This window comes from Notolabrus celidotus, chromosome 18, assembly GCF_009762535.1.
Source record: "Notolabrus celidotus isolate fNotCel1 chromosome 18, fNotCel1.pri, whole genome shotgun sequence".
In the NCBI taxonomy this organism is placed as follows: Eukaryota; Metazoa; Chordata; class Actinopteri; order Labriformes; family Labridae; genus Notolabrus; species Notolabrus celidotus.
The window spans coordinates 7,378,321-7,438,053 of NC_048289.1; the positions used below are offsets into that span (position 1 = coordinate 7,378,321).

At 42.9% G+C, this 59,733-nt stretch overlaps 1 protein-coding gene across 1 annotated transcript; it reads right to left on the minus strand.

Annotated features, from left to right (window-relative positions):
* Nucleotides 1–372: 372 nt before the first annotated feature.
* On the minus strand, nucleotides 373–46,984 carry myo15b (myosin XVB). Its single transcript, XM_034708619.1, has 68 exons — nucleotides 46,955–46,984; nucleotides 44,904–46,823; nucleotides 43,379–43,465; nucleotides 43,118–43,294; nucleotides 41,401–41,465; nucleotides 41,255–41,318; nucleotides 39,617–39,726; nucleotides 39,409–39,483; nucleotides 38,322–38,415; nucleotides 38,137–38,240; nucleotides 37,961–38,024; nucleotides 37,436–37,549; nucleotides 37,182–37,343; nucleotides 36,997–37,110; nucleotides 36,856–36,914; nucleotides 35,186–35,309; nucleotides 35,009–35,104; nucleotides 34,772–34,903; nucleotides 32,662–32,787; nucleotides 32,502–32,579; nucleotides 31,273–31,421; nucleotides 30,869–30,914; nucleotides 30,658–30,782; nucleotides 29,297–29,411; nucleotides 29,032–29,207; nucleotides 27,607–27,700; nucleotides 21,673–21,735; nucleotides 21,523–21,580; nucleotides 21,302–21,429; nucleotides 20,703–20,798; nucleotides 20,385–20,620; nucleotides 19,394–19,563; nucleotides 19,231–19,303; nucleotides 18,937–19,119; nucleotides 18,733–18,842; nucleotides 17,274–17,341; nucleotides 16,833–16,914; nucleotides 16,428–16,460; nucleotides 16,237–16,293; nucleotides 15,124–15,227; nucleotides 14,798–15,040; nucleotides 14,181–14,259; nucleotides 13,451–13,579; nucleotides 13,174–13,336; nucleotides 12,272–12,362; nucleotides 11,824–12,118; nucleotides 11,573–11,685; nucleotides 9,863–9,922; nucleotides 9,690–9,765; nucleotides 9,187–9,305; nucleotides 8,799–8,914; nucleotides 8,458–8,599; nucleotides 8,220–8,331; nucleotides 7,007–7,316; nucleotides 6,852–6,909; nucleotides 6,668–6,740; nucleotides 6,507–6,583; nucleotides 6,326–6,402; nucleotides 4,817–4,947; nucleotides 4,612–4,706; nucleotides 4,420–4,497; nucleotides 4,225–4,321; nucleotides 3,816–3,964; nucleotides 3,573–3,703; nucleotides 2,440–2,573; nucleotides 2,213–2,346; nucleotides 1,390–1,530; nucleotides 373–1,021 (listed from the first exon to the last, which is right to left on the minus strand). Exons 1-68 carry the CDS (start codon nucleotides 46,982–46,984, stop codon nucleotides 935–937), a joined length of 9,471 nt encoding a protein of 3,156 aa, XP_034564510.1. The 3' UTR covers nucleotides 373–934.
* Between the last annotated feature and the right edge of the window lie 12,749 nt (nucleotides 46,985–59,733).

A 59,733-nucleotide genomic window follows, 5' to 3' on the forward strand; every position in this document is an offset into this window, starting at 1 on the left:
AGCTTGATTTGAACTTTGGCAACAACATATACTGTGTATCAAATGGACAGTCCTAGTGTTGTCAACCATTGGTTTCTGAAGCAAGGTTTTGAAGGCAAGCGATGGTGATCACCATATTGGAAAAGCCAACTAATGGACACAGCCTTTTTTTAAATCTTTGAATGAACACCCTTTTTGATTGACTTTGTAGCTTCCCATCATTGTCCAGTTTGGTTTCTTCATCCTGCCAAAATGTTGGATGAGTAACCACAAAAATCTGCCTCCTCATCATGTTACAAACGCCTGTAAGCAGTTTACAGGTGAGACTTAAAAAAACCTCCAGTGTCAAAATATCCAAAACTTCTCGAAGAGTCAAAGAAAAGAGGACAGATCATTGTTTAAAAACATTCATTTCAAAGGAGTGCTGAGTGTCAGGCTATTGTGGATTCAAGCTGAACCCTGGACCACATCAGGGGACACAATCCCAAAGATTAGACCAGATCCAGTTTAGGACAGAGATTCACATAAACCTTTATAATGTGCTTCAAACAGAAACCATCGTCTGTGAAGATAACTCACACCAATGGAGAATTAACATGAGATCAGATTAATCAGCATGTTTCTTTAATGCTTATAAATTATGCACGTATATTACATGACATCATTAAAATATTCCTATATAATAATTATTCACAAAGTTTAAAATTATTGAAATCATAAAGGAACATTTTTAAAACACTGATTCATTCGTACAACACCCGGTGAATCACTCCTCTCCTCTGCGTCCTCTTCATTCTGTAATCACTGGCATAAGCATGTTTGTGTGCATATTCATGTTTCTCATCAGCCCATTTTATCAATGACACAAAGTTACACAGAAGAAAAGATAAATTAAGAGAAGCAGTATACATGAAGGCAGTGAGGAGCCGGAGATCAACCACTCGTCTGTGTGCTGTTACAGCCGGTTTGAGATGGAGCTGCTGACTGACTGCCGGGTCAGTTCCTCCAATATCACAGCGAGGATGTGGCAGAACTCTTTAGCCTGCAGGACACAGAGGAGGACAATCAGAGAGATGAATATTAAGCGATACTAAGAGGCGGTTATTTTAAGCCTCTGTAATTTATTCCACTACAACAGACATGGTCCAGTCAAACTAGACAGCCATACATGAGTATGATGGTGCATTTTATCAAAGTCTACTGGGCTCTGCAAAGTGTTTGCCTCCAAACAGCTTACATGATGACCTAAAAGGTGAGCCAATCGCCTGTGGGCTAAAAACCTATTTGAGTAATTTCTTTGTCATTTAATGTATTTTTAAGACGAAAAAGAAAAAATTGATTAAAATCATAAATTAGAGATTTTAGTTAGAGGCCATATCGCCCAGCTCTACTTCATGTGTGAGGCTTTACCTGATTGAGATGAAGGGTGATTTTTTTGGGATGGACAGGGCTGCCATAATGAATATCCACAGCCGGGGCTTTGCCTTTTTTCTTTTGGCGGATGGTTTTCATGGACTGGAGCTCTTCCAGAGGAACGTGAAACACTTGCTCCTGAAGAACAAAAAGAAAGAGAAGAAAAAAATTGGGATCCTGATCATTTTAGATCAATACATTAATCTTTTGATCAACGTTTTTTGACAATGCATCTGAATCTTAAGTTAGTAGCCGGGTAATAACCAGGATTATGCATGGTTAGCAGGTTGTTATGGGGAATAGAATCCCAACAGGGTGAGACGTGAATAACGCTGTGGAAAATAACGATATCCAGAATGTTACTTATTTCGCAAAAAATACAACAACAATCGAAACACGTCGTAAGAGTCCACACACATTCACGTCTACCAACAAAGTATCAAATAAAACAAAACAAAGCAAAAAAGGAAGATTGAGGCAGATGTAGACCAACAACTCCTGTATTTGATCAAATTAGTCATTCAATTAATGGAGTTCAACAACTCATTCTGGTTTCAAGAAAAGCATCTTGACTCTAAGTGAAAAGCTTTATCTTTATATGGATCCTCTCCACATAACATCTCTGCTGTTGTTGAAACACGTAATTATCTCACAAATGAACATAAAATAAAATAGTATAATTATGTTTTATCTAAAAGTGCAGATATATTACCATTTAAACCAATTTAAAGTTACAGCTGGTTTACAGTTCATTCAGAGACAGACAGTGGGATTGAAGTAGTGATACAGAAGGTTTGAATCTAATGACTGCAGAACATACCTGTGTTTTAGGGTTAAGAAACAGCACCCCCTGCTGGCTGATACTGACAATGCATGGAGATGGACAGCTACGCTGGCTGACCTTCTTGGCCACGAAAACATTGGAGCCGAACATCGGGAGTGTGGTCAGAATCTCTGAAAGAAACAGAGATAAGATGAATGAGAGTGAGAGGAGAGGAGAGGAGAGGAGAGGAGAGGAGAGGAGAGGAGAGGAGAGGCAGTACCCACCAATGAATTGCATTTTGGCATCCTGAGGGGGGAAGGAGTGCATGGCAGCTATCTGTCCCTGACAGAAGGAGAGGATCTCCTCCACCTGACTCTCCAGCCCGTTCTGTTTCGGCAGGTACTCCTTCATCTCCCCCCTTATAGAGAGAAAAAAACACACAAAGTTTAATCCACACAAACTCACAGTTAGTTTTGTCTGTTGTTCCACTTGGTGAGGATTTCCTCACATGTCTGAGTTGAGAGGTTTTAAGGTAACCTATCAGAGGCAAAATCAAACACTTATACCACCCTAATTTTATAAGAGTTGAGTGCTGATAACAAGCTGGGTGGTCCCTCTCTTCTTCAGAGCGGAGGACAAAAGAATGATTTTGATTCATCAGACCACGAAACAGTTTTCCACTTCCCCTCAGTCCATTTTAAAACAGGCTCAGTTCCAGAGAAGTCTCCAGTGTTTGTGGATCATGTTTATATATGGTTTCCTCTTTGCATAGTACAGTTCTAACCTGCATTTGGGAATGCAGTAATGGACTGTGTTCACAGATGATGGTTTTTGGAAGTGATTTTTGAACCCATGCAGTGATTTCCACTGCAGAGTCATGTCTGTTTCTGAAGATCTTGTCCATCCATTGGTTTTGGTTCTCTCCCTTTTGTACAGAGATGTCTCCAGACTCTCTGAAACTTGTAATGACATTATGTACTGTAGATGATGAAATCAACTCATTCTTTGTTATTTTACTCTGAGGAACATTATTCTGAAACTGTTGAACTATTTGCTCACACAGTCTCTCACAGAGTGATGAACCTCTTCCCATCTTTCCCTCTGAGAGACTCAGCCTCTATGGGGTGTCCTTTTTATACCCAGTCATGTTTTAATAATTCTTGATCATCAACCTCATTAGTCTGGAGATGTTCCTGCAGGTGCTTTAATTTAGCATTACACAACTTTCGACCTGTTTTGTTCTCCCTGTCCCATCAGTTAGAAACATGTTGCTGGCATCAAGTTTGAAATAAGCTTATATTTTTCATAAAACAAAGACATCCTCCAGTTTCAATATTTGATATGTTTTCTTTGCCCATCTTCCTTTTTTTAATGGATCAGTTTTGTTTCACTTTGTCTCTCAGCGTGTTTGACTCACAGTGAAGGAGGGTCAGTCAGTCCTAGAGCCACATGCTGCAGCGCCGACAGCTCTGCTACCTGCTGAGCCGAGGAGGAACCCCCTGCAGCTGGAGGAAGCATCAGCCGCCCACTCAGGTAGTCACCCAGGAGCTACACACACACACACACACAAACATACACACACATAAACAGTTAAGCTAAAGCTGGACCTGTGGGTGAAATTGTGTTCCCGATCCTCTTCTCTGTGAACTGGTTTTGTCACCTGCTGGTAGTGGAACTCCACATACAGGTCGCTGTTAAAGTTCAGAGGGTTTCTCCACATCAGTCTTTTCAGGGAAAGGGAGATGGAGTTGTCGTCCAGCACGAAGTCGGACAGATACTCTTCAGGATGGAGGGGACGCGTCAACCCATCTGACAGGAGAGAGGAGGAGCACGTATGAGGAGCAAAATCAGACTCTTCATGTGTCATGTGCTCAAGAGCAGAGCTGGGTGCACGTCTGTTACTTTTTAAATGGACTTTAATGTAGATGTTATTTGAAAAACGATTATTGAAATCTTTAACTCCTGTTAAATTTGGCCTCTTTTTCCAGAGATCCAGCCGGCCTCATATCTGAATATTAATGTGTGAGTCTACCCCTGCTCTCTGTATCAGTCAGAAACATTTGGTTTACCTTGCAGTCTTTTGACCATGATGGAGAACTCTTTGATTTCTGCCTGATAAGCGATTCCCATCTCCTTACAGAGCTCTGTCACCACTTCTGCTGAAATCTAGAAAAGATAACAAAAATAAACCACACAGATTTGAGTGATCAAATGAAGGAGTGCTGTATTTTGTTCAGAGATTAGCAGGCACAAATTAATCTTACAGTAAAGCTGCGTATCTTGACGGGGAAGCTGACTCCTCCCGGCAGCTCGATGGGAATACGACGAGACGTTTTTCCAGCCTGCAGAAAGTGGGGACACATTCAGAGTCAGTTCAGACGTGTATGCTGATAATTATGGAAAATTACTCCTTACACAGCGTGCTTTTATTAGTTCAGGTGTGTGGGTTAACTTGCCATAATGGCCGCCATCTCTACACTCGAGGGGACGTTGCGGCGACCGCCACAACTGAGAGACAGCTGAAGGTTATCGAGACACACGCCTGCCAGCTCTGAGGACAAACATGAGGTCACAGTCTTACAGGTTGGTGTTCAAAGATGGTGTAATGTTAATAATTTAACAATCGATCATTCATTTTTGAATCGTCTTGTGTGTCTTTACCTTGGTACGGGTGATCATAGTCCTGAGTGATGTCTTGCAGGTGCTGTGTGACAAACGGCAGCAGAGTACCAGAGCAGGGGAAGAACCCGGTCACCAGGTTGAGGAGTCGCCAGCCCAGAGTGCAGGTCGATCTGTGAGGAGAGACACACAGAAATCAGTAAGTTCCAACTCTTTGTTTTTTAATGGCTAAATAGTTCAAGCAGTCACAATCAAGAAACCTACAGAAGACCTACACCTGCATGTTAGTTATAGAGTCCAAACACTACACAAGAATGTAACTTGACATTCACCCCAAGGTGACGATGTATCAATCAGGCTTATGTTAACATGATTACCTGAGAAATAACTGAGTCGTCTGCTAAAGAGCCGCTGAAGTCACAGAGATTAACATTTTTCTTGATGTGTGAACTAGATATCAACTTGTGTGCACAAGATATTGACCTGCATGCTTTATATTAATATCTTGTGGAAACAAGTTATCATCATGAGTGCACAAGTTTTTATCTTATGGAAACAAATGTATTATCTTGTACACACAAGAAGATTATCTTGTGGTGACCAAGGTATTACCTTGTGCACAGAAGACAATAACTTGAGCCCCAAAGATTATTTTATAATGTCCATACAGTATTATTTTGTTGAAACCAGTTATTAATTGTGTGCCTAAGATTAGATCTTATTAGATTAGATAATTATCACATGAGCAAAATATTATTATGTGAACATAATAATGACTTGTTCCTACCTGATTATTACATTGTGCTCACAAGTTTTAATCTTGTGGGAACAAGTCATCATCTTGACTACACAAGATTTCATTCTACGGGCACCAGATACTTTTTTCACTTTGTATTATCTTCTTATTAAAATGTTATCATTTCATGTGCACAAGATCATTTCTTGTTCATACCTGATAATCATGTTGTGTGCACAAGTTAATATCTAAGGGGAAAATGATACTGAATTTTTATAAGTATATTTTGGGAACAAGATATGATCAAGTGTGTACACGTTTAGATTTTGGGAACAAGTTAACTTTCTCATGTGCAAAATGTAAATATATTTTGGAATAAGTAATCAAGACTTGATCTTGTCTTGTGTGCACAACATAATTATTTTGCACACACAAGATCACATTTTTTCAATTCTGATCTATACCTGGACGACTGCTCCAAACAAAAGAGTGAAGTGTTTCTTCTTTCCCTGATTTATACACTACACCTTCCTTTGATACTGGCAAAATTCAGCTAGGATCATCTTTACAAAAACATGACATGTCATTCTGTTTCATACATTGAAAGCTGATCAATTTAAGTTCCAGAGCGGATTTATTTAGTGCCAAACCACAGCTCAATATTTGGACTTTTGCTTCTGCTGTCTGCTTGGACCTCCATTATTGTTGCCTCAGCCTCTCTTATTCAATTCTCTGACTGATTTCCTGATATTTGCTGTATTTTGTCACATTTGTCCATGTTTAAAATGTTGTGAAAAACCCTGACACACACTCACTTGGTGGGGTTGTTGGTGGTTTGCTTGATGACCTGACAGTAGATCTCATCTCTCAGCTGCTCCTTCTCTTTCCCCAGCTGAACAGAACAGAGACACTTTGCTTTAAATCACATAAACACTGAAGATAAACAGAAACTCAGATATTCAGTCTGTTAGAGACACCGTCTGTTAGAGTGCTGACCAGTAAGATGTGGTTCAGAGAGTCTTTCTCTGTGTTTTTCTTCGTCAGAGGCATGTCACCCATAAACTGCATCAGGTCTGAAGGGACAGATAAACATTAGGATGATGGAGTGATGCAGTAACAGAGGTCTCAGTGTGTTTGTGTAGTTTAGTCTCACTCACTGGTGAAGCATTGTATGGAATGATAAGTCATCTCAGAATCATTGTAGAGGATCAGGGAGTCCTGGATGGGCTTCTGGATTATAAACACAGCGAGTTAGTTTGTGTATTGTTTTCAGGAAGCTTCAATCACATCAGCACATCTTCAAACAGTCTGGTGTACAGGTGTGTTGATGTACAGTCTTACATCTGTGTACTGAACAGCCTCTGAAAAGTCCCTCCTGTTGTCTGACAGAATGCTCAATCTGATATAAACACACAATGGAGACACAAAGTGAGGCAATGATCTTCAGGGACTAAACTCAATGATCAAAATAAACATTTAAAACTCAGCCTTCATACCTGAAGTACTTCAAGGCAAACTCAGCCATGGTTGAAAGATCCTCCTCCAGCTCATGGATGGAGCCACTGAGTGATCCCTGGATTGATGCCTCTCTGACGGGCTGCTCCGGTTCAGCACTGCCTGTCTGTCTTAAGACTGGACCTGGAGTCGGACGGTTGTCTGAAGTGACCGGTCTGGTGCCCCTCATGCTTTTCCTCCTGTTGTCTCTTTGGATCAGGTGCAGACAGTGGTAGTCCGGGGCTGCAGACGGCTGAGTGAGTTCCTCTGAGAAAAGACCAGAGCGTCCTCCCAAAGTTCCAAAACGCCAGCCTGGAGGAACACAAGTATCACCTTGTTTTGTCACAGGGGAAAACTTTGGCTTGTGTCTTTCATCACAGCAAGTTGACTGTTTATAATTTCACATAAGTGTACCCTGTGAGCGTTTATCCGATAGTCGGGCGTCTACAAAATATATAGACGTTATAAATGGGTCAAAAGTAACTTCCTGCAGGTGAAGTATTAACTGCATCTGTCCACAGAGGCCTGAAACAAATCAGTGTAAATCAACCATCTCATGATCCAGGGGTCTTCCTGTCTTTATAGTCAGTGATGCACAGTCTTGAGACTGCTCTTTGCTATGTCTCTGGACGTGCTTGTTAACATTACACGGCCCTCAAAGAGCAGCATTAATCATATTTGTATGAAAAATAAAATCTGTTAAAAGTACGTTTCTGCACAGACAGGATTTTAACTACATCAGCTTTGGATAATCATAGTAATTTAAGAAGAAACTGTAAAATAAGTATTTTTTTTTTTTTAATGTATTGTTTTTGAAAATTGAAATTTGAGTTTTTTATTTTATATTTATTTTTGTATTCAGTCAATTTGATAATGTCCTGTAGTGCTTATATTACACCGTAAAAAACAATTGTAAGGCCTAGCGGTCTAGGCGCCCCACATACGGAGGCTATAGTCCTCGTCGCAGAGGTCACCGGTTCAACTCCCGGCCGCAACCATTTGCTGCATGTCTTCCCCCACTCTCTGCTCCCCACAATTCCTGTCTCTCTACCACTGTCCTATCAATAAAGGCAAAAAAATGCCCCAAAAATAAAACTTTAAAGAAAACAATTGTGAAAAAAATGGTCAGAGTTCACAGGGTTAAACAATGAACAGACACTTCTACAAATAGACGTGATCAAAAATGTGCATCTAGCATCTGGGTATGAGCTCTACCTGTCTGCAGTCCTTGCATCGGTTGCAGTTTGATGATGTCACCCCTGTTAAGGCTGAGCAGACTTCTGTCATCAGTCATGAAACTCTTCAGAGCGACCACATGTCCCGAGTCCTGGAGAGCAGAGAGAAGGATTCACATGAGTAAAAGATGCTCCTGATCATCAAAGAAAAGATGATTGTAACATTGTAACATTTTAACATTGTAACATTGTAACATGATCAAAGAGCCAGGCTGTACCCTGATGAGTTCCTGGAGGAAGAACCGGATCATGGCGGTGATCTGAGGAGCTCTGGGCGACTGCAGGACCAAGTTTTCACTCTTCAGCTCCAGCAGCACTCTGTCTGCACCCTGCAGGTCCACCGACAGCACCTCTGCAAAACTGAGTTCATGCACACCTGAGTTAATATTTTGTTCATGAAACGTGAGCTGGAACTGCAAATAAACTGCAAATCATGCAAAGCTACTCTACAGCTGTCTCAGACTGACAGAATAAAAGGTGAAGATGAGGATGACGGCTCTCCTTTAAACTGATAAATGAAGTGGTTTGTGCTGCTGGTGTGTAGAGGCTGCATGTTTACCTGTAGCTCTTGAGCTGATGGAGGTGTTTGGGGTTGATGCCCGAAGCTCTGACCACCTTCAGGAGACGGATGCTTCGATGAGACAGGCCTAACAACTGAGCGTCTCCACTATTCAACTGCAACACATGATTACACGGAGGAGATGGTTGTTAGTAAATGGAAAAGGTCTGAAAGTGTACCCCTGAAAAAAAACTGTAAGCTCATGAGAAGACTGTGAAACCATGTCACTGAATATCCAGCAGAAAAAAGGTGCTGTTGTTCAACCTGCACATCATGCTTCAAGTCAAATCAGACATGACAGTTACATCGTTAAAATAATCTGAGGTCACATGTCCCTCCAAAATAGTCCAACACCCTCCTCAACGTCCCCTCTCTCTGTCCCGCTCACCTTCACAGGGAACAGGCGTGAGAAGTAGTTCTCCCAGTTGTCCCGAGCAGCCATGACGATCCTCTTCTTCATGTTGTCATTCTCGATGGTGCTGATCGTTGTTCCCACATTGAAGTTCGCTGCAGACGGAGGCAGTCAGACAACATTTAGAAAACTAACAGGACCACATCCGCATGTCCAAAACTCATAACATGTGAAATGTTTCTCTGCAAGCTTAAATAACAGAGTCTAACCAGACTGTGCCCATGTTTTATTGCTTTCTCAAACAAGTTATTTTCAAAGTCTACATGCACAAAGCATGTTTATCATTGCTGACTTGACTGCAGAGCTCTGCACGAGTAAAACAGGCGCCATTGGGGCTCCGAGGTGAAAGCCACTAAACAAAACCAAGCAGCTGTGTGTGACAAGTTGGGTGTGAAGACAGGCATTACATATCACAGAGGGTGGAGAGTTTATGTTGAGGGTTACATTCTATACATCAACAATAAATCATCAGAACTCACCCAGCAGGTCCTTCATCTTCCTCCTCTCCTCTCTGCTGATCCTCAGACAGCTGTCAGAGTATGTGTCCCTCATAATCTAAAACACATTACACACGTTTGATTCTGATGCACAGTGGTTACTGCAATCTAAGTATACTCTAGATGAACATGGTGACATGTGTATGTAAACCTACCTGTTCACATAACAGATTGAGGACGTAGGGCCGGTTGAACATCTCTTTGGGGTAAAACACCTAAAAGGACAAATAAATAATACTCATGGTTAGTAAAGGGACGTGATACAAGAAAATCTGTAGAGTAAAGGTGTTAGTGAAGATCATCATGCTCTTGTTTTAGTCTAAACTTGTCTATGCTTTGTTCTGCGTGAGGGTTCACTGAAAGATGCTAATTCAATATTTCTTATTCTTTAAATTTTGATGTACAACTGAGCATTAGGGCCACCATATAGACATTTTTTTAAGATTTTGAGATTTAAGTCTTTGTATTACAAGAATCAAGTCATAATTTTAGGCTATGGTTAGCCTTTATGCTTCTTTGAAGGTACAGATCAGAAGAGCAGCCTGCAGCCGCCCACACTTAAATGAGGAGTGTGGAGCGTCCTGGGAAGTTAAACATGAAATATAAATATCATGAAATTAATGCATATTTTTAGCACATCAGCACCACAATGTCATAAGTATCAGGACTCTCCAGACCCAACTTGGTCGAGGCAGATGGATGTCTAACATGAGTCTGGTTTTGCTGGAGGTTTCTGCCTGTTAAAGGAAGTTTTTGCCTCGCTGTAACTAGCTAAATACTGCAAGGTGCAATGCTCATAGTGGATTAAGGTGGGGTCAGACTGAGTCTTATCCTGTATTGGTGTTGGGTCTCTGTTCTTAATTTGACATAGAGTACGGTCTAGACCTGCTCTGTTTGTAAAAGCCTCTTGAGATAACATTTGTTGTGAATTGGCGCTATACAAATAAAGGTTGATTGATTGACTCTGAATAGATTGTGCAACAAACTGAGTCTGTTATAAAGACAGGCAAGCTATCATTCTCAGCTGTTGAGCTTAACTTCACAGGATGGTCTACGTCCCTTGCTTTAGAGCAGGTGGCTGGCAGATCTTTTGATATTCATCCTATATGAAATTTCAGTCTTCATATAGATGAACCAGAGCCATGTCTTAATTCTTGTAACATCACAACTTTATTTCCAAAGAACAACAACTTTATTCTTGAAATCTTAATATGTTTTCTTCAGCCCCCCCAAAAAAAGTCTAACTCCATGAAGGAGTACAAAGAGAAAAACCTGCAGGCTGAACAAACTTAAATCCAGAAACATGATGATGTGTCTGTCACACTGCAACCCCAGGATTTATACATAGCAATCTGAGAAACCATTGGCCATCAACAAGGATATATGCCCCTGGGAATGAAAGCCAAAATCAGGCATTTTCAGCAGTTAGCCATAAATAACTTCTGTTGCATTGTTTACAGTCCAACCAGGAACTTGAGAAGCAACTGTGAGTTCAGATCAAAAGCCCTGCTGATACCTTATTGGTCGATACTACTCAGCTTACAAACCTGTTACTAACAGTAACCAGGACACTTCCCACCCAAGTCTGGTCCCACATGTTCAAATTCTGCATCTCTATGTAGAATCTGGGCTTAAAGATTAGCCTAGCATTAACAATGAAGGTTAGCCTTATTGTCATACTTTCCTTTTCAATATCAACCTTTCAAATCATTTTCAAAATGCAGAAAAGGAAGCAAAACCTCTTCCTTTGATATACTCATCTGGAAGTTAAACTGGAAACTTACGTTGTTCATAAAATGAATAGTTAAATTTTTTCCTTCATGCTTATCCCTAACACTTTTCTGTAGTGTGTGCATGTGTCTTACTTCTTTTCGCAGGAACAGTTTCCCTGGCATGTTGGAGTAAGACAAGTGGGCACCAGGAGAGAAACGGTGGAGCTTTGAGCGAACGCCGTCCTCATCTGGTACCACTTCTGTGTCTAAAAAAAAATCACAGATAAAGGTCACTGACTTTGGAAAAACACTGGTTTAACACATTTTAGTAGCTAAATTAAGTCAGTTTTAAATGTTGCAGTAGAAATTCTTAATGTCTAGAGAACATGATGCATGACACCCACAGAGAGACGGGGCAGGCATGAGCGGAGGGTCCGGGATGTTCTGGAGGAATGGAGCAGGCTGTGGAGGAGGAGAAGGAGGTGGTGACGGGGAGTCAGAGGGAGAAGGTGGATGTTCCTGGGAGTTCTTGATAATGAACAGGTCCTGCAGGTAGCGCTGTTTCTCCCTCATGCTGTTGGAGATGACACGGGGACCACTGTCAGAGCGAGGAGGGGACTGAGGGGAGGGCGTCCTGGGCAGAGGAGGAGGCCGTTCCCTCTTCGGTTGTAAGACAGGTGGAGGAGGCGTCCAATGTTTCTACAGAGGGGAGAAGTGGAAATTTGAGCGAGGTATAATCTTCAAAGAGACTCTAAATATGAGTCAGAGTGAGAAACTTTACGAAGGCAGAGAGAAGTGATGAAATTCTCAATATATTAGTATTTATAATCAGAGTTTATAGAGTCTCCTGACCTTCTGTTGTGACACCGGGGCTTTGTTTCTGAGTTTGGCCAGAGCTTCTTCTTTGGGGTCACTTTTCTTTACAAAATGTCGAACAGGTTGTCTGTGAACGGAATCAAAACAGAAAAATCTCAGACATTAAAAACGATGTATTTGTGGTGAATAGAACCAGTTTGAGACTAATTTTCAAAACTAAAAGATTTGTAATGTTGAATTATAGTCAAAGATATAATTCTGCCACGGTAGCATCTTTCACATTCACGCCTCAAATCTTCAGTTTGATGGAAAGATTAGAGGACAGATGGATGGATTTTTTGGATGGATGTATTGATGTATGGATGGATGTATGGATGAATCTTGAGTTGATATTGGTCTAAATAGATCCTGCAGAGTATTTCATCAAATGGATATGGATGAATGAATGAATGGATGGATGGATGGACATATGGATGAACGGATGTATCGATGGATAGATGGATGGATGCATGGAGCAGTGTTGAGGATATGGATGGATGGATGGATGGATGGATGGATGGATGGATGGATGGATGGATGGATGGATGGATGGATGGATGGTGGGATGGATGAATGGATGGATGGATGGATGGATGGATGGATGGATGGATGGATGGATGGATGGATGGATGGATGGATAGATGGATGGATGTATGGATGGATGTATGGATGTATGGATGGATGTATGGATGTTTGTATGTATGGATGTATAGATGGATGTATAGATGGATGGATGGATGGATGGATGGATGGATGGATGGATGGATGGATGGATGGATGGATGTTTGTATTTATGGATGTATAGATGGATGTATAGATGGATGGATGGATGATATTGAACCAGACAGATCCCACAGAGTATTATATCAAATAAAACAGCATCATTGAGGTGAACTCACCTGACAGGCTCATAGGGTTTGGGTTCAGGCTGGGGTCGGCTGTTGTACATTTTGATGATGTCCCGGATGCTGGAGGTGGGCTCCTGCTGAGGGTCAGTCTGAGGGACTGGTGCTGGTTTTGGGTTGTCCCTCTCTCTGGCAGGAGGGGAGCGAGGACGCGTCCCTGTGGGAGATGATAGACAGAAAATTTACCCCTGAGCTCTTTATTTAGTTTTTCATTTGTATTCTGACAAAAAATGAAATAATGGACTTAACAACATTATCTCTAACTACTCACCCCTAGGCTTTGGTGCAGTAGGTGGAGGTGAGGACTTAGGTGATGGTGGGGAGCGGTGCTGCTGTCTGGGTGGGCTGTAGCGAGCTGGACGAGACTTTTGAGGTTTGGGTTCACTGTGGGGCGGAAAGCCTGGAGGACACAAGAGGAGAGACGTTTCAAGAACGAGGAACATCCATGACAGGAAAAATATTGACATTGCTGTAACATTTTGAGCACAAAACGCAATTCTAATACTTTTCTTTCATGTAAAAGTTGGCTGCGTCCTATATAATGGTGCAACCAGTGCATACCAGAATAAAATGCAAAGAGAGGTGTTTATTACGTGTGTCATTATTTTATCCAGAAGATGGTGCTATGACCCAGCTAATGCTTTGTTACAGACAGACACTGATGTGAACACCAGTGTAGCTGTGATAATCTTAACCAAACCCTCAGAGGGTTGAAAAATAAATATTTTGAACCATTCTTTGTGAATTTCAACCGTCACATATAATGGGGTGCGCACTTCAACGTAGGGTGCCACCGGGGGTGGCCAATCAGTTCTTTATGGGGGGCCACCAACAACCGCCTAATGACCTTTTAGCATCCTTTCTGGTACTTCACTGTGGGCCCTGATGCAGGACTCCCATGAAGAAACTGCCCTTTAAGAGTGCTCACTTAAGAAGATTGTAAATAATGAATGTTGGATAAAGTTAAAGGCCCTTATGACCTTCGTTTGAGCTTTACTCACCTTTCTTCTGGAAGTAGTCCCTCTTGTCTCTGAAAGACTGCCGGTCACCTTGATCTGAAGAATCCTCTGATCTCTCTGGCTGTTAAAGAAACAGACAAATGTTAACAAACCTCACCTGAAAACAAGCGTGGGTCCAGAGCCTGATGAAGTTGAACTGTCTGCACCAGTGCATGTCAGCAAGCCTACCTGAAGTCACGCAGCAGGTCCTATCAGGTTTGATAAGCTGGGCTAGCTGAGCAACAGCTATATGCTGAGATTTACTGACACATGTACAGACAAATCAGTACTGAACTCCAACTCATAGACTGACATATTAATCAGGGTTGATTTATACATATTTCTTAGGACTCAGGACACAGACCTTGCAAATGTGACAGTCCCGGTCAATGTATGGTCACCTTAGGAAGCAAGAGGTTAGCAAGATACATCTGAGCTTTATGCTAACTGGGACATAAACGGGATGCGTTTTAAGCAGAAATATATGTTTACATAAGCTGAGGAGATTTTAAAAACAAAAACACACAACTTTTAAAGCGTCTCTTTGTAAAACCAAATCCTGATCAGACTTTTTTGAGGTTGCTGTTGTAACAACTTGTAATTCACAAAACAAAAAATACCTCCGGCCTTGGCTGCCTGTAGCTGGTTGTACGTTGAGGTGCAGGAGCAGGCGCTCTGGACTGAGCAGGTTTGGGTGACGGAGATCGAGGGGACGGTGAGCGATGCCTGGACCGTCGCTCTGATTGACGTCTCTGCACCCTGTCCTCCTCCTGCTTCCTGTCCTGGTCCTTCTTCTGCTTCCTCTGCTGCTCCTGGGTCTGCTGCTGGGACAGAGTCATGGCCTGCATGGTCATCTGCTGGGCCTGGAAAGAAACAAACCCGAGTAGTAAAGAGTCAGATGAGGAGCAGGAGAAGAAGTAGGGGGAGATAGAGAGGTGACCCTCACCATGAAGAGGGCCTGCTGGTTGATGAGGGCCTGTTGTGTGGCAGCCATCTGCATGGGGTCAGCAACAGGAGCGGCAGCCACTGGAGCCTGAGGCATCATCATGGCTGTGAATATAGACATTAGACGTTCATTAATGAGAAAGGAAAGTGTCATTTAAAGCCAAAGTAAACCTATATCATATTTCAAAGAGTGAATAACAGATGTTCAGCCAGCCAGTTCTGCAAAAAAGAGGAACGAGGAGCTTTTTGATAAACGTTCAGTGTGTTAAAAAGGGAATATTTAGTGATATCTAGTGCTCAGATTCTAGATTCATACACTCCCTTTCTCACCCCTCCAATCGGTGAAGCAACTGAGCCTTCGTGGACAAGATGCTGCGGTGATGCATGATAAGTCTGATCCTCCTTTTGTCAAGTTTTTACCTTCAAAACGTCTATCAGTACAAATTATGTTACACACAACAACCACTCTCTTCTTCCTCTTCCAGTCAGTGCATTTTATCCCACAAAAATAAATAGAAAAAACACGTTTGTTACTAGTTTGTCCATTCTTTAAGTTATACTGTTATAAGTTGAAACCTGAACTCTGAGACAACTCAGGAAACTGCGTTTAATAGTCAGCCGTGTGACATTACAACCTTAATTTCTTAACATTCTTACATTATTCTCAGAATCTGTAATTAACAGTCAGAAGAAATACTTCGACTCTCTTTATTAAACCATGCACAGAACTTATGTACGCTTAAGTCCTTCTCCTCCCAGTTACTGTAGGAATTGGAAAGAAGCAGAGCTGGTAGCATCGATGCATTAAAGGGGAAGCCACTATGGTCCTAAATTAACAACCTTATTATTTTGAATCTGTGCTATTTGTCCCTTTTGGCACACTGTAGTTAAGCTGCGGCAGTGTCTTCCTGCTTCCTGCTTCCACTGTGATGAACAGTAGTGACACCACTTTGCTTTCAGCAGAGTGAACATGCCAGAAAAAGTCAAAGCATTTGCATAATGGTGTAAGTTCTTAATTCTTCTAGAGGTTTAAAAAGCTGTGTTTAAAATGTTTACACTGCTTGCTCTACATGTACTGAATTAACTGGGTGAAAGGTCGATACGGTGGTGTTACCTGGCATGGTTGGCATGGCTGTTGGCATCATGGGAGTTGCCCCATAGGCGGGCATTCCTGTGCAGAGGTGAGACAAAGGTTTGAAAACGTAGAGATCTTGCCTTTCCTTCCACTTACATGATGTAAAAAGAGTTTAATGGTTGAGAAAATAAGTTTCATTCATGCAGACAAAAAGGAATCCTGTTTCTTACCCATGGGGTAACTTGGCATCGTCATCGGTACACCTGAAAAACAGGATGATCAGTTTAGATTGCAGCTAGCAGACACTGACATTTTTCAAATACAGACGATAAATTCAAATCTTCTTCAACAAACGGATAACTGATGTGATGAGTTAATAAAAAGGTTCAGCTATAGTTATAAAATACTGATGAATTTAATGTCTGATGTAGTCTGAGCAGTATTTCTGTAGGTCTGCAGTTTAAAGGGTCACCCTTTGTCCCTAACTCCTTGGGAAAGTTCCTTGCTCAATCACTGGGACTAGTCTGTGCATTTGTGGGAATCAAGACTTTTGAGCTGACCCGTCATGACAGGATGATGTTTCATGGGGTGGATCATCACTAATCATGCTCCACACAATGGAGCAGTTTTCTCACCTGCTCCATACATGCCATGCATGGGTCCAATCCCTCCTCCTCCCCTCATCCTCCTGTGCAGCATGGCGACTCTATCCGTGTCCTACACACAGACACACACACACACACACACAAACACACACACACACACACACACACACACACACACACACACACACACACACACACACACACACACACACACACACACACACACACACAGTAATAAATTACAACCTGAGTGGCAGAGCAGGCACAAACAGAGAGAGTGCGGTAACAGGAAACACAACCCAGTGTCTTCACACACTCAGTAATAAGATACAACCAGAGACACACGATCCACCACAGACCGCTGTGCACGCTCAACATATTCAACAATGTTAAACTTTAATTCTTTAAGGAACAGTTAAACATAACTCTATCATTAATTTTATTTTATAAGAACATAAAATTGTCACTGACAGGGGGTCCGTTGTCCAGCACAGGGTCGAACAAGTCATCGACGTAGGCATCCATCTGTCGACCACGGCCTGAAAACAAGACGAGAAAGAGAGAGATTAGAATATACCTGAACCCCCTTTCCCTAAAGCACCTCTGTATGCACTGTGCATGCTAAAGCAACTGAGAATGAGACATGGAGGATGAAGTAATAAACAGAGGTCGATGTGGGAGTGCCTTAAACCTGCTCTCGTCTCCAGCAGGGAGTGACTCCACGGGGACTGTCATCAAGGTGGAAGAGATGGAATTACTGACTGGGAACTTGGAAATTCAAGCTTGGTAAAGCAGTATTATACTTATACCTTATTTTATAGGTATTCAGGTACCTCATTTGTACATGAGAAAAGATCTCTAGAGACTCTCTGGAGGGGATGTGGTTCTATTCCACTACTTCAAACATAAGGTCCAGTTGAACCATTCAGCCTTACATGAGTTTGACGGTGCTTTGTGTGTGTGTGTGTGTGTGTGTGTGTGTGTGTTTAGGTGTGTGTTTAGGTGTGTGTGTGTTTGTGTGTGGGGTTGTTTGTGTGTGCATGTGTTTGCGTGTGCGTGTGCGTGTGTGTGCGTGCGTGTGTGTGTGTGTGTGTGTGTGTGTGTGTGTGTGTGTGTGTGTGTGTGTGTGTGTGTGTTATTTTACGGGTTTAATGTATGCATTTTAACTTGTGTGATATTCTGATATGTTGGTCCATGTTTAGTTGGTCCAACTCAGGACATATTGCTCGATTATGCTGAACAGCACTTTAATGCATTTACTTGCACATTTGTATAACTTATATGTGCTCTTGTGATGTATTGTTGTTGTCTTTGTCATGCTATCATGATGTACTGTTTCCATGAATTCGGTTTTGACCTGCTGGGGACTACAGATGGAAATTAGCCTTATGGCTAACTCTGGCATATTTACACTGATGCAACACTGAAATGTTCATTAATATGTACTGTCTCTTTAAATAAATAAATAAATAATGTTTTTAGAAATATCTCTTTCTGTTTTGCTCGGTTAGTTATTGAGCTGTAATTTTGGACAATGCAAAGTCAGCTGATGACATTTGTGCCTGAGTTTAATAGTCTCAGTTACTTAACAGTAAGAGTCAGTCAGTGTCAGCACAGCCACTGGGAACACGACCAGGTGAAAGTAAAGCCAGAGTAACTGAGAGCATGATGTTCAGTTGAGCCAAGCTGCGAGTGAGGAGTACCATTAACTTGTTGTAGAATAATTTGAGAGCTTTGCAATCCAGACAGGGACCAAATAATGACTAAAGTAAATCACAATATAAAGCCAGGATATATCACCTGGAGAATAGGAGAAAGGGTGGGCATGATGGTAACACCCTCAAATTTCCATACTTCAGGCTGCAGTGGAGGGGGGTTAAAGAAGTTCTTAGCTGACCGGCTATGGGCTCTACAACAATGTGACACCTACCTTCTTGTGGATAATCTCTGGCCCAGAGGCCCCCTTCATAAGGAGGCAGGCCGGGAGCTTGTACAGGAGGTGCTGGTGGGATGAAGTCATCCAGATCTGAAGATGGCATCCTGAGTGCAAATAAAAAGACAGAGATGTTCCGTGTGTGACCAAGTTATCTAAAACAATCCTGAATCTTTGAATAATTCTAGTTCACTGCTCTACCTGCCCCCCTGGCTGCTGAACAGATAGTCAGAGTTTGAAGAGGTCGGGGTCCCTGGAGGTGGCAGCACTTCAGCTTCAGCTCCAGCCAGAAGATCCATGACGAAGTCCGAACCAGCCAGGTCTGACCAGCCGTCATCGGTCAGGAGAGACACCGACCAGCCCTGCCCCGCCTCAGATACTCCTCTGTGACACACACACACACACAGGAGAGGAGTGTAAACTACCACATGGAGCAGGGTGAACCCAAGACCAGGGATATTTAGGAACATTAAAGGTTCAGAATCGGAGGAGTACCTGGCATGAAGGAGCCATGAAGCCAGCTGCTCTCCTGTGGTCCAGGACTCCACTTCAGCTGTCAGCCTCTCGTCTGAGAAAAAGGTTCATTGGAGCAGATATTTTAACACTGGAGCTGCCTCTTATAAATCGTTTGGTTCATTAGTGTAGTGCTGAGTCTCACCATTGAATGTGTGTACTTCCATCATCATGGCACCCTCCTTTTGGTTGCTGGTCCACTCCAGCTGAGTGGGGGGGTAAATGCGGGCAGTGGGAGCTGGAAGCTGCAGAGATGTCAGCAGCTTGTGTTGGCACAGTGAGCGGTACTCCCCCGGACCTCGATCAGACACATACCTGCACAGGAAACACTGCAGCCTGAGTCTTGTGTTTTTAAAGATGGGGAATAATAATTAAATGTTAAATTAAATTAGGGGGATTTGAAGACATCGGCAACCCCCTACCATAATTTTACCTTTTTCGATTTAAACAGGCATGACAACACTTATACCATGGTGGGGTTGAAATGAAAATGTACCAGTATTTGGCCAATTAGAGCTTCTTTGAAGAACTTTCTGTATGTATTGATTTTGGTGCCCCTTTTGTCTAAGGTGGTATGTCTTATCTCCCTGCGGATCTTGTAAGTGCTGTTTTCTGATGAGAGATCTCCTCTTGCCGTCTTACAATGGTCAAAAGCATCACTAAATTCTGATTCTAAAAATGAATTCTTCGGTCTGATTCTACCAGAGTCATATGTATTGTCACTGATACCTGTTCTGTTCTGTACCCCGGGCGGTCTGCAGCTGCTGTTCTCCCTGCTCTTTTTTTTCATGTGTGCACTTGAAAGAGAGGGAGGTGTTCTCTCCCCACCTCAGGCTTATCTACTTATAGCTTACTTAAAACTTATACTTATAACTTATAACATGTGTTCTTTTGTAGAGAGTGGTCCTGACTCACTTTAAATGTAAACCAAGTCTGTTTCCATTGCGTTCTGTACCACACTGTGTTGTCTGACACATCAAACATTTTCCACTTTTAGTGCAAGCTCTGACCTTCAGATATATGATACAGAGTCCCCCAAATCAAACCAAACTGTAAACACAGTGCCCTATTGGTAATTTTACCTTATTTTATTACCAGAGTCACTGACAGAAAGCTAACCAAAGAGCGCCACCTACTTGAGCAGGGGTTTGTCCAGCGTTGGTGAGGGGGTGAAGGCACTGAGGCAGCAGGCCAGCAGCAGCCAGCCCCTTGGACTGCCGTGCCCCTCCTGCAGACCCCATGTGTAGTATGCCAGCTGGGCCAGGATCTCATCCCTTAAAGCCGGCCTGCTTTGACCCTTCTCCACGATGTAGTTTCCCAACATCTGCTCCTGCCAGCTGCTGAGGTCCGACTCACCTGTAAACCGTAAGATCTGAGGAGAGGCAGATTAAAACCAGTGAGTTAAAGTTAAAAGTTAAAAACATACTAAATGTAATCTATTTAGTGTCTTATACCAGTTTGTAAATCTCCAGGGCGGTTCTGGCATCTTCGGGCTCCAGAGGGGTGAGAGGTCTCTGGAGGGGTTGTCCCTGAGGCTGGCACCATGTGTCCTGCAATGTGAGTTTACAAAGACAGAAAACACAATCCATTTACTCTATCATCATATTCAAGATGTCCATATTCTCAGGGTGGGAAGCTCAGTTAAAAAGGCAACACTGCATCTCTTTACTCCAGACTGCAAATGATAAAACTGTAGGAAATCTAACAAATCAATATAACTTCACTGCATCCTAATTGATAATCAAATGAAAAAACAGCAGATGAAAATCTAGAGGGATATCAGTTTCCTTTTTCTAAGAGAGTTTATGTGTTTTGACCAGAAGCAGCTCTAACACCGCTCTCCTGAAAGTCACCAGACTCCTGGCAGTATGGCTCTGTTCTGAGAGCTGCAGGCTGAAAATATAGCGGTACATATAAAAAATGTAATATACCAATGAATCATTAAGAGCTCCAAACAGAAAAAAATATCGACCCAAGTTTGAAAACACAAGAATGAATCCTTAAGCCTGTGTGTAGCCATCTGTACTGCGTTTAGGGATCTAACCATGCTCACCTTTAGTATGGACTTGGCATAGCGAGAGAACGGGTATCTGTCTACATCCAGAGGCAGGCTGAGCTTATGTTCTGCCTTCACCTGTGGAGGTCCCACCACTGTGACTCCTGACCTGTGTTGCCCCCCTGCTGGACAGATAGGGAACAACAATCACAAAGGAACATCACAGTGTGTCAGCTGGTGGACATGTAGAGTGTGATCGGACTTGATGTGAGACTCACCTGCGGCATTGTGAAGCCTGGCTGAGAGCTCAGCAGGGATCTCCAACATCCCCACATCCTGAGAGGGAAACAACGCAAACACTTCAGTCAAACACTTGTTTTCTGATGAAGCAGGATGCTCTGTTTGAACAGGAGAAGATTTCTTCTTACCATCCCTGGAGAGACAGATTTCTTCTTCGTCACTGCCTTGACTTTGTTCTTCTCGTGAAACTCCTGAAATCATCGACACACAAAGACGACTGGTTACTGCTTCTCACCGGTGAGTTATCTGCTTCTTATCCAGGTACATCCAACACACGGAACACTCCCTCACCTGTCAGGAGACTGTGTTCCATCAGACCTATTCTTAGAAACACATCCTGTTTTATACTCAGGTAACACCCACAGTTCTGTTGCCCCACCTCGGGCAAGAGTCCACACTGATTTTTTATCAAAGGTTTACAGCTCACAGGGAGGAAACTCGCTGCAGCAGGACAGTGTCGCTTAGATAATCAAAACAAAAACATGAAACTATGTTTGCTGAATTTTTTCATTTTTAAATACTTGTTGAGAAGTTTATTTTTCTGTAAATCAGCAAATATTTTTCTTCTTCTTATCATCTCAGTGATAAAAAATATTGAACATATCTGGACAATGAGTTTAAGAAAACAGGAAGCCAAACCCTGCTCTACCCTCTTAAATAATTGACCCTGCAAAAGTAAACAATGTGTCACAAATCACTGCGGATTAAAACACACCGTCAGGCTCACTGCTGTGCTCAGTTAGATATTATTATTATTATTAGATTATTATTTTTTTTATTTGGGGGTTTTGCCTGTATTTGATAGGACAGCTGTAGAGAGACAGGAAATGTGGGGAGTAGAGAGTGGGGGAAGACATGTGGGAGATGGTTGTGGCCGGTCGAACCAGCGACCGGCCGCAACGAGGACTGTAGCCTCTGTATGTGGGGCGCTTAGACTGCTAGGCCACAAGTGCCCCAGTTAGATTTGATTTTATAGCTGAAACTCTGTGAGGAGTTTTCATGTTGTGTTGATTCTGGCGCCCCCTCTGGAGGAAGTCAGCATATATTTTTCAGGGATGAAGACTGTATTTCCCATGAGCACCATAACCCTCTGTGGTAAAGATGTGTCTCATTTGTTGTTGAAGTAGATGAATGAATACAGATCTTTATAATCCTACTTTTCTTTGTTCAGACGACTTTTATCAGGATGCAGAGTGATGAGGTCATGTGTTGATTTGTAGCTACGTCAAATTATGAAAAATAAAATGTTAAAAAAAAAAAAAAAAAAAAAAAGGATGGAAAAGCAGCTGTATTATGGGCTATGAGCAAAATCCAGAAGTATGCTGCAATATCAATTGATCAATTTAAATTATGTCTTCTTTATTTGTTCATTTACTATGTCTTATGCTGAAATAAGTACCCTGCTCGCTAATGTGATTGTAACTTCTAATGTCTGACTGACTTAATTATACTAGCAGGTGATATAAGCTGTGATGCCCTAACTCTGAAAGCACAAATTGTCTGATCACCTGAGCTGTGGCTCTCTTAGTTTGACCAAACACAAAGCTTCTGTCTGTCTCTGGACTAATCTCATCACAGAGTGCTGGAGTATCTGTTACTTTGGCATTCTGCTGTTTTGTTAGAGAAGGAACCTGTGAAGATGTGTATAAGCACATCTTGTAATTACATAATGATGCATTGTAAGAGTCAAAAACTAAAATAAAATAAAAAATAAAGTCTCTTTTATAATCCAGCTCCAGTATCAGACATGATGATAAACATGTCAAAAGAAAACGATCTAAAGAAGAAAAACTCATCCTGCTTGATAACTTACTCCCCACTGAAAAACTTTACCAGCAAAGCTCTAAACAGAGACTAGTCAGGATGAATATCAAAGAAGAAGAAGCAGCGATGACCTGATGTGTAGTCCTTAATCCTTCAACAACATGGACTACATTTCCCATTATCAAACTCAGGATCTTATCTTGGACTCTCTGCCACCTAAAACATAACAGCTGTAAAGCTCCACCTGCACAGATTATAACCTAGGTTTACTGATAAAACTTTCCAAACCCAAGCTTAGATACCTGTGATGACATCACTGTGATGTCACCAGCATATTACACAACCGTCTTTATGCTTGAAACAGGACGTTATTGACTAAAATTGTTTTTAACCACTGGTAGGCTCTGATTGCTTTTCCAGAAACAATCCCTAAAAAAGGCAGACCCTTATTGACAAGCTGACATTTTTTATATCAACACAAACATTTTTATAAAGCCACCAGACTCCACTAACAAAAAGTATAGGAGTAGCTTCTCCACCGCTGCCTAATTCAGACAGTGGGGCTATGTTATTGTGTGACATTTGGGCTTTAAACAGTAAGTTTGGACCAAAAACATCATATGTATCAGGCTGAGTAAGTAAACATCCATCAATGTATTGTAGTGTGTTTTTTTGTTCCCATTTAATATCATTCCTTGAATTGTTTGTTTCTGTTGTAGATGTTATAGTGACTAAACTGTACTGTGACCCCTCTTGACTAAAAACTGTTGTTTAGTCAACAGAACTACGTCAGCAGTGGATGGTAACATAAAGTCAACGTCTGACACAAAGCCTAAAAGCTGAAGCTGACACATTTGGGGTTTAGTATAAACCTGTAAAAAAGCTGAAGTAGACAGAACTTATACCGTGTGTCTGCTCTGTGAGGACGTATCAAAATACTGCAACAATAATCTTTTATTATTGTTTTCATTATCATTTTGATTGTAGTGTTTATTTTAGTTTTGATGTGGTCTTGCTGTTCAAGGTGCCACTGTTTGTTTATGCTTGTTCACTGTGAAAAGAACAATTAGCTATGAATCAATCCCCAGAAAGGAGTCTGACACATTTCACATCTGCCTGTTGACACTGTGGTAAAAACTTTATGCTGTGTCCACACACTAGAAGATTTTAGGCCTGATTTTTCACCCTGAACGATTACAAGGGCGTGGACTGATTTGAGGCTTCGTCCAATTAATCCACATGTGTGTGGTGTCAATATGACTATTTTACTGCTCCCAACCGAGTCAAAGCCTCCCCAAACTGGAATCTTAAATACCAAACATGTTTCATACTTTGACAACTTACAAAAACAGAAGTCAACATACAAGCCACTGCTAAACCAAATCACCTACAGTCTTCTTCTTCTTTTTTAAGAACAAACACAGGACAGCCAGCTGACGATGTTAAACGTCTCCATGTTTGTTTGTCTTCTGAAGTCACGTTTGATCACGCACATTTTTGTGAGATCATTACTACGAACATCAAGTGTGTGGTCTAGCGGTCATATGGGATCTGCTAGTCTGTATATTCAAAGGATTGATGTTAAAAATTGTTCAGAACTGTACTCGTGTAGTCTAACACAATTTTAAAATGGTTAAGATCTTAAAGTCGTCTGGTGAGGGGTCAGACTTAGTGTCTGTCTCAGGCTGGTCTGAGAGTGGGGAAATTATGACAGTTATCGGGCACAGATGTGAGAGCAGCCTGAGGAGCTATTGGACCCCAACTATCTCTGAGAGGGAAAAGTGGAGCAACATCCTGTCCTGCAATATAGACAATGGTGGCACTTTTGTTGCTCAAAAATGGGAGAATGATTAAATATCCAGTGATTCTTGGTGGAATTTATTTAAAAGCTAAATCAAAAAGAAGTAAGCATGTCTCAGATCCATGATAAAAATGTGAAGAGTCAAAATGCTTAATTTGTTCTGTATTGGAGATAAATTACGCTGACTTTTGGTGCCTGGTTTTGAAGTCTGAACTTTGTTTTTCAAGTAACTCACTATAAGGTTGAGGTCAGGATGAGTGTAACTAAGGTTTAACAGCTGACACAGGCAGCCTGTGAGCAGCTCCATGCTCATAGTCCAAAGCCTCATAAAACAATAAGACCAAAAACACTGACAGAGGTACGACCAAAGATACAAGATCAACAGAAACAACAAAAACTGTCAGTTCAGCTTTCAGGCCAAGCATGGACAGAAAATAGACACCACACACAGAAAGAGGAGTTACATGCTCTTCAGAAACCTGACGCAGACTTTACACTCCCTTTTTATCACTATATAAACTTTAAAGAAGCATAAACCGAAGGACTGAAGTGTTTTGAGAGTGAGCTGGTGTTCACAGGAGAAAAAAGAAAGAGGAGCAGCGTACCTGAGCGAGCAGAGGAGCCGAGAGTCAGACTAGCAGGTGTCAGAAGGCGGAAGAGGAGACACTGCTTCAAATTTCACTCAGAGAGGTTGAAGTCCAAGCTGGAGAGTAAGCAGGGTGTGTGTATGTGCTTCTGAGTGTGTGTGTGTGAGGGGCATGATTAATGCAAGATAAGAAAGGCAGTTAAAGGACAGGGATGAGATTTTATGAGGAGGCTGTAATATCGTCAGGGAAGATGTCAGTGCTGAAGTATATAAGAGAAACAGACCCACCCAGCAGATTCCTGAGGAGCTCTTTGGTCATCAACCATAAACATCAACTACACTTAAGCCTTAAGTTTCATCTTTTTTTGCTTAGTCAAATTAAAACCAGTGCCTTCAGCAAAGAATCACAGAGTAAACATGAGAGGTAGGTAAGGCAACAAACAGCTCCTCACAGAGACAGCCTTTTCCTTATTTTTCCACAGATTCATTATGACTTACACTGTAGACATTTAAAATAAAGAGGGATGTTTTATTTCTATTAGAATACTACTTACGCAGGATCTGCCAACAAGAGATCGTCGCCCACAGAGGACGCCAAATCAACACGTTCAAAAAGTTCCTCACAGGAGCTTTAAAGGTTGAATCTAGACAAATGATAAAAAATTCACCTTCTGGCTTTTCCTGGATCAGGTGATGCGTCATATTGGACTTTTATTTTGAAATGTAAAAAACACTAACTCTCTCCTGTACCAGAATTTATTCAGTCTTTTGTTTTAAACACTTTTTGGTTTTACTTCTCAGAAACTCTTGGTGCTGTTCAGGATGACGGTTCTTGAGATGTAGGATTAAATTTGTAGTGTTCAAGGGGTATTGTTTTTCTCCTCATTGCATCACCTGTACTTCACAAGCATTGCAAACAGCCATTTTGCAGTATGTTTACAACACTTCATGTTGAAGCTTAGTGTTGGTGTGCATAAGCTGTCATAGCATGCACATAGTTAATGCATCATTACTTTAGCCGTACACGTCCACAGAACTTTTCATATCTGCCGATATCGTAGATACATATTTAAGCTTTTATCAGCAGATACCGATATTACATTGATAAGTATCAACATGATTGTTAAATTTGTAGTCTTTTTTAATTTGAAAGTTGTCTTTCTGTAATCCAGCCTGAATCCAGCCCTCTGCTTGGATTAGGATAATTCAGATTTTTCTCAACAAAGTTATCCCAGTCCTGCTCAACAGTTTTAAACAACACAAACAGGTTGTATCCCAACTAAAACCAAGGTTGGACAACCTGATCTAATCCAATGATGTAATCCTTTCATTTTATTTTTATAACCTTTTTTAAGATTTGATCCAATCTGATAGCCTCAGTCAGATTACTTGTACATGCTGCAACTGATGTAATGCACTTTGTATAACAACAAAGATAAAAAATAACCTAAGTCCAAAACTTTACTCCCTGAAAGTAAGATGTTCACAGCTGATGATCTGAGTCAATATATTTTGGGAGGCAGTCCTGAAAGGTATCAGCAAACAGGTCCTCCTTTACACAAAGTTTAGGCACTGAACGAGTCAGGGTCGTATTTAATTTAATCCAACCCTGAGAAACACTCTGATGCATTCAGTGACATGAAGCTAATCATCTGTTTGCTGCCAGCTGGAGAAGTCAGTGATGAATTTGCCCGCTGTGGGCATTTAAGAGGAAATGAAAAAGAAAACCAAACTTTGACCCTGAACACGTACTTAAGGTCTTTATCATTAACTAGGCTCACCCATATTGTTCCTGCTGTTATTGTCTGATTTGATTTATAGCACAATAAAATCAGCCAACATATGGCGTGTCCAAACACTCAGCAGGCTCTCTCCCCCCCCCCCCCCCCCCCCCCCCCCCCCCATATCTACCTTCCTCCAATGGCGTCTCTTGATGGTGTTTCTGGTTATCATCATCACTGCCCAGAACTGGTTGAAGGACTTTCTCAGACGCTTGTAGTACTTCCTAAAAGAAGAGAGGGGGCAGCAACACACAAACACTATAACCTCATTGGTTGTAACAACTATTACAGCGCTCTACAACATTACTCTGTGAGGTTATTTAATCTCCCTTTAAGCTCAGCTTTCGGTAGCATTTGTGTTTACTTATTTGCTATTTGCTCCTGCAGTACAGACCAGCTGTCAAAGCTCTGCCCTTTTTAAACATATTTAGTCTGTAATTCACTGATGGGAGCAAAACTTTCCACTTTTCCTTGTGCACAAAACCGCCCATGATGGTTTCAATCTGAAAAAAACTGTGGGAGGTAATTCAGGTTTTTTTTTTGTATCATTTCTAAGATGCATCTCAAAGTGATATATTTCAAAGTGGGTTTAAATGAGGTAAGCCTACCAATAATGAGAGTACAACACACAGTAGAGATATTACTCAGTACAGTCCCTGTTTGGAGAAGCCAGCCAGAAGCTAAGCTGTTCACCGTTACAGACAGTCTCAATAGTCACATACTTTGGCCACTGAAAAGGTCTTACAGAGTTTTGGACACTTTCACCACCTGACCTTGGTGTGTAACTCATGTTAAATGCTTTCTATGTTTTAGGTAAAGCCCTTAGATTAACTTCAGTAAATCAAAGAGCAAAAAAGCTTACAAAACACTGTTGATAAATCACATCAGCTCAATCAAGCAGCTTTCTTCTAACTCCACTTTTAGCTTTATTATATTGTTTACTGTCTGGTTTAGAAAGTCAAATGTTGTCTCATTTTTGCCTGATGTATTATTTCAACTGCTCAACAGTTCAGGGTCTCCTTTGGCATATTTTTTGTTTCATAATGCTCCAAATTTTTTCACTGAGTGACAAGTCAGAATGTGGTTTGTGTCTTGCTGAAATATGTAAGGTCTTCCCTGAAAAAGGCATTGTCTGGATGGCAGCACATGTTGCTCCAAAACCTGTATATATTGTTCAGCACTAAAGGAGCCTTCACAGATGTGTAAGCTATGCCATGAAAACATGTGCATCACAATACCAACATGAATGCTGTAATGTGTACTGATAACGAACTGTCTCATGTGATGTTTGATGTTTTTATGTCTGATCCGTGGGGGATAGTATTTCACCTCCATATATAATAGGGTGTGTACTTGGAAGAGAGAATAAACTGATTCTGATGCTGGGGGTAAACTGTCAGGGGAGAAATAGATAAATTAAAAATGACCCACATTTGAAAGACTTATTTCTCTCTCTGAGGTGATAGCTTTGAAACAACACTTCATGTTTGATAGACGCAGACAGCTTTTATAAACCTGATGCTCCTCCCCTCTCTGCTCTCCCTCTTCTCTGTACCTGGCCTGATGTCCTCGGATGTGACTCTGGATGACGATGGCTTTCTGTTTGAAGAACTTAAAGTTCCTCCTGCAGAGGAAGCCTCTGATGTTCCTCTGAATGGTGATGGCGGCCCAGGTCTGGGTGCTGGTCCACTTCTCCTCCAGCTGCTGGAACAGAAGCTCCTTCAAGAACACCTTACACAGATACACACATACATTAACTGAACATGCTTATATTTACAATAAAAACTTAAAATCAGTGTTGTGAAATGACATTGAGGTACCTTAGTGAGTCCCAGCTGGTACTGACCCTCCTCTGCACCAACCGTGTCCAGCAGAGCGACTGTAAGCTCTCTGTCTGATGCCTCATCAGCCCGCTGAGCCAGGAGCACACCATATCTGTGAAACCAGAACAAACGCTGTCTTCAGTCTCCTCTCTAAAGGTCCAGGACCAGAAATCAGATGATATGAATAATGCAAATGGTTTGACGTTGCATGGATCATGACACAACTCCTAACATATTACATATAGTTCAACAGTGTGATGCGGTCCATTAACATATTTTCATTAAAAGGTGTTCAGGGTGACAGACAGGTGAAATCCTAAGGCACATACCAAAGTTAAAAGAAGAATTAGGTAGACTAGATAAAACATGCAAGGGCAAAAACATTATGGGCTCTATCATACACCTGGCGCAAATTGAGCAGCGCAAGTGTCATTGTCATTTTCCACCGAGGCGGTCACCAGCCCCCACGTTGTGAAAATAGTGGATGAACTTACAATGGGGGCTGTTCTAGGAATGTTACACGATCAGGACGTGGTCACTGCTATCTCTTCACATACCAGCTTCACCTTACCCTTGCACCGGCCAAAACCTACAGCCCCAAATGTCACCAAGTTCTCCATCATGTGTGCTCTGTGTGATGTGTGAAATCTTGCATGTATGTGAAAATAGACACACTCCAACATACACTCACTCTTAACTAAGGAGTATTTTCTCCAATCCTCAAACATTCATCTCAGGACCACTGACCATTATATTCACAGATATTAAGAACAAACTGAACTATCTATTATGCCATGTGATCCAGCAGCAAAATTAGGTCCGGACTAACAACCAACAGATCTGGCCCAATACAGTTGGCGTGTCCTGAGTTTTAAGTAGTTTTCATTCATTTAAAACAATGAAGTGACGCTGCTGTGTCTCGTGTGTAAATGTGTGTGTCTGCTAACTTGGAAAGTCCCTGATTGTTTCTGCTCAACGGAAGAATTGTTTCAATTGATTTAATGTCAATCTATGCATGGGCACAACTCATACAGTTACCTGTGTGTGTTTTTTGCATTTTAGGAGCACAATGGAAGAAGAGAGGTTAATATACTGGGACAAGCCTGGTGTAATAAATTAGAAAGGCTGAAATCTGCTGTTTTAATATAAACACGCCTGCCTGCAGGTGCACCTGGCTCTTAAAGGGAATGAGAGCAGAGACTCTGATTGGTGTGAATCATGTTACTGTGCTCCAGACGGTGTTTAGACTGTGCTTTTTAGCTTGTTCAATAGGGCATAAAATGTCACAAGGTTTTTAGAGTCCTGTCTGAGGTACTGTTGTACTACTGCGGCAGGGATGCTCAGTGTGTTCACAGCACCTCTCATAGAAGTAGGAGTACTGGATCCTTATGGGGAACCCCTCTTTCCTGATGTGGATGGTCTCCATCATCCCAGCATGCCTCAGCTGGGCCGACATGTAGTCCACATCAAAAACCCCGGGGAGCTGAAAGAGGACATGAGTGATAAAGAGCATGCTCATACATTATGGGCTGATGTTAGCAAGGCTAGTTATCAGTTGTGATGACTTACCTTAACGTAGTTTGGCTTCAGACAACGAATGAAAGTGGTTTTGCATCTGAGGGTGAAAGAAATATGTATTGACAGGGTTATTCATCACGAAACTCATTTTGGACCTACACGCCTGAAATAAAACAGTATCTCAAAACTGTCGTATAAGGTGCAGAAGATCACGAGGATGGTGTAAAAACGAACAGGCTTTCTGAACTTAAGGTTGGACTTCATCAAAAGGATCTAAATAACGTGGTAGAGCTGACCCCTTCTTCTGTCGTGGAGGATGTTTAAAAGTCCAATCTCTTTACAATATCTCTGGACCTTCTTCTGGACCTCCAATTACACTCTGTTTATTTCCACAGAAGTTCACAGCTTTGGTAAGCTCAGACAGCTTCTGGTAAGTCCCTGCAGTGTGTTGGTACCTCTCCAGGCGGGTGGTGAGTTCAGTCAGAGACTGAAGGAAGTGTGAGGCAGCGGTAGAAGGCTGCTGTCGGAGGCCTTTCCCTCTCCAGCCCAGCTCCCTCTGCTGAATATAACCATCCTGAACCTTCTTGAACAGCTCCGACACCATCTGAAAGACAACACATTTTCTCAGAGAAGAGAGTGATGAGAATGGGACCTTAAGTCGCAAGGTACTTTGAAACATCTCCTCATCGCAAAAATTGTGAGTTAAAACTCCTGATAAGACAACACAGGAAGTTTGTGATGAGAGTGATAAGCCATTTTTTTGTGCCGACTATTCTGCAAAATAAATAAGGGGACAAAGATTGTGTTGATTTTGGCGCCCCCTGTGGACAAAGCAGTACCTCTTAACTCTATGCTGGTTTATTTTGTACATGTGTGAGAAATGTCTTTTAACAGAAATGTCATCCTGCTTTCTTTTAACAGTCAAATGTCTCATTCATACAGAACCTGTTCCATAGAAGATCTAAAGTGATTTTAGCACGAGCTGTTGATCCCCTTGTCCGACGCTTTCCTTATGGCAAAAAAAAAAAAAAGCATTCAAATATTTTTGAAATGCTAAATCTTTTTTCTTATGGTTTGGTTTTGTGTTGGAAAGACAAAAAAAAAAGACGTTAGTCTTAACATTAGTCTGTTTCATATCCAGCTAAAAACTCTTCAGAGGAGCTTTAACCCACCGGATGAGACATTTTCTTGAAGCTCTTGTGAAGAGTTTTTTGCTGGTTATGTAACAGATTGAAATTAACACTGATTCCTCTTAATAACCTACAAAACAAAATAGACCAACAGTGAGATGATGGATTATTTTTTTGTGGATCTTATCAACGACTGTTACCACTGTGTGAGGGTAGGTGTCTGACAGAGAACAGCCTGCTGACTGAACACAGATAACGTCTATCAGCTCTATATAACAAAACAGGACACGTGTAACCTGCGTAAGGCCTTAGACACAGGAAATGTTCAAAATGAGTGATATATTTGGCTGCTAAAAGAAAGCAGGGTGAGATATCATGTAAGAAAATACATTTACGTGTACAGAATTAAAATATACAGCTTTGTCTACAGGGAGCGCCATAATCAACACAAATTGATAGTTCCTCTCACGAGCTTCCCCTGTGGCTGCAATGCAAATGTTCCTGTGCTATCCAAACAGCTCTCTGTTTGGATCTGAATACACCAGCTGGTTCACCTTTAACCGACTCCTGGCAAAAAGCTCCACCACCTCCGTCCTGAACTGATCGTGGTTCTTATTCAGGAAGTTGTGAACCTGGAAAAGATTATTTTTCTCATGTAAATGTTGTTTCTGTTGGATGAATCTGCTTCACAGAGCAGTGTGCTGTGCTCGATACCTGATAGGTGACGGCTCCAGCGTAGTGATAAATAGTAAAGACTGGCAGTGGGTTCTTAGGCTTGGCATAAAAGGGGCTGTTCCCATGGTGGTAGTGGCACTTCTGGAGGAAAGTGTGATCTGTGGCCTGATAGAAAATAGGAATACAACAGGAAAAACGCATAAAGTGACTGTTAAACTTCAATAAAAACATATAATAATTACAATGCATTCGCTGTATTTTTTTAAGTGTTGATAGAGGATGTCAATATCTTAAAACCTTTGTGAAATGAGACTTGTATATCTATCTTTGTTGGGACTGATTTTTAGTTTTGAAACAATTTTTTACTGGGCCACATGAAAGGACATGTATATATAGATATGTGTGTGTGTGTGTGTGTGTGTGTGTGTGTGTGTGTGTGTTTTGCACTTGCCCACCTATCCAACAGAGGACCTTTGCATGATTCACATTCACCCAAGGGGGGCCACTCTCCCAACAGGGGACATCTCACGGTTTTCTGTTGTTCATGCTTTAAATTGTTAAGAAATCTTGTCTTTAAGCCTTTTCTCAATCTTTCTTCAATTTTACCCGAGAATGGACCGGCAGGTGTGTAAATTTACAAGTTCTAACTCTGCACTGCCCCTACAGGCTGGCACAGGAATCTTTATGGAGTCATGAATACACACTGTTTTTAAAACTCCTACATGACATGAATGACTTGTAAGTAGCGATGGGTACTGAATTTGGTACTTTTATAGGTACCGACCGAATTCCGTCGGTACTACCGAGTACCGATTCAAGTAAAATCAAACGGTACCATGTTTCGGTACCTGAACGCATCCCTGTGAATGTGAGGGAGTATTTCCCATAGTTTCACCCTGTAATAAAGTTCGGGACTGATTGGGTGGACGTCTCTGCTCTCTGCTCTCTGCTCTCTGCATGGGAGCGCGCCAAACGGAACCTGCAGCTGACGGGTGCGAGCACTCACTGCGAGGCAGAGCTGCAGGAGGATTAAGTTGAGATTGAGTCTCTCGCTCCGACTACCTGCCCTGCTTATACTTGCCCTGTCCTGTGTGCATGAATGCCCAACAAATAAGTTGTGTGTCCTGTTATTATAAAGAGACGGAGAACTGACTTTTTCCCGTCCGCAGGCTTTCATGTGTGCTGATCATTTTACACAGTGGTGTTAATTGATAAACTCCCGAAAGCAATTAGACGCCACGAGCCTGTTTCAGCTAATATATCTAATCACCTATATAATCCTGTTTGCTCATTTCATGTTAAATTTAAAATTTTGAGATTTTATTATTAAACAAATTCACATTTGTTATCACATAAACACACAAAAAAGTACCGAAAATTGGTACCGTTGAGTACCGGTACCGATTCCCAGGTACCAGGTATCGGTACCGTATCGGTTCAAATGTGAAAGGTACCCATCCCTACTTGTAAGTCCTCTTCCAGCATGCCTAAATCTGAGATTAATTTTGGATAATCATTATAGAGTGTGAATGAAGCCATGACCTGTAGATATTGCGTGTATCTTTTGCTAGCGTGGTTTTCTTGTGCATAATAATAATAATATATTTTATTTAGAAGCGCCTTTCTAAACACTCAAGATCACTTTACAGAAAGAATAAAACACAATAAATAAAACAACGTGATAAAATAAATAAAAACAAGCAGAGTAACACCTCTTTTCAACCGCTTGAAGTACAGAAAGCCAACTAACAGAACCATCCATGAAGAAAACATACTTTTTGTTTATGGCTTTTGATGCTAAAGGTATAACTACCGCCATGAGAGGGGCTGTGATTGGACTGTCACTTGATGGATGAGGGATCAGTGCATGATGGTTTACTGGATCTATCAAATCGGATCTAGGATCCATAAAGGGTTGTCTACTACTGGGGACAAACTAGTTTAGTTTGACAATATGGGATGTCCTGGCAGGATGATTGGCAACCTTATCCACAAGAGACTCATACTCGCTCTGTTCCTAATTAGACTATCAGAGACATGCTGCCATGTATAAGCCTCTTGTTGGCACTGATGGGTACATGCAGTGAAGCACTGTGTGAACAGGTATGTGTGTTTTCAAGTGTTCGTTTCTGTGTGCGTCCGTGTGTACCTGGGGGAGGCAGGTCTGGTCGTCTAGTATTCGCAGGATGCCGTGTGGTCTGGAGGAGATCAGATCCAGACAGGAGTGGAAGTTTTTGATTGGCATTGGATACCACTGGATCTGTTCTGCACTATATTCCTCCTGCAGGACACACAAACACAAAATAGTATTGCAGACTACACTCAGTGTAAGTGCTTGATTTGTGAACGTAGTCAGCTGAGTTTCATAGATCTACAACCCACTGACCTGCTCCTGTGAGATCACTGCTTTGTTGACAAAGTGCTGCAGCTGCTCATTGGCAAAGTTGATGCACAGCTGCTCAAAGCTATTCACTGCAAGATCCTGAGGAACAGAGGAGCTGTGAGGTTACATCCAACTCCACAAATTTAAACTCTCAATTCTCACTCCACAAAGGACACACACCTCAAACCCGTAGATGTCTACTATGCCCACTGCGCTGTCCATCTCTGTGGGGCTCAGCCAATCATTGATCTGCTCGAGCAGCCAATCAAACAGCACTGAATATAAGGCTTTGGCAATGGCGTCTCTGCAAGAGAGGACAAGGGACGGAGGATAAATGTGATGTGATGTCATGGAGAGTAGTGACAGCCTGTAAAATCATATGGAGGAGCCATGACAAAGTATCAGAAAGTGACCCCTTCTGATGTTGTACTGAGAGTTGTGGATGTTTCAGGTGACAGGTGTATTATCCAAGACTTAATACCTGGCTTCTTACTGATCTTTTGGCTGTGTAAGATGCTTGATTCTGATTGGTCAAAACCCCTTGACAACAGTTATTACTTCACTAACATGAGCAATGGCAAAGGGAAACTGATCACACGTCATGTCAAATCAATCCACGGAACATTTGTTTATTTTTAAAGGTGTGTGAACCGCAGAGCTCAGAGAAGAAGGAGAGCTGGATGAGGACAGTTTCATGTTAAATCAATCGCAAAAGGCAGACAAGAATCCATTACCATGGAACGTTAAATGCCGCAGAATCACTGGGACTATTTCTTAAAATATATTCTATTTCCCATAACTGCCGGCTAACCATACATTATCCTTTTGCCAGGAAACTCTTTGGGACCACCTGAGAAGAGCTGAAAGAAGACATATTGACTACTGTCCTTCAGCCACTACCATCACAAAGAGACCACTGATAATCAGCGGTAAATATACTTATGGTTTGATGTAAGGAAGAGAATATGAATTTGCCAAAATCTAGTTTGAAGAATTAAGTGAACAGTTGGTAAGTGGTGAATGTGTGTGCAATCGCCTCTGTTTTTTTTAATCTAATAAATATTTCCCAAGCTGCAACCTCCAGCCACAAGAATTGAAGCTCATGCGGAAGTGTTAAAAACTGCAGTTCCTTGAGTGTCCACTTGAGGCCGGCTCTGGTAGTACCAGAAACCACATACACACCAATTCAAAAAAGCCGATCTTTACAGCAGAAATAAACATGTTTCCAGCCTGGTACAAAAAACAAGTGTAGTCTGGAGAGCTCATTGCTCAATCGTCACACGGGGGGGGGGGGGGGGGGGGGGGTTGAATATTTTCATAACGCAGCAATTTCGAAGATATTAAGATTATGAGTTTTCCATTATGAGAGGCACAGCTGACTTGATTGAAAGGGCGGGAACACTGTAGCTGTTGGCGAGGAGGCTCAAAGCCTGCCTCTTTACCTCACACTTGCTGAACAGTAGTTAGGTTGAGTTCAGCATTTGCAATATGGCTTACGATCGGCTTCAAAACAGCACTTTGGAAATAGATGAGTGACGTCACAGATGCTACCTCCATTATATACAGTGTATGATATTTCCACTTTTTCTCAGAAATTGATTTAAGAACATTTTTTGATGTTGTTCTTGACTTATAAATGTTTTTCTCAGTGTGTGTGATGAAAAAATCTTCCTTCTCTCATTGTTTTTCTCTCATGCCAATGACCCTTCCTTTTAGATATAAGGAATAAAAAAAAAAAAAAAAAAGATATAAGGAATAATCACAACTTTTTTTGACCGGTAAATTCAAAGACTGGCTTTGGAGACTCGTCTCCAATGGTTGCTGATATCCACACAAATATATGCTCCTACCTTGATTCTATGGCACTTTCCACAGACAGAGGACAGTAGATCCTGTCGTAGGTTGTCTCCTGTGGAAAAAAAAAGAGGACACGTTTGAGCAGCAATGGAGAATCAGCACGATGGATGACTGGTACATGAGAGGCTACGCACTGTGACTCTGTGAGTGATCACGGTCTGTAGGGCCTCTGAGGAAATCTGCAACAAGGAGCCAACCCTCCTGGCTTCGGCCTCACTGAAGATCCGAGCCACCTCAAAGGACTCACTCTGATGCACAAACAACAACTGAGGTATGATATCAATGTCGGATCGAATTCTCACTACTACTACACACACACCTCATACGAGCTGAAGCACATGTTGCCGAGCTGCAGGATTGATGAGAGGATGGCCCAGACAGTTAGGATCTGGTCCGCGTGTAGACCGATGGTTTCAAAGCACTGAACCAGAAGCTGGAAGTCCTGCTTGTCCTGCTTTCCCTTCAGTTCACAGTCACCGCCCTTTAGGTGTACGGAGAAAGAAGAGAGGTGTGAGATGAAGAGATGCAGAGACAAACTGAGAATATCTCTGTGTTCATCAATGTGTGCTGTACCTGGTTTAGGTAGTAATAGGTCTCGGGTCCTTGCAGGTAGAGCTCCTGTTTGTCGTAGGCGTTCATACCTGCCAGCAGCTCATAAAACACATGGTAGTTCCTCTCCTCATTGGCCTAAAGAGAACATGAAGTAAGAACTGATGGTAGCAACTGACGTCAAACAAACAAAATTACAATATTACAGAAGTACTTTGAGTTTGAGCTCCCATCTATGAGCTAAGCAAACGGGGCGGCTAATCAGACTGATGTCAGCAGGTAACTGCATCATAAAAGGTCTGTAGAGTACCAAAAGAACCAAAGCAGATGACACACCAACCAAACAATCAACATTTCCATTCCTGGATTTTGGATTTCTGAGCCCCCCAGTTGTTTCTTGTCAAAGAAGCCAAACCATGCAACCAGGAAAGAAACTTGATACATTGTCTACACTCAATCCCAAGCAGTCCTAGGTTCTGTCAGACAAATCTGGACCCCTGGACTCCTCCATGCTGTCTACACACAGCACACCTCACTCAATGTTCTCACCTGAAAAACAACCCTGGACTTCTCAAGGAGGTACTTGGACAATGACGTCCCTACAACAACCCCACTGTCAACCAAGATGAGAGAGAGTCATCAAATAAACCAGCTGAAGCGAATCCAAACAGCGAGAGCAGGAAAGAAATTATATTTGTATTGGGGGTTACTTTAGGTGAACTCACTGGAGAATGTGGACGTGGAGGTACTTCCCAAAGCGGCTGGAGTTGTTGTTGAGGATGGTCTTGGCGTTTCCAAAACTCTCCAGGATTGGAAAGACCTCCATGGGCTGGTCAAGGAGAGGAAAGAAAAAATACTAAGAGATGAAGAGTAACAGTTGTTGTATTCTTGAATTAATTCCTTTGTTTACCTGTCGCAGGGTGTCGTATCGTCCCTGGTAAATGGAGCTCAGGTAGTGGACTATCAGCTTGGTAGCTTCAGTCTTCCCTGACCCACTCTGACCACTAAAACATAAATAAAAAATACCTGAATAGGATGCTACATTTTCCAAACTTCTGTCATCTTTTATACAGATGCAAACAAAATAATTCTTGTGAGTGAATTACATGTAAAGCCAATGGTCCGTTTAGGCATACTAGTGTTGTAGTACTCAAGATCGGTCTTGTTCTTGAGACCACTTATTTAAGGTATTGGTCTCATCTCAGAATCTAAAGCATTTTTACTTGGTCTTGTCTCGGTCTTGGACCGGAAGGACTTCGTATTTTACATCAAGACGGGTCGAGACCACCACCGACACACTCTGTGTCCCTGTCATTACTGGGATAAGCGAGAACCAGCTGCGTCACTAACCGGCTGCATACTTTTGTTAGTGACATGCTAACATGCTTCCTGCTTCGTTCGCTTATTTGCAAAAGTGGACAAATTTGATTTTCAGCTAATCATTTGCATCTCGATGGCCAATCAGTATCGAGATCCTGCAATGACATGATTTGAAGAACAGCAGAGGTTAATTCATCTGCGTATAAGTCTAGGATGTCAGAGCTAATTGTTTAGCCTCCCTTAAGTATTGTGGGCCTAAATTGACAAAACAGTAGGGAAGGGATGTGCTAACTTGATAACCTGTTGATGTGTTAGTTCTTGCTAACCATTACTTCAATGGTCTTGGTGTGGAAGCCATGTGGGCACCAGTATGAATGGGGCCTGGGTCTTTTGAAGGTGGCAATGCTGTTTGTGTTATGGTGGCCACTAAGGGCCATGTGGTAGGCTATGTAACTCATAAGTGAGGCAAGAGCTGGATCAGGGCTCAGCGTTGGGACTCTGTGGTTATGCTTTAGTTTAAGACAGAGGCATCTTGTTCATTTTGAATGGTTCAAGGCATCTTTGTTGAAATGCCACATCAGTTGTAGATATTGTGAAACACAAACACTGTCTACATGAACTACATCTTTGCATACATGTGATTAAAATTCTGAAGACCAGTGTGTAATTCTTAGTACCTGATGATGATGCATTGCTCCTGTGTCGAGGCTTGAGACTGACTGAAAGCAGCGTCAGCCATGGCATACACGTGTCTGAAGAAAGAACAGCACAAAGATTTCTAATAAGAAATCAGAGAGGTGAGGAGACGATCTGATGAGACTGAAACCTTCAGATCAAACAAAAGTAAGACAAGTTAGCAGAACAGTGTGAAGAGTGTTTCCTCACGGTGGGTTTCTCTGCTGCTCTCTTCCCTGGTATTTCATTCTCAGGTCCTCTGTGTAGATGTTCAGGGGCTTGAAGGGGTTAATGGACAGCAGCATGTTTCCAATGTAAGTCTGGGAAAGAAGATAATGACACATTCGTTCAGAGAAAAAACACATCTGACATAAAAAGCTGTCGAAAAAATTGGACTAACGCTGATCTATGATTGGATTTTTCAGTGTTTAAAATTAGAGAGGTGATCACACATTTTTGACTTTACGTGTAGCCCTAAATCCCAGACTCTGATTAGGAAAGAGTTTCCCCCTTTTCGTTGTGTGGAGCTTGAAAATGTATTAAACCTGCAGTCTTACTTTTGGTCAACAGAGGGCAACAACGCTGGCTGCAAAAAATAGATTTATAGACGTCTTATAAAAAAGAATCCTATGTTTAATCTTGTTTATTATCACGGCAAATATTCTCCGGCTAATTTAATGGTTCAATTTGTGAGTGTTAACTCATCTTAAGGATGTTGTCAATAGAGAGGAGAATATGCTTCAAGGTGTTGCTATCTTGGGGTTCTCTGGCTACAAGTGACCAGTTGTGTTAAGCTGTGAGTTGTACTAAAAGACACTCTGAGAAGTCTGCTGGGATGTTTTCTGTAAGTTCAGTTTTTCTCACAGATTAAGCATCCTGATTTATACCAGTCTTACATGAATTTGCATACAGTTACTGTCGAAACTAGCATTAGTTATTGCTGCTAACATAGCATTTGCTTACCACCAGTCGATATAGTAAGCTTTAATTTTTAGATCCTTATTTTTCTCAGGTTAAGGCAATTCACATTATTTGATTTAGCAGCTATTGTTAAAGTAGCTATTGGATATACTGCACTTTCCTTTCAAAGGAGGCATGGACCAGCAACTGGTTTCAAGGTATGATGCGGTTTGAAAAAGTCAGTTACAAATTCATTATTATACATACATGCCTACTGCACAGTTACAAATGACTACGGTTAAGATATCTCAACAATAATGTAAGACATCTTTCAGTTTCTAAGACACTAATTAAAAAACTACTGTGTATTTGTTTTGAATTAATGATTATATCAAGATAAATATGAGCATTAGCTTGTTACTGCCAATGCCCACCGTAGCTTCTTCATATCCAGGAGAAAAATCCAGCTCTGCACTTTGATCTTCACATCTTTCTGTAAAGGACTGCACTCGAGGCTTAATGTTCTTTTAGCCAGAGCTCATTTATTCAACATCCAAGGTAGCCAGCAAATATCACATTAACATGAATCTCGCGAGAGCCCTCACGTACCTCTGACGGTGTAACCGTATAACATGTAATAGTGCGCAAGCACTTTCAACATTACATGACACTTTCTTTGAAAAAAAAAAAAAATCTGGCTGTTAGAATGTACTGGTAGTGACGATAACCAGCTTTGGGGTGTTTCAACCCTCAATTCTGCCAGAAATGTAAAACAACATGGGCCATAACCTGTTTTAAGATAATACCCAAACAAAGTGTTGATTACATTTCAATGAACCTCTGACGCATGGAATGTCTGTTAGAGTATGAAAAAATCAACCCAAATTTAAGAACATATTTTACCTGCATGAAATTCTACAGATAAAAGTGTGCCATCATGAAACTTACATAAATACAGTCACGCTGGAACCTCTTCTTCAGGTTCAGAAGCACTGAGCTCTCACATACTTCTCTGAGAACGTCAGAAAACAGGTTTAACAAAGCATTTTAAACTGTACTGTAGATACTGTGTGAGTGTTTGTGTGTGAACTCACTCCAGCTGAGACAGGTCCTCCACCTCATCCACCTCTACAGCCTTTTGGCTTCCGGGCATCACTACCTGAAAGACATGAACAGAGTACCATTCAGAATTAAAGGCCCGTCACCCCAAGTCAGGACCTCAAACCTCAGACGACTCTTACCTTCTCTATAAACATTCTGCGAGTTTGGCTGACGTTGAATTAAATTAGTTATTAGTCTCCTCTGCGGCCCTTTATGGCTTAAGATGTGTTTTGTTTCTGTACTTCCCTGCTAATGGTCCACTCTACTCATAACCTTTTCACAACAGGTAACCAATCCACGTAGAGCAGTGTGATAGCTGATATACTGCAATCTCAAACCATTGTGCTGTGCTGCGTCGTATGGTCTATTATCAGTACAGACTAGGAAATAAATAAACCAGCAGCTAGCCTTTTATGTCCTTTTGTCTTGTGTGCACAGAGGCAATAAGTGATGAAGAACAGCTGATATACCAACACTCCAGCCCTTTGCCTTCATGCCACCACTGTTTCACATTTCTGAGCTTAAGGTATAGTTCTGCCCTTCAGTCATAGGGAAATTCAACCTGAGAGAGAGGGTGATATGAAATTGTTAATATCAAGGCGTACTGGTGAAGTTACTGAGAACAACATGATAGAATTACAGAGCCAGAGCCCGCTGACGTGAAAGTCCGAACATGTAAGTCTATTTTCAAAGGGTAACTAGTCAGGACTGCAGGCAGGCCAGTTTAACACCAGGACTCTTCTACTGCAGAGCCATACTGTTGTAATGCATGCTAAATGTGGTTTAGCTTTGTCTCACTGAATTATGTAAGGTCTTCTCTGAAAAAGGCATTGTCTGGATGGCAGCATATGTTGCTACAAATCCTGAATATATATTTCAGGGCTAACGGAGCCTTCCCAGATCTGTAAGCTACCGATGCCGTAAACATCCCCAAACCATTAGAGATGCTGGCTTTTAACTAACTAGATAACTGGCCCTCTTCTCTTTGGAGGTAAGGAAGTCGCCTCCGTGATATCCAAAAGGTATGTCACATTTATCACCCTCAGGACAGTTTTCCATTATGCCCCAGTCCATCTTAAAAGCGTGCAGGCCCAGAGAAGTCTTTGGAGTTCCTGGATCATGTTTATGTATGGTTTCCTCTTTGCATGGTATAGTTTTAACCTGCATTTTTGGATGAGTTCACAGACAATGTTTTTTGAAGTGATTTTGACTCCATGCAAAGATATCCACTACAGAGTCATGTCTGTTTTTAATGCAGTGCAGCCTGAGTGCCTGAAAACATCCATACAGTATTGGTTTTGGGCCTTATCCCTTTTGTACAGAGATGTCCCCTAGTTCTCTGAATCTTTGAATGATATTATGGAGTGTAGATGATGAAATCCACTAATTCTTTGTAATTTCCCTCACCACAGCCTGCTCTCCCTGCTGCCCTCAGGTCAGTGTTCCAGGACTCCAACAGCACAAACCAGCAGACTGAGAAACAGATTCATCCATGAGGCCATCAGCCTTTAAACACTCACACACACAAGCAATACAACTCTATGTTCAATACTTACCTCTGTATACTTTTGTATATTTTTGTATATTTTGTAATGCACATATCTTCTACATTGTTCTTGCTATTTTGTATTGCAGCTGACTTTAAAGCTGTTTTTGTTATATTTACAGAATTTTACAAATGTAGTCATTTTGTAAAGAGGATATGAATACCTGTGTGCTGGCTAGTCGACTCTCCAGCATCTCCTGGGTTGGGTCCTCTGACTCCCAGGGACCCCTGCCGTTATCTGCAGGAACAGTTCTGGCCTGGCCCTCATCGTCATAGACCGTCCACTTGGTTAGCTTCTCCACCGTCTGGTGGGGCAACAAGTTTTCAGCTCGCAGCCAGTCCTGGACCAAACATAGTAAAGATTAAAGAATGAACTTTAAGAAAAACTTTATAAATCAATGTTTGTGCAGAATAAGAGAAAATACAAATTCAGAGGCAGGAACTGGAAGGCCAACCGCCCTGTCTGGTTTTACACCAGCCCCTTTCACACTGCACTCCTGAATATATCCTGACTTTTTGCTGTGTGAATACAAACAGTTTAATCTGCTCACACTGACTTTATTCAGACTCTGTCATACTGGCCCCCAGTAAAATGTGCTTTTAAAATTGGAATGATCCATGTTTGGGCACAGCAAAAGTCTGAAATAGGGATGGGAATCAAGAACTGGTTCATGATGAGGACTGGATCCAACTAGTTTGAATCATCGACTTCCTCTGCCTTCATTATAAATGGTTCTCTTATTAATGCATGCCTTACACTTAGCTCTGTGTGCCATGCAAAACAAGGACATCACGCATTGCATCGGATAGTCAGCATGAGCTACAACCAAAGAGTCGGAGAAATAATCATGAAGGTCAGGGGCAAGATTGTTCCAGAGAGCGGGTAAGTTTTACTGAAATTGATGCTAACAGCACAACGTTCAGTGTCTGTGGACGTGTGATTTAAATCAAGGATTGAAACACTGACATCATACTGGAACATTTTTCAATGCAGCATGGCATTGAATCTCAGGAGTGCCATGGGTTTGAAGCTCTACGCCAGGGATGAATCAGTTTAAAAAGTGACCCTGTTATATGCTGACTTTCAGTCGAATGCATCAGAGATTGTCAGCTACAACAGCTTTTGATTAGAACATGAAGAATTCTTGTTAATGCATTCTAGTTTATTTTCAATATAATGACAAATATACTCATAGAATACCTCTTTAATGAAAACCTAAAGGTATTTGTGAGAAAGTTTTCAATAGCTGTTGTAACAAGAATCAAAGACGCCTTCAGGTGAAAGTTGCCATTTAACACGGTCACTCTTTGAAATGAGCCACTGGTCAACAAGTGCAGTGAAGATATGTATGTCTTATCTTATGTTAACATAGGCACAAATCATGCTGCCTGTGGAAATTTACAGGATATGATAAGGGATAAATAAGCAGAATCCATAATGGCATTGATATCAATAATGTCTTATCAATTCCCATCCCTGGTCTGAAATATACACTAGAGTTAGTAGGCAAACAAGCATGTTTTTGGATTGCATGAGGAGGGTTGGAGATCTGGAGGTAACTTATGCAATCTCCACACAGAAACACTCCTGTCCCCGATAGTAATCAAACCACCAGCCTTCCTGAGCAATAGTGCTAACCACTGCTACACCTCGCAACCCTTATTGCTTTCCTCACTTGTCAGTATATTGTCTTCCCCCTTCTCACCTAAACCAAACTGGGTGTATCGAGTTTTGAGAGTGCGTCTGAAACTGCTAATCCCTCATTGTGAGGGGCATGTGTGAAAATATCAGAGCCTACATATCCTGAAGTTATCTTGAAAAGGTCAGTTCATGTGTGAAAGGGGCTGCTGATTTGACTCACTCGAGGGACTCCCTCTATGGTTGTCCCTCTCAGACTTGTGGAGATGATACAATGCTGTTTCACACACTTAATTTCCACCAACACATACCTGAGGGTCTCCGCTCATCCGTGGGTTACCAGCCCAGTGCACCTCTGGTTGAGCAATAGCATAAATACCCCCCTCCCCCATGAACTGGGCCACTTCCCTGTCCGTCTCTTCTTCATACAAGGACCGAGGGCCTGCCGCACCTGTACTCGCTCCGCCGTTTGGAAAAGGCTGAGTGGTGGACATCTGTATCCTAGGTGTTGCCTCCTCATCTGGTTCTGGTCCTTTTGCCTGAGCCCGTCCAACACCCATTGCTCCTCCCGACAAGGAGATCTTGGACAGTTTGATCTGGGAGGGGTCCAGTTTTAATCTTGCAGCCTGTAGCACACTTACTCCATCTTGATTTCCTAGGACTGGCTGCCTGCTTGTAGCATCAGTGTTGGAGGATTCTTCCAATTCAGCGCTGGATCCAGGACTCTTCCTCGCCACATCTCCACCTGGTGTAAACCCTCCTGGTAAGGGTTTCTTGATGGACTTTAAAAGGCTGAGATCCGGCTTGACAGGAAGCACGAGCTTGGCGCCTGGTTTTGGGGGTTTTGGCTCTGATGTAGTGGCCTCTCCTGGTGATCTAGCGGTGCTTGATTGAGCAGGAGCTACCTGGGGAACCTCCGATGTCTCTGCCTTGCCCAGTTTGTTCATCCTGGGCAGTACCACAGCGTATTTGGCCTCTACCTCTCTGTCCCCAGCTTGGTCTCCTTCTTTCTCTCCATCTCCTGCCTTGCCTCGATTTTTTTTACCAACCAGACTGGTTTTACTGGCAACCCTCATGGCCATCCTGTGTTTAAGGATGCTGCCTTTGGACTTTCTCGGACCTTGTTTCTGTTTCATCCCACGAAGAGACAGCCAGTGTGAGATGCTGATGGCTCTAGTCCATGCTGAGAGTTTCTTTCTCAGGTTTACCCCCCGTGGCATGTTCTTGTGAAGCCAACCAGACATCCTGTGGAGACTGCTCATTCCTTTTTTTTGTGCAATCAAACGTTCCTTGAGTTTGCTTGATTCACCATCAATGACTTCACCCTCTGACGTTCCTTCACCTAGCAGCTTTGCTTTATGTTTGGGGGTTATCTTCATTTTCCCCAACAGCAAGCTTTGTGGCCGCCCTTTGACGACACCACTGGAGCTCTGTTGCTCCTCAGGCTCCAGAAAGGCTTTCAGATCTTTACCTTTGTTTTTGAGAAGCATGATTCGGTTTTGGCCTTTGAGTGCTTGGTTGAGTGTCGGCTGAGCCTCTACCTCGTCTGGATCAGCTTCTTCAGGAGCATTTTCTGCCTGGGTCTCGTCTTCTGCAGTGTCTGGTTGGACCTCCTGTGCTGCAGGACTAGATTTGTCCTCTTTCTGTTGCTTCTTTTTGTTCCGTTTTTCTTCTTTGGCTTTCTCTTTGGCTTCCTTCTGGAGCCTATGTTTCTCTGCTTTCAACCTCTGTTTCTCAGCCTTCTCTGCCTGCTTCTCTGCTTTTGTTTTCTTGACCATCTTGTATTTTGGTTCTTGCGCAGGCTTTGGAGGACCTGCAGTCTGTTTTGCTGTTCTGCTGGTTCTACGAGCAGTGGGCCTTTGAGTTGTGACCACGTGAGTTACCCCGTCATCCTCACTATCATCACTACTTACTGCCTCAGACTCTTCAGCTTTCTTTTTGTTTTCCTCGTCCTCTTCCTCCTCCTCACTAGATCTGACTGATTCTTTCTCAGATCCCCGTCTTGATTCAGCTTCTTCTGAAACCTCTTTGTCGGACTCCTCGTTTGCGGTCTGTTCTGTGTCTCTTTGGGTATCCGAAGCCTCGGCCTCCTCCTCACTGCTCTCCTCGCTCCCCTGCGTCTCTGCCAGCTCTTTGTTACTGCCCCACTCATCCTCCTTCTCATTGTCACTCGTGTCGTCTTCCGTCACCTCCGCTGAGCTTCCTGTATCGCTCTCTGATTCCTCCTCCTCCTGGCTCTCCGTCACTTTGTCACTTTTCTTTTTTTCAGGCTTCACATGGAGCTTTTTGTTGTTCCTCTTGTGGGAAGCTTTTGGTGGTGATTTGCGCTTGTTTGTCTTGTTTAAGCCTCTTGTTACTGTACCATCTTCCTCATGTTGGGATGGTGTACCATTCGTAGGTGTTCTGTTTCCTAATGCTCTCCCTGCCTGTTTCTGGGACACCTTTTGATCCGTCTCTGTCTTTTTACTTTTCTCTACTTTGTTCCTTCTTGTTGGCATGACTTCATTAACCTTCCTGTCCTCTGTAGCAGGAGAATTCCCTCTACCTTTTCTTTTTCCATCATGAACTCTTGAGCGAGGCTGAGAAATGTTGTCATTTTTCTGTTGATTCCCATTTTGTGCTACCTCAGCCTTTCTCCCTTTGGAATTTGTTCTACTTTGGGATTTGACTGGTGACATGGCAATCAGTTCTTCCAAGTTAAAGTACCTAGAAAGTGACAAAACGTTAAAAATTATATTTTAATTCAAGATCTTTTGACAAGGAGAATAGAAATAAGTGCAGATTTAAGAAGTAAACCAACACTGTTTGATATGTCCACATCTCAATGAGAGGAAGAATTAAGGACTGTAAACCGAGTACCATATCTGTCAGATCCTGTGAAACCAGGTCCTTGAATCAGTCTGTCAGGATTTAGACCTAGTTTCACACCTGTAGTCCCTGATTCTTGTTCCTAGGTTAAACATACTCAGGTCAGACCTGATAAAGTCACAACTGACCCTACAATCATATCTACATAAAGCTGTGCATTACAAACTCAATCAAATTCAGTAAAGTACAAGACACTGCAATCACTAACAACAGGAAATGAATGCAAAGTGGCAAAGAATCTTTCCCATGCTGGTTAAAATGTCTCTCCTTTTCCTCTCTGAGCAGCAAACACCAGCTATTATCTGCAGGTCAGATCTAACCTGCAGTGAAAGGCTATCTTTAGATCTGCCTAAACGTTGTTGTATAGCCCACACACCCCGGGGGTAGAGCAGTGAGAGCTCTTTCAGTGAAATATAGCTTACCAGGCTTCTCAGGTGAAACCCAGGCATGGCTGGGGGGCTGCAGAGTGCTCCAGCTCGTCCTCAAGATCTGATGTCACTGATACAAACATGCACTCATGACCAGGAGGAGTCACACAAATATCCCACCCACCAACATTATATGGCAGCAGCAACATGTGCTTTATGCATACACACAATACTTCACCACAAAGGTGAACTGGCGTGCGCCTGCCCGCACACACAATCACAAAGTGGCTTCTGAATAATACAGCTTCACCTAGCAGGTCATTCAGCTCCGCTACCGTTAATGTGGCCAGCTGGTGAATGGTGGGGACGAAAGGTGAGAGGTGCTGCACGGAGCGATCAACAATAGGTGATGATGGAGGGAAGAGGGAGTGAAAGAGGGGAGAGAGAAAAGGAGTTCATTACCTGTTTGTTTTTTTTCACTGGTAGAGGGAGAATCCATCAGTGTGTGCTGGAATCTCATTTGGTGTCAAATCTACATGGATGGAGTAAAATTCCTTATCTTCCACTAAGCAAAACATTCTGTGTTCTATTCATTCTATTCAAGTAATGTGGAGTTATCTAATAGAATGGAAATGTTCCTTAAATCAGTCTCTGCATGTTGTTTATTGTGAACAAATAAATAAAGTGTCTCACCAGCAAAAAAATGATCATAAGTCTGGAACAATAACGATCAATGTGACCAGTATCCGTAGATCAATAAATATACAGATGATGAAGGAAACGCATTTCTTTCCCTCATGTTATGTTACGGGTCAAATTGACCGTTTTGAAGTTAAAAAATCTAAAAAGAAATTAATAAAATGAAAGAAATTCAAAATGTTAAATAAAATAAACAAAAGTCTCTGTCATGTATAACTACTGTATTTATATTTAGGTCTTTCCAATGTACATTAAAAAAAGGTTTTAACATGAATTTTCATATAAAACAAGTGAGTTATCCTCATTGAACTTTGATCTGTGAGAATTAAAGAACACCATTGCACTAAATATTGATTTAAATGGTTAGTAATTGAGTTAATAATGAGATTAAAATAATGTTTATTGGGATTGTTTTGGGTTCTGAGACATTTGGATAATTAAATACGGCCCGGGTCAAGTTGGCCCAGGAACATTATTGCTGTTCCTGGGTAACGAACATACAGGAGGGTTGCATAGAAACCTGAAACTACCTGTACCCATGGGAGAGAGGTTAATTTAGTCTGATAATTGATAAATCTGACTTGATCGTATCAAACTGATACAGAAAGTCTGACTGTATATATAATTTAAAAAACACGTTTTAGCAGATTGACATTACTCAGATTTAATAAGTGTTAAAACGAGACAAACAAGTTATTTTTAATCATAAGAACTCATGTGACAATCATCGTTGGTAACTGAATTGAAGGAAACAGACTGTTAGCTAGTTAGCACACGTCATACACTGTCTGCTAAATCCGCAGCAGAAGTTTAACCTTTTGAACAACTCCAGAGTGAAATATTACAAAGGGGAGGAGTTTGCAGCCACACTAGATCAAGAGCAAGAGCCAGACTTTTCGACAGGGGTGCCTAAACTGAGACACTAACTTGTACAGGGGCATGAAGTATATGTGCACATGTATGCAAGCAACAACTTCCAGACTTGAGAAATAAAGCCAGTGTGGAAGGGCTAAAAAAGCTGCAGTTCCTTGAGTGTCCACTTGAGGCTGAAACACTTGAAGCCACATACATACCCATTCAAAAGAGCCAATCTTTACATCAGAAATAAACATGTTTATAGCCTTGTTTGAAAAATTATTTTGGCCTTAGCAGCTCATTTCTCTAACCGCACACACAGTGGGGTGGATTTTCTTGAAACACATTTTTTTTAAGAGATTAAGTTTAAGAGTTTTGCCTCATTAAGAGCAGGGCTGACTTGACTGACAGGTAACAGCTAGAAAACAGCCACATATCAAAGATCCATGTCGACAACAACAGGACTTTTAGCTGACAACTTTATCAGATGGTCACATCACAACCAGGTAGAACATATTTATTAATATTAAACACATGTAAACCTCAAGCGGCAACCTCTGGTCTCAAAACATGAAGCCCATGCAGAAGTTTTAATTTAATAACAGCAACAGTTTTTATTTATTAACAGTAATTCATTGAGCATCCGCTTGAGGCTGGCTACAGAAACATCAGAAACCACATACACACCCATTCAAAGTAGATGATCTTTGCAGCATTAATAAACATGTTTACAGCCTGGTTAAAAAAAGGCTTGGCTCTACGTAGCTAATTTCTCTATTGGCACGTACGGGGGGTGATTTTTTTTATAACACAACGGTTCAGAAGATATTAAGATTACGAGTTTTTGCCCAAATAAGGACATGACTGACTTGACTGACAGGTGGGAACACATAGCTGTTGGCTAGGAGGCTCAAACTCCACCTCTTTACCTCACACTTTGACTTGTTGAGTTCAGCATTACCAATATGGCTGCTGCCGACGATTGGCTTCAAAACAGCGCTCAGGAACAGATGGGTGACGTCACGGATACTACGCCCATTATTTATATAGTCTATGGTAAACCTGCAAAAAGTTATGTAGCATACTCAGCAATGGTAAAGGCACGAAAGTCACTGGATAATATCAAAACGTTGTTCTCTCTCTATACCTTAACCCAGCTGCTCTGAGCTGCCCAACACTTCTGCCCATGGAGCAAACCCATTGCACTGAAAGATGATGGAACGCGGCGTGCACGCTTGTGTTCATAAGTTGAAAAGGCCCCCCTCAGCTCCACCTCTTTTTCAGCCAAAAGTTGGGTTAAGTCAGCATATTACATTTGGCGACCACCAAACTGGCTTCTTCTTATAGGTGGTACCAAAATGGGCTTTAAAAACTGTGCTTCAGTACCCAATGTTTGACGTCACAGAGACATACATGTACAGTATATGGTTGAAAGAACTCTGTAGAGTTGTTGTTGCTCCTGTCTGGCTGTGGATACATCAGTGACTGTCATTGAAACAGCTTGATATTTTAATTATTTAAATCATTATGATTGCTTTCTACTTATTATCCATCTATGTTAGATACTTGATTCTGATTGTTCAAAACCCCCAAACAATGGTAATTAATTCTCAGTAAAAGTGACGCCAGGGACAACCTGATCACAGGCGTAAATCAATATTTGTGTCAACTTGTTTACGTCTTTAGTTGGTACCCTGGCAATTTAAATCCTTACACACGTATTCTAAAATTTAAGCTGACAGCCAGGACTTAAGACTTGGTTGATTTTATTTTCAGTCATGTGTGCTGTAGTCACAGAGGTCTTACCAGACGTATTATCTGACAGCTCAGTTGTTTGTATAATCACACATTAAATGATGCCTCATTCTGCCCCTTTAAGTATCTTTAAAATATAAGCATCATTATTGAAATTCTCTGTTGCTGCCTGGCTATTCAGTATTTTGACATAAAACAATCCTTCAGACTTGAGTTTGGAACGCTGTGCAAAAGCTCCAGGTATCCAGGTACAATTTTCTAGCTCATTAAACGTCATCAGGTTGCAAATGACAGAATCATCTTGCAGGTCATCTTCTAACAGAGCTGCTAATGTAAGCTGGCTCAGCCTCAGCCAGCAGCTCCTTGGAGAGCTCGGGTTGCAGAAAAGCCTCCGTAGCTCAAGGCAATTAGTGGACAAAGCGCCTCATTCTATTATGGATGATCAAAACTCTTGGCTGTGCTTGTATGACAACTGATCCCTCTTTTATCCACTTCACCAGAGATGACTCCTGAAGACCAAGATTATAGCCGTGGTCTTGGAAGAAACCAGAATTTGAAAGAGAGGACTGAGTTTCAGAAGATAGACAGGCCAAATTGATGGGTTAGAAGTGGAAATGTTAGACCTTTTTTGGATTTCAATAGTGCAGACAGAGACTCTGAAACAGCATTCATACTAGAAATGATGAATGATGTGGAAAGTCAAAGAGAAACCTTCAGGGCTGAAAAATGAATCCACTGGGCAACCACCAAAAAATGCACTTCCTCCAAAGCAAGGCACAAAAAAATCCATTTCATCTACTCAAAAATGTAGAATCTGTAGGAGGTCTGATTTTCCATGAGAAGTATTCTGGTTGTGCTTTTAGTACGTTTGTAGTTCAAGTAGTATTGACCAATCAGGTGTCAGCAGACTTTAGTGTCGCCAGGAAAAAGGTCTATATGAAGGAGGAACATAAACCAGCGTAATGACATCCTGGCTCCCATCATTGGTAATCTGAGGATCATTTATTCTCTCTATAAACAGATATCTGCACAAAGAGCAGCTAACAATCTGTTAGCACACTGAGACACAAATCTGCTGAATGCCGTGTCACTAAAGACAATCATTAATTACAAGAAAATCACAAGAAGTTTCTTTGTCAGGTTCATACTGCTGACGTAATCCAGAGTGAAGCCTCTGTTGAACTTTCTATTTACAGTGAAACTGAGACTCTCCGGAGACAGATCAATGGGCACTCCTTTAGGGGATGTATTAAAAAGGTTTTTGAAGAAGGTTTTATGCTGATTTTAATCTTGCTCTAGTGTTATTTGTACTTAAAGACAGGACTGCTATGATCTAGTAAAATTCTCTTCAGGTTTCTGTATGTGCACGCTTTTCCTGGCTCATTAGTTTGTCCAGAGTTTCTCTGACTATGATTTGTTTGTGACAGTGCGAGCATGGGAGTCAGTTCTTTCTTTTGTTTTAGTTGCCTGTTTTTCTCTCTTTTAGTCTGCAACAAAAACTTCTGTTACAGTAGAACCTTTTTTATTCGGTAGCCAATTAATTCAAATGGACTAATCACTTTAAGACAATATAACAATTCAAAAAAGCTGATCTTTACAACAGAAAAAGCATATTTACAGCCTGGTTCAAAAAACGAGTGTGGTCTGAATAGCTCATTTCTCTGTCGGCACACACTGTACAGGGGTGAATTTTTTTTTTCTAATGTTATTTTTTTCTAACGTTTTCCATTATGAAAGGCACTGCTGACTTGATTTATAGGCAAAAACAGTGTAGCCAAGTTAGGTCAGCATATCCAATATGTATTGTATTGTATTTTATACACTCTATGCTACTAATAAAACAACTTTTTTTGTCTTGTATTAAGACAACCTTTTTGATTGCTAAACTCCCCCTTTTATTACATAAAATGCTTCAGTCCTGCCCTGAAACCAGGAGCTTTACCAGACAGGGAGTGAGGAGTTCAACTGCTGAGTGCAGCATCATGGTGAGATCCCAGAGAAGAAGAAAGAGAAAGAAAGTCAGGAGAAGGCAAATACAGGTCTGTTACCTTTTCAGCTCCGTGGCGTCTGCCGTAGAAAACGACACTACTGTTTGGCTCGTTGTAGTGCTGGTAACAAGCAGTCCGGGCTGCTTACAATAACTTGCAGTGGAGACGAGTTGCAAGAACCGGGTCACCTCTTTATTTCAGGACACTGTCAGAACATACATTCATCTCAACTTCTCCTACTCTCTCTAGCTCTTCTTCTACTGTTTCTTTCCTACCCGTCTACTCCACTACCCATAATCCATCACACTCTCAGGCGCATGCTCAGTCCGGCAACACTACCCCCACTCTGGATGATAATGAAAACATTAATATCACTCCAGCATACCACAAATACCAATAAAGAAATCACAGGACTTCCCAACACAGAACATTCCTCTTATTAGCTCATCCCACCCAGCTGACTATAAACAGCCCATCCTAAGTGGAAGAAATCATCAAATAGAGGCAATGCCCCTATAGAGTCCACAGGCACAAAAATTGCACATTTCACATACCCCCAGGCATATAAAGCATAAAATGTCCATAGCAAAACTGCAGGAGCTGGAAAGAAACATTGTTAGTGCACACAAATAATCAAATATGGGGCACCCTTGAAGAATTCCGACTTGTCTGAGCATCAAACTATGGCTTAGGCATCTTAGGAAGCAGGCAGGTAAACAGTTTTTCTCATCACAATGTACTCCGGTCCCTTAGGTAGTCAACAAAATTAACAAATTATACTGAAAAACTAACACTACTTTGCAACAGTAGCAAAAACACAGGCCACAGGCCTAATATCCAACGACACCTTTAACAAAGTGCAACAGTGCTTCACAAAACAGGAAACAGTCCAATTATTATTATTATTATTATTATTTTCTTTTTTTTTTTTTAATTAAGCACCCAGTCTCCAAACCTGCCAGGTGCTCGGCGCGCCCTCTGTGGCCGCCGCAGGGGTGTAGGGGTTGCAGTAGGGTGGATGTCTGGCCCATCGAAATGTTCGGTGTCAGCCTCATCTGGCTGAAATGGATCAGGAGAGTCAGGAAGCTGGCCACTGACCAATGATGTTGGATGAGGAGAGCTGAAGCTCCCTGCTGCTGCTGCTCCTGCAGAAGGATCCTCTGGGTCTGACGGAGTATCCCACAAGTTGAGAGGACCGATGTCTGAGTCCAATGTATCCACCTCGGCTGCCACAGTAGACAATTCCAGGAGGGCTGAGGTGTTTGCATCTCCGAGGACCCAGCTGTTATCCAGTGGCGATCTGGAGTGGTATGGCTTGAGCTTGTCATGATGTACGACTTTGGCTTTTGATCTTGGGCTCTTTTTGATGCGGTAAACCAGGTCATCAAGCTGGCCTACGACAAAGTAGGGGCCTTCATAGGATGGTAAGAACTTTTTGACTTTGTTCTTCGCTCTCTTGGTCCCTTTTATGAGATACCACACAGCTGCACCGACTTGATGCTGGACGTGGCAGATGTTCTTGTCGTACTGCCGTTTTGCTCGCTCTACAGACCTACCGAGAGCTTCTCGGGCCAGCTGGTGGGCAAAGTTCAACCGCTCTCTGAGCTTCAGGACGTACTCAGGGGCGGTGTTGATGTTTCCATGGTCAGGGGGCAGACCAGCAACCAGGTCCACCGGTTCCGTTACTTCTCTGCCGAAAAGCATCATGTTAGGTGTCAGATCAGTAGAGCTGTGTTTGGTTGCCCGGTAGGCCATGACTGCACAAGGGAGCATTAAGTCCCAGTCCCAGTGGCATCTTTCTGCAGTAGTGGCCAGTATTTTCTGCAGGGTGGCATTAAAGCGCTCCACCTGACCGTCGGACTTTGGATGAAAGGGAGTTGTTCGTGTCTTTTCGATCCCTAGCAGCTCACACATCTCTCGGAAAACAGCTGACTCGAAGTTGGTGCCCTGGTCGCTGTGGAGGGAGTATGGGGCTCCGTACCTGCACACCCACTCAGAGACGATCTTTTCTGCAACTGTAGATGCTTGAATGTCAGGGACTGGGTAGGCTTCCACCCATTTACTGAAGTAATCTTGCACAACCAATATATAGCGATTGTATCTCTCAGTCTCACTTAAAGGCCCCATCAAGTCGACTGCAATCCTCTCCATGGGCGTGCTGACTCTGACTGTGCCCATGGCAGCTTGTGGGGTTTTCTTTGGACGGGCTTTTGCAGCACAGCTGTTGCAAGTGCGACACCACAAGGTGACATCATCTCTCATGTTGTACCAGTAATACCTGGTTTTGAGGCGGGCTAGAGTCCTCTCTGCACCGAAGTGCCCACCCACAGGACCGTCATGCATCTGCTCCATCACAGGTTTGCGGAATGCATGTGGAAGCAGGATCTGTGGATGGCTTACTTTTCCTCCAGTGCAGTAGAACTTTCTCAGTAACACTCCATCTTTTTGATACAGTCTTTTCCATTGGCTCCAATAAGCTTTGGTGGCAGGGCTACAAGCTGCAACATCAGCCCAGGGTGGTCGTGTCCTCCCGTTTTCCACCCAAGCAAACACTGGCGCTATGTCAGGGTCAGTCTCCTGGGCTGTACTGAGCTGCTCTAGAGTCCAACCACTAAACAGTTCAGTGTGGGTTGCTTCACTCACCCGGTTGATGCTTGGGAGAGCTTTGGCACCACTACCGCTGCTAACACTGTCCGTTACCCCCACTATTGATAACTCTGGCTCTGCTGTCTCGCTGTCTGCATGGCTTTCAGGCCCCACTACCCCCACTGGCGGTTGCCCTGCAGGAAACAAAGCAGCAACTGTCACAGCAGCATCACTGATCAAATCACACTGCACACCCTTGTGTTGGCTGTGGGTACTACTGATGCAGGGATCAGGCACTGTGCAAGGGCAGGAGTCTCTGCAGGGTCTCCTTGAGAGTGCGTCTGCATTCTGGTGGTCCCTCCCAGGCCGGTGAACCACTCTGAAATCATACTCAGCCAATTTCTCCAGCCAGCGTGCAAGCTGTCCCTCGGGCTCTTTTAGCCTGGTTAGCCAGCGCAGGCTGCTGTGGTCGGTGCGGACTGTGAATGACCGGCCGAGTAAATACTGCCTGAAATGAGACGTGAACTCCACCACTGCCAAAAGCTCCCGTCTGGTAGTGCAGTAGTTTTGTTCCGTAGCAGACAGCCTCCTACTCCCATAGGCTAACACCCTCTCCTCGTCCCCTTGGACCTGAGATAGTACAGCCCCAATGCCGAAGTCACTTGCATCGGTGTCGAGGAGTAGCTCCCCTTTGTCGAGTGGGTAGCCCAGGACAGGAGCCTCAATCAGTCGCCTCTTTAACTCTATGAACGCCTGCTGACATTCAACAGTCCAGTTGAAGCGTGCATACTTTTTAGTCAGTTCGTGTAGTGGTTTTGCAATTGAGGCAAAGTCTGCTACAAACCGCCGGTAGTAGGAGGCCAGGCCCACAAACTGCCGCACCTCTGAGACGTTTTGAGGGGTGGGCCAGTCTCTGACCTGCTGGATCTTCTGGGGGTCAGTAGCGACACCGTCAGCAGAAACAATGTGTCCAAGGTAAGACACTTCTTCCCTGAACAGACAGCACTTGGAGGGTTTCAGCTTGAGGTTGGCCTCACGCAGCCTGGAAAACACCTGCCCAAGCCGCTCCATCATTTGGTCGCTGTCCCGGCCCAGGACAATGATGTCATCGAGGTACACTAGACACGTTTCCCACTGCAATCCGACCAGCACACGATCCATAAGCCGCTGGAACGTGGCTGGTGCGTTACACAGTCCAAAAGGCATCACGTTCCACTCAAAGAGGCCCTTACGAGTGCAGAAAGCAGCAGCTTTGCGTGCCCGGGGTGTCATCTCCACCTGCCAGTAACCTGATGTCAAGTCCAGTGTGCTGAAGTACTTTGCAGCGGACAGTGTGTCCAGTGTGTCCTGGATGCGTGGCAGGGGATAAGCGTCCTTGATAGTCCGTTCATTAAGGGGTCTGTAGTCGACACACAATCTGGGAGTTTTGTCCTTCTTTTTCACCATCACGATCGGAGCTGCCCAACCACTGTTGCTAGGGCAGGCCACGCCAGTGTCCAGGCTTTGCTGCATCTGTTGATCAGCTGCTACTTGCTTTTCTCTGGCCATCCTGCGAGGTGGATGTTTAACAGGTGGCCCAGGTGTGGTTAGGATGTCATGCTGCACGACACTGGTGCGGCCAAGGTCAGTGGGACTGGTGGAGAAGACATCTCCGTAGGACTGCAGCAGGTGAGCTAGCCTGCTGCGGTTGTCCTCAGACAGACAGAGGCAGCTCTCAGTATACAGGGTCTGTAGGTGACTGGGGACAGAAACAGGGACAGGGTTACTGGGCTCTAACACATCAGGACTTCTCATAGCACATGGCTCCGCCCCCTCTAACACTTGGGCTGGCTGAAGGACTCCGGCCACAGCTCCTCTTTTTAAGGTGACAGGTGTTGCGCCAGGGTTGAAAACTCTGATGGGGATGTTGGCGGATCCCTGCGGCTGCACCACAGCATGGGCCACTAACACGAGGTGTCTCTCGATAAAGTTCTTTGCAGGACTCAGCATCATGTCTCTCTCAACAGCAGGGTGGTGGCGTGAGGCACCAGGCACAATATACTCACGTCCTGGCTCCAATACCGTTGTGCGTGCAATCCTGACCAGGCGTGTTTCAGCTTGGAGGCAGGGGTTGAAGTGACGAACCTTTTCCCCGAAGAGGGTTATCTCCCTCCGGCCGTAGTCCAGGCGGGCCTGCGCTTGTTTCAGGAATGGCTGGCCCATGATGACCTCTGTGGTCGCAGCAGTGTCGGCTACGATAAAAGTCACTTCGGTACTCCTGCTATCAATGTGCACAGGCAAGACAACTTCGCCCAACACAGTCAAACTTTCAGGACCGATGCCTTGTATAACTTGTGTATCTGATGGCTGGATTGGTGGTTTAATGTCTGCAGAGATGGAGTTGAAATGGTGGAGCGGCAGCACATTCTTTCTGGCTCCAGAGTCCAACAAAGCACAAATCGCAACCCCATGTATCTCTACCATAATGCACATCTCCTCCTCCTGGCCCTTGGAGCTTATGACCACTGTGCTTTTTTTAGGACCTGAATGTGGGATGGCGTTGCTAGCGGATTGCTGTGGCCTGCGGGGGGAGGGGCAACTCTTCTGAATATGTCCAACACCAGAGCAGTTGTGACAAATCACTTCACCCGTACTTTTCTTGGTGTATCTGCTTTTGCTTGGCTGCCACTGCTGGAAGGGTTTTTGCGCTCCTTGGGGGGGGTTGTAGGGTATTTGGTTGGTGTGATGTTCAGTGATTTCACATCTGGGTGCAGAAACAGGCTCACGTACTGTAGCTGTACGGCCCCCTTGGGTTGTGTAACTGCGGCCCCCTGGACGCATTAACTGTGTTACGGCCCTGGCAGCTCTTTTTGTGGCTTCATACCTGTGTGCGATGTCATAGGCTTTCGCCAGGGTGCGGGGCTGTTCCTCCAGCAGCTTCTGAACCACTTCAGCATCTGCCAGAGCGTTAGTGAAGATCTCTACACTGATGCAGTCTTGCTCTGTCTCCCTCCGGTCAGCGTAGACAATGGAGACTTTCTCATAGATGTCATCACGGAGTGTGTGTAGAGCCTCACCTGGCCTCCTGACCCTCTGCCTCAGCTCGATTCCGATGGCTGCAGCATGCTCTGAGCATGGCCCATACGCACCCTCTATTTCCTCCACAATGCGCTGGTAGCTCCAGCGAGAAGACTTTGGGTTTTTATGCACTATGGCACCAGCTGCACCAGTCAGGCTGAATCTGAGCTGAACAGCCATGGTCTTTTCAGTCCAGTGGTTGGCTTGAGCACAGCTTTCAAACTGATAAAGAAAGTCTTTCCAGGACCCGGATCCATCGAACTTGCCTGGCCGCAGTGTTGGGATCCTTTCTGTCTCTCCACGCTGCTCGTCATCACTGCTGTTTGTAGGATCACTGTAGAAAACCGTGTGTGAGGGGCGACGGCGAGACACAGAGCTGGGACGTTTCGCACTGTGCTGCTCTTTCTCACACAGGTTATAGGCTCTCGCTTGTGGTGGTGCAGCTTTGTGGGGTGTTGAGGTGCTTAGACTGTGTGCTGCCACCGTACAGCAGGCTTGGTTGGGCTGCAGCACACACGGTGCAAAGTATGGCACAGTCTGGTGAGATTGTTGGGCTGACACAGGGGTATATTGGGTGTGCGCACAGTTCATTTGGGTGGACGGAGCGGTTAGCTTAGCGAGATCACAATTTCCTTTCGGGGCAGCCCTGAATGGGGTTGATGTAACGCAGTCCGTCCATGTTGGCTGGCCAATGCTCACAAACTCACCGCCACTTGCCGTTTCTGGTGTTCTGAAGGGGTTAGTGCACACAGGTGGCGCCGAATGGCGCTGCCGATACATCTCGTGCCGCGGTGTCGTAGCGTGGTTAGCCGAAGCCGCTAGCGTTAGCTCCGTGCTAGCCAGGAATGGGTTGGCGGGCTCATAAACATGTCCCTCTTCCCGATGGTATCTCTCAATATCATCGGTTAGTGTCTCTGATACATCTGACAGAAAGGGGTTCATCACCTTTACGGGTCCCTTGACTC

Coding starts and splice junctions, on each gene's coding strand:
- myo15b (XM_034708619.1), bottom strand. CDS start 46,984: ATGGTACACCATCCCAACATGAGGAAGATG. Junction 16,294..16,427: donor GATGCCAAGTTACCCCATGG/GTAAGAAACAGG, acceptor ACCTCTGCACAG/GAATGCCCGCCTATGGGGCA. Junction 13,337..13,450: donor TACTGCACCAAAGCCTAGGG/GTGAGTAGTTAG, acceptor CATCTCCCACAG/GGACGCGTCCTCGCTCCCCT.